At 45.0% G+C, this 60,948-nt stretch overlaps 1 pseudogene; it reads right to left on the bottom strand.

Annotated features, from left to right (window-relative positions):
- Positions 1–18,676: 18,676 nt before the first annotated feature.
- On the bottom strand, positions 18,677–18,824 carry LOC119443233 (U2 spliceosomal RNA; annotated as a pseudogene).
- Positions 18,825–60,948: the final 42,124 nt, after the last annotated feature.

Genomic DNA, 60,948 nt, shown 5'->3' with positions numbered 1-60,948 from the left:
ATCGCGGGAAAAAACACGTCACCATTTGTTCGTGCGAACACAGCCACTACAAGAAGTTTCTCGGGCCTACATAGCGTTGCATGTGTTGTACGAAACCGAGTATATTTTCACGGCCGCTTGATCGAGACGTGATCGAAACGCACTATAATATAGATGTGCGTTTTGATCAAGCGTGGCCGTTATATTGTATAGATCGGCGTCTCTTCGTAAAGCCTCCCTGCAAATTGGGACTCTCACTGTGTCAATCTAAGCATTTGGTAGAGCTAATCAGGCTGCGTAAGTATCATTTTATAATCAAAGGTATGAGCTGCTTAAAATGGGTACGCTGCAATCGAATCTCTGTACAGTAGCTGTTCCTGTTTCACGGGAATTGCAAAGATTCAAACAAATATTTTGACAACGCTCACAAGAAAGGTGGGTGAGTACTGATGTCCTCTAAAATGGTGCTTAGTAATTGGTTTGCAGATAACGTTCAGAAACCGCCTTGTATAAACGTCATGAGCAATTCCACTCTGTGAAGTTGGATGACTAGCGAAGCTGTTTAGTAAAAGACACACATGTGAGACAGAATTTCGAACAAAGGTACGAACATATTGTTACGTACGAACTAGAGGTACGAACAGATCACCACTCGTTGTGCTGGCTGGCAATATTAAGGCGAAAGCCTTATATATCTCATGGTGACGTTTCTGCTTCGTGGCCGTTTCAAAACCGCGTCGTCGATGCGAAATGACCCTCTTAAGATAAGAGGCGATAATGCGCACAAAACTGCGATTAAGGTGGAAGAAAGATTATGCAAGTGAACTGAACTGATAATGGGTATACAGAGAGGTGAATTAAGAGTGAACTGGTGGTGAATTAAAGGAGTTTAGTTGGGTGATAAGAGTCAAACGAAAGGTAATGATGAGATAGTGTGAGCTTAGATAATGAAGAGTAAATGAGATTGAATTAAGAGTGAATCAAGGTGAAAGAAGCAGTGATAGAATGAATCAAGACTGAATCAAGCCTGAATTAAGAGTTAATCAAGGGATTATGGAGTGGGGGAGCGACTTGCAAAAAGATATATGTGATTTTCAAGGGTTCGAGTGAGAGTGACTCAGCAAAAAAAGTGATTAATCACAGTCTGAGTTTGGTGAATGAGGGATGACTTGCCAAATTGACTACAAAGTATGGCTTTAGAGTGACGATGACTCAGCAACAAAAAGTGCTGCGTCATGGTACGAGTTTGGTGAAATAAGGATGACTTGCAAAAATGACTGCAATATATGGGTTCGGAGTGAAGATGAGTAAGCAAAAAAAGGGCCGAGTCACGGTCAGAGTTGGGTGAAAAAGAAGGATGACTTGCAAATCTTGCTTCACAGAGTGGTCGTCGGGTCAGTGAGTTAGCGGAGCTTGGGCTTTCGCCTTCAAGGCGTCTTAGTTGTAACATAAGGCTCCGCTAGTAATTTTGTCCTCATAGGTGGCCATCTTGTCGATAGGTAAGCAACCACACTTCCGTATCACCTCTGCTATTAAGTGCGTCCTTCACGTAAGACAATGAATGGCTCATACGTGCGTAAATAAAAAAAGAAGTTAACGCTGCCTCCCTATTACGACGACAGAAGAGAAGTGAAATTTTACGCTGGAGTGATGAGGGACAATGGAGCCAGCTGTGAAGTAGACGACGATGCTCAAGTCATTGCTGATGATGATAGCTTTTAATGATGGACACGAAAAATGCACGGAACTGTAGTCATAAACAGCTTCGCTGTAAAACCAAATATTTGATTCCTGTCTAGCATCTGTGATTTATGTGATGAAGTGTCATGGGTCTGCGCATGTATTTAGTGCCTTAACCACGTGTAGTCAACTTGTTAGCACAATTTGGTGAAGAGCCGTATTTGCAGCGAAAAACAAGGATAGCGGAGCATGCGCGGAGCGCACCTGTCTGAAACATGCGCAGAAAGAAGCGCAAAAGAAAGAGGCGCGTCCCTGTTTCTGGGCGATATCCGCCGGTGCGAGGCATGCGCAGAGTGGGGACCAGAGGACCTGTGAAGTGGGGACCTTCGTTTGACCTGTGAAGAGCCACTACCGATAGCATTCGATGTCGGAGTGGACGAAATAGGCGCTAGCGGTTTGACTCGCACGCCCCGATGACTTGGCACTAATGTGTGCGTGTGAATGAGCTCTTCCAATGTGTTATCTCTCCATCTTTCTTTCACTCCCTCATTCCCCTTCCCATGCGTAGAGTAGAAAACTGGACTAAGTCTAGTTAACCTCCCTGCCTTCGCCCTTTTCTCTTTCTCTCTCATGTGGAGCTGACGTCACACCGTGACTACTACCACCAGCACCGCCACCACTCCAACAACGACAACGACGACGACGACGACGACAACAACAAATTTCGGCGGAATCAATATTGGGCTAATAGCCTTATAATCGATAGATCATTAATTACTACAACAGACGCGCTGAAAAATTCAGCGACCAGCGTGCCCTTTAGCCTGAATGGTGTATCTTGTGGAAAAAGCGGTACCTTTATTAAGTATTATAAAACGCGTTGAATGACATGGCACGACGTGCTTGACCTTGCAGAAATGCACCACAGCGTCACAGTACAATAAGAGACTCACAGCATGAACGCGTACCGTAACTTTTTTTTCCCCCTCGTTCTGTCTTCTAAAAAAACCAAGCGCAGTCACAGACTTGTTTAAATGAAATTTCAGACTGAGCGCTTTTATTATCTTCAGCTAAGCATTTTTGGAAAAAACACTGATAAATGTAACGCCTCCATGGGTGCAAGTCCTATCTGATATCGCGAAAACTGCGGCGTAAGTGATAAGATTGAGACCAAGGGGATGTAAAGGAAAGGGAATCCTCACAAGTCATTCCAAAGATGCGAGCTCTATTGCAGCGTGGTATAGCCTACATTCTAGAAAGGAAGCTCTTGGCGGTTCAAGTTCAGCGTATACGGCGTGCAAATTAACTGTACTTTTATGCAGATCACGTCTAGCATTTGCCGGTGCTCTGTAGGAAGGAGGACGGCGGCCGAACATGTCCCTTACCGACTTCCTTTCTCTGCAATTAGCAAATTGAAGACGGTGGGATCACATCATTCCTGATTGCTTGAACTCGTAGCGCGTTGTGGGATACAAGGGCGGAAAGCAGGCCTATATGTGAAAAACAGGCACATTTAGCACCTCAGATGCATTTGGGGAGACAGTTCATGGTCACACTTAATGTGCTTACAATATCGAGTACACATTTGAAGAAGATGGCCAAAGGACACTATTCTTTGCGCCGCATGAACAAACTGCCTGTAAATGCAGTGGTCCACTGCACAAGTTAATTTCATTTAAGTTTATTCATTCGAGCTTAAAGGCTTGCAGGCATTACATAAGGGAGGGGGGGGGATACAGATATAGATGAGGAAGCTATATATATATATATATATATATATATATATATATATATATATATATATATATATGCATTGGCGTTCCAGAGAAATGCATTGGCGTTCCAGTTAGTTTCTTAAAACATCACTTTATGCATTGAAGCACAAAAATAACTGGAACACCAATGCATTTCTCCGCGAAGTCCGGGAATTAATATCTCGAAACTGGTGTCATCCTGAGAATTAACTCCAAGTGAATCCGCCTTGCGAACTCCACGGCTACAATTTATAAATTGCAATATGGGCCATCCGGTAATTAGGTAAAAACTTAATTAGTGAATTTTTGTTGATTACTCGATTATGCATTTCAATTTTTTGTGCAAGTAATGTCCGTCTCTTCGAGCAGACCAGCTCATTAACTAGAATTGCGCTATCTCCCTCAGGCAACCTTCAATAAATTTTGAAAGTGTTCGCTGAAACACCCTGTATATATATATATATATATATATATACAACATCAGGTTGTGTCAAAATGCAGTTGTAACTCCGGCGAGAAGACCCTTAGTGTAAGTAGAGCTTGGAACTAGACAGGCTACTAAATAGTACGTTCAACAGGCGAAAAAAAAAAAAACAAAAAAGCCGGCAGATCCCACGCCCTGTGGGAATCGAAGTTATGCTACCAAGTTAACGAAATGACCATGACAGCACAAAGACGTAGGCGGATGTTTCATGACCTACATGACACGCATGTCATGACATTCATGTCATGACCTATCATTTATGTTTGTCATACACTCGTGTTATACTATGCCAATTTAGGTACATACCAGGTTAACGAAAAGACCATGATAGCACCAATACGTAGGCGGCTAGACAGATAGATGCTGTCAAAGTGGAAAATGTTTGCCAAGCAATGCTTCGCATTTAAAAATATTAGTCACGCTGCGGTGAATGCGTTTCGGTGTTAATAAGATCATGGCTCGTGAGCATGTCGCAAAACTTTGAGCGGTCCTTGCAAGGTGCAATGATATCAGAGATTGAATTCCACACAGGAATAGTGCGATTAAAGAATGAACGGTTCATCGCTAGTGTTCCGCCTTTAATGACACGTTATGGATTGATGGCGAGATAAATGGGAATGTGTTCTTAGGAGCACGTTTCGGCTTAGGGCTTAGCAGCACGTGTCGTGATATTTTGGGATGATAACACGAGTCACGAAGGCATGAACGAAAGATTATTCGATTTGATCCGAGTGTTCATAGAGCGAGATTGAGCTTGATGGCGGTAACACTATTGCCAAGAATACTGTGGTCACATAAACGATTTTGAACACATCGAAGGCCGCAGAACGATAGCCCTGCGAAGGATACCGCCTGAATGCTGCGCATTCGAGCTTGGGTCGAACGAATGCTAGATATACTATTTTCTTTTTGTCCACAGATGCTGTTTTCCCCCTTACGGCGGAAGTAGTCAAATGCCATGCATCAGAGCAGATGTTTTGATTATGAATGGTCCGTGGTAGTGACTGCGTTAGGTGGACCACTAGATACTTAAAACACTCAGTTGATGCAAGTGGCACTAACTTAATGCGATACACGTGATTGTTGGCAGCATGTTTGCGTGAGAACAACATGGATTTGTATTCTCGTCTCAGCGGTGCAGTCCGTGCGCCAAATGTAGGTTGCACTGCCACCCCGTATAATAATTTGGATTTTTGGCTGTTTTCGTCTGTCGTAATGATACCTGTATCTGCAGGAATAAAGTTGTGAGAGCATGAAGCAAACGACATGACAAAAAAAAAAAAAAGATTGCTGTCCAGGATTGCTGGACAGCTGGAGTGCTGGGATCGCTGAATTTTCGGGACAAATAGAGCGCATGACTTTAGAGGTTATATTTGTGATTATAGGCGCACAATGGTCGTAACCAGATGCTTTAGAGTGTATCGATCTTGAAGAAACAAACAACAAAACACGCTCTGGATACCTAGATGTAAATAATTGAAGCCAAAACCATTTATGGCAACCCGCGGGCTACACGTAGAAGATAAAAGAACTACAGAGAGAGCGAAAAAAAAAAAGTTGTCGCAGTTTCACCTGAAAGGCGAAGCATCAATTGCGATAGCAAATTTGTAGAGAGCTATACGGAGTAATGATATTAGCTTTATAAGCTGTATAAACTTGGACATGCAGCAGCACCGGCAACACGCAGAACTGTTGTCGACGCCGTCGGCGTTTAGCCCGCGTTCGCTCAAAATGCGTGCGGCGTTGGTGACTGTTGCCGGTGCCGCAGCTAAACGTCGCCTCCCTTCCCCCCCCCTCCCCCACGGCCTCTCGCGCGTCGGAAGAAGGCGCGTTTGCTCTACATATATGGTGATTGTAAAGAGACGCCTACTTCTGCAGCCCTTAAGCGAGCACGGCGCAGAACGCGCGTTTGTTCTCCGCCGTGCGTTCACTCCCCGTGAAAGCACGCACCCCTCGCTCCCTTTCACTCGCACATACAGCGTTCGGCGCGCGGCGACGATTTCATCTCCATTGACGTCATACGGAACCTCACGGCGACGGCGACGGTGACGCCGACGGCAGAAATCTGCTTTTGAGTGTCCATATAATTGCTATCGCAATAAAAAGAAATATGTGATACAGAAGCGCAACAACTTTCTTGCGCAAGCTACCACCGTTATTCAGAGGCCGCCCATGCTTTGGATTGAGAGATTCAATGTAAGGATGCCATTGAGAGCCTTAATATATCTGCACCGTACTCGAAAATCTTCACACACCTTACGGAAAACGGAATTTTTGGACGCTGGTAACAGCCGATGCCAACCCGAGTCACATTAAAATCACTTTTAGAAGCATCGCAACTGAGGGAAAAACAGTTGTCGTTGTCGGTTGCCATCGTCGTGATTGTGTAGACAAATTCTATTCGTACTTTCTCCTTCGTTTCTCCTCATCTTTTCTACCATTTCTTCTTCTGCCCACTGCAGAGTAGCCAAGCGGACAGTTACTCTGGTTAAACACTCCGCCTTTGGGCTCTTGTTTCCCTGTCTCTTTCTGGCAAATTATTCCTATACAACCTTTAGATATCACAAAAAGGTGCGAGTATGTGTGCTCTTCGAATATCATTACATCGGTTAGGGTGGCCGCCTTGCATGCCTCCTCCACATATCGCTCCCAGACTCAAAGGATATTGCTTGAATGGCAAGCGTGATGGTTGACATCTATGATGTTGAACCTAAAATAGCGTGTCTGTTTAGCCGATAGTGCTGATGGGGTTGAAGGCGTTTGTCCGTTTCATGTGGAAGAAATAGAGATGAGTTTCATGTTGTTATTGACAGTGTTCGAATGTCGCGCTTTGGAATGCTGGCCCCTGCCCTAATTCGCTGCTGTTTAGAACTTATGGCCTGCCTCTTATATTCCCCGTGCGGCTATCTTCGGGAGGTGGCATGTTGTGTGTAAGAATTCGTCGACTAACGCATTCATCATCACAGCGCCGGAAACAAGAACTGACGTACGTGTTACATGTTTCGAATTCACGCAGTTCGAGCATAAAGATAACAGTGAAATAAGTCCGCTCTTCCGTAGACATTTCTTGCTGATTTTGTGCCGCCTGTACACTTTGTGCCACCTTCGCACCAATCAACTCTCAAGCAGCCGACTGTAGTAAAGTTGTTGCGCAACAGCATGTGCGCGATATTACAGGAGGAAGGACTGGGAAGTACGAAGGTCACGGACATTCGGCATGGGTCGTCTCAACCTTCAATTTCCCGCATGACAGGAAAGCAAAATAAAAAATAAGGAAAGCGTTGTTAGGATCCTTGCGTCCTAGATGCACCGAAATGGGCTTCCCGGTCCTAATAGCGGTTGCGAGGCGCGTTTCTGGTCCGAGCATTTCCGGAAAGGTGAATACTGGAGTTATCTTTTTCGGGTCCGTGAATCTTCAGAAAGGCGAATCCTGGAGTGATCTTTTTGGTAGCACACTTGAGGGGATGTCATTCCGCATCGTATCAAGCGAACACAGGGCATTTGTCGAGCACAGGTTCTCGGTTCATCTGGCAGAAAGTAGGGAATCAAGACGTGCTACCGAAAGACGAAGCTACTGGGAACAGCGCAGCACCAGGTTGCCATCATGACATTTCGCCCTCCATTGGCTAAATTAGAAGGTTGGGGGCTGTCTTTTGGAACACCTTGGGTTGTTGTAATAAACGTATACGCATTGCATATATGCAATGGGGAACGACATTACTGGTTTACCTCTACACTCTACTGATTACACACTCTACACTCTACTGCAGGCACTGATTATACCTCTACATTATTGGTTTTGTAATACATGCTTTGGGAACGCTCGGGCTCAGGCCTGAGAGCGCTACCACCCGATAATGATATTACCATTGTTTATGTGCACTGTTCTATCTTCCACATCCTCGGACTTTTCATTCCATAAATTTTATTTTGTCAACTTGGAGAGAATGTCCATGCAACTTTGTGCTCTCAGTTAATAAGTGCATAAAACGATGACGATAGAATATCTAATATAACGCAGCATAAAAAAGGGGCCGGAACTTCGACCGAACGTTTGCAGGCAGACTTTTCGGTCTGTCTAGCCTCTCTGTATTAATGACATGCATGCTATTGAGTGAATGAAAGTACCGCAGAGAGTAGCGCGCATAATATGCAGAGATTAAATTCTGGTAAAAGCACCATTTCTCAAGGAATATCTATCGTGAAAACAAATAGCAGTCAAACAAGCGATGCCTCAAGCTCGAGCCAACGTTTCGACAATAGGATTTATCTTCAACCTGTGTCATGTTGAACATTAATATTGTAACCTCAATTGGTTGTGGCTTCTACATCAGTGTCCATCGTTCTTCTTTTACAATAATTTTAATGGCCTAGGAGGCTTATTACCACAGGCGTATTCTGAAATATTTCCAAAAGATTACATGTTTTTAATGTGTACCATTCTAAGCGGAAGCAAAAACTGGGACATTTGTATGTATTTGTATATACAGTATAAGCAACACTATATATGTATACATTGCTCAGCATCATCCTTATTGTTCTTTCGGTGATGGAGGCCGGGATGAAAGAACGTTTTGTTTTTATGTTACCATCAATGCACCTAATCTACAAAAATAATACAGTATTAATTAACTCCGGTTGCGTCACAGCTTCAGATACAGTCTGAGATGACGTCAGAACTAAATGTACAAGCGTGTATGATATTACAAATTTTATCAAAACAAGTTGCCGCATAATCGAATGTGTAACACCAGCTCCAATTTATTTTAACGCTACCTGAGATGAAAAGAGATAATATGCATATAGCGAGAATCACCACATCTTTGTTTCGAAATTTGTTTAAAAATTAATGGGACTCGTACTGCTCTCTCAGCTTTCTGAATTTTTAGCATCAGTTCATTTCTTTAACGAGAATGTGCTGCGGCACAGCGCAAGCACTACCTTTAGTTTATTTCAGTACGATCATTGAATTAGGAAAGCGTTCCGAAAAGCCCATGGCATTACCGTGAACCACAGCTATGACCTGTTCATAGAGCAACCATCTCACATGCGGGAGACAGTGGGTTCGAATACTGGTATCGCCGGAATCCGACCGATGTGTCCCCCTGCTTGGCTGGTTGTGGTTGTTATCATTTCCGAAGACAAATTATGCAGCGTGGGGACTGTTGCCGTGCGCTGCACTCTTGAGGCAGTTGAATCATCATCACGGCCATAGTCGGGAAGACGAAGGCGGATGCACCAACCGCGGTCTGTACACCGGGACTTCGGGTCCGCTGCTTAAAGATTTCGCATTGTGGTCTCACCGGAATCGATCGTTAGGTGATCTCGACACATGGAAAAGAGACGCATTACACAACCCAAAGGTGTCTCCCTCGTTAAGTTCCGGCGCTGCCACATGGAAAATTGCCGCAGAAGAAGTCACCTGAGATCACTGTTCTCCGAGGGGTACCCGCCGTGTTTTGGTGCATTGTCAAAAATAATTTGGCTGTTTCCATCGCAAGTATTGACACCCAAGGACTAAGCGTCATGATACGGCAAGACTCGTTTCTGTGACTTTTTGTTGTTGCCGATAACAATAATGCTAGCTTGCTTCCAAGTATAGGACTTGAAATGAACAAATTAGACGATGCATACTGGGCCTTACGGAATTAACAATAGCACCAACATTTAGTCCCATTTCATCCTTACACAAGTGAGTGCAAGAACTAATCCTATTAGGATTTGCGATATGATACGCAGTGCTTGCTGTGCAGATGACAGTCACGATGGAAGTACCATTCACGCGGTTTAAAATTGTGTCCCGCACTTCAACGAGGCTGGTGGTTTTCGACAGATCGCGCTTCTGTGGCTGGCATACTATGTTAGCGTTTTCTTTTCTTCATAAAACTTAAATTCTGATAAACTCCATTACTTGTTCAGAACATGGATCGAAACTTGGCCTTCCTGCAAACTCTGAACTCTATTTTTTATCACTCCATCTAAAAGCTCTGGATTGTATGCGGCGATGTGCAACAGTGTAAACAGTGCACTAGTGCACACAAGGCTTCTTGAAGTTAGCTCTTCTGCAAACATTGCGCTAAGTATGTTTCTCTTTTCAACTTTTGACTGAGATGGGAGAATAACACGATCCAACCATTAGGGCCAAGGGCATAGCTTTTCCGAGTGTAGCTTTTCTGGGTGTCCGAAACTACGTCTGTGTAGTTGGTAAGTGCTGAACAAAGGTCGGAAAAATAAGCGGAACTCACTCAGACTCACTCAGAAAATATCTTTTGCTTAAAAATCGCTAAGACTAAGACTGACCAAAATTATACACAGCCCGGCTCGCTCACACTCAGACTCACCAAAATTTTGCGCAGCTAAACTCACGCGGACTCAGGATCACCAAGATCAGATTAAGCCATGTTCACTCGCACTCACTCACCAGAATCAGACTCAGCCAGCCTACTTAGATTCATGGACCTACACTCACTCGAGATCTTTCAGATTCCCGTAGTTGCGGACACAATCACACTAGCGGAATCATGGAACCGCCCGCTTACTCATTTGATTCGAACTCGCCGGCTTGTTACTCACGTGAATAACCAATGCACTTAAAGGATTATTGATGCAGAGCAAGATCAGCGTTGTTCCCTTCATAGTCAGGTTCTAACTCACGTCTACAAACATACGTTGTCGAGCCCTCACTCGCACACGCTTCTGCTCACATATGGCACGTACTGGTTGATGCTCATAATGACACCCATTCACATTCACCAGCGTTTACTGATAATCAAACCAGAGTTTCAAACCGAAAAAAAAAAGATACCGGTTTGGTTCGGGTTCACCGCTCTCCAATTTCTTTCTGCGTCAGTTTCGGCTCCTACATGAAAAAAAATATGAGCGTCCGTGTTCAATGTAGTTCAATGTAAAACCTGTTAAATGTAGCTCACTTTACCTAGCCTCATAGAGACATGTTGCTCAGCGTTATCGACTTGTCTCTATTGCACACGCACAAGCTATGTCAGAAGGAGGCATCAATGGACTACTTAGGACATAGGAGAAAGTAACTGATGCTTTTAGATGAATTTCATTTAATGAAATTTTATGTTACACAGTCACAGCAGGCTTGCGCCTGCAGGCAACCATCTTAGCAGGTAGGCGTCACTAGATCTAGAGTGTGCGGCCCATGGTGCAGCCCCTCGACGCGTCCATCTCTGCATTCCATCTTTCCAGTGCTTGCTTTTATCGTCATCCGTACTGAGTACGTGCAAATCATAAGGTTCTTTTCTTCATAAGTTCTACATTGGAATTCAGCGACCATAAGACAAAACATAAAAGAGTTGTGAATGTATACAAAAAAAAAATTAGTCTTATATAGAGCGTGTGCACGGGAATCAGCAAGCAACAAATCTTGAAGAAAAATGACGTATTGAGCATACAACGAATCACCTTATTTTCTGTGTATCACAACGTCCGGAAATTAGTTATAAAATTGAGCATATATATGTATGCAGCGCGATCATCAAACGTAAAGCTGAAAGTATGCCAAGTAAAAATAAAATTTCACTGAAAAGATCCGAATAGTAATGAAACACCATTAAATACTAGATTAGCAGTTGATTACCTAAGTTTTTTCCAAACGCCGTGATGCACGCTCGCCAGGATTGCACCGTAAGAGAAATAGCATGCACCATAAATACGGTATTAAAAATTAAGCAGATCCAATGAATTGGAATATACGTACATCGAAGCCTTGTATGAGTGGATGAGAGTCGAAACATCAGCTTGTGTTTTTCGGGTTCTTTTATTTTTCCCACAGCACGGCCGTCGCCGCAACTGCCGCGGTGGTGATGATGATGATGATGATGATTTATTGGCATCCGCTTTGAAACGGGGCGGCGACAAATAGTCACCTAGCCTGCTTGATTTAATCAGGTATACTATACATGTTCTTTATCTAGCATTTTTGTATACCTTTATTATTTTTCTTTTTCGAAAATTTACCCTGTACCGCTGCCTATGATTTTAAGAGATCAGGTCGTATCCACCTTTTCCCTGCTTTTTTTCCACCAGTACTCTAATCGTCTCTTGCTGATCTCTACGGCTGATCTGTTTATGTTTCCTTCCACTTTAAACCCAAGCGCTTCTGGGAGTTGCACGTTACCTACGGTTCTCGCTGGGTGGATCCCGTCGCATTCCATTAGGATGTGCTGAGTGGTCTCTGGATCTTTACTGCAGCATACACATGTCTCATCTAGTTCCGAATATTTGTTCCGATATGTTTTCGTCCTTAGGCAACCGGCTCGAGCCTCAAATAGCAAGGCACTGCCCTTTGTGTTATCGTACAGATTTTCCCTTCTAATTTCTTTCTTCTCATTCTTGTAAATCTCCATTGTCCTTTTCGTTTCCATTCTTTGCATCCAATTCACGGTCTCTATTTCTCTCACTTTCTTTCTGATGACCCCTGGTTGTCTATTTACAGTTTCGATTATCCTGTACTTGGCTGCCAACTTCCTTGACCTCTTCCTCCATTTGTGTCCACGCTTTTCATGTAGAGATACTTGCGCACTTTAGCCACCCATTTATTTTCATCCATGTTCCTGAGCCTTTCATCAAAACTAATTTTGCTTTGTGCTTCTGTGACTTCAAAAGAGGCCCAACCCATGTCACCATGCACTGCCTTATTTGTCGTATTACCGTGTGCTCCCAAAGCCAACCGGCCTACTGGGGTGCTATGCAGGATGCGCCGAGTTTCTCGTTCACCCGAGTTTTACCCGAGTTTGCTCGATGACAGTCAGTGAACGAAGATAGCAAGGAACGTGCAATAACAGCAGCCAAAAAGAAATGTCGACATAAAGCCGCGTATGACAACATGAGCGCACCCTTCGCGGTGTTTCAAGCATAGAAGACTGCGCAACGAAACGCGCCAGCGCCGCGTATTGTTATCAACGTATTATCGCAATTTAGCAATACCGTCACTGTCCCGCTGTCTATCTGCACACTTGCCGTGAGCCGCTTGCCACGCCTTTCTCGGGCGCGTCAAGGGCGTGCCTCCTTTTTCGGGCATTATCTTTCTATCCTCCGTCGAATGCGAACAGGGCACATGCGGTGCGTTCTTGCACCTATACTTTCCCTCAATCGAATACTTTGAAATACAACAAATAAAGTAACCAACATTTTACTTCTTAAAGTATCGTTTTTTTTTTGTTTTGAATGCTGTAAATTTGTGCTGACAAACGGACATATAATGAATTATTAAATTTTGTACTTTTTTGCCGCGAGTGGCGACAGTGAGGCGAAAGCTTACAAGCGGTTACATTCTAGAGGGTCACACGCACGAGGGAGATCATGCGGTGAGCAGTCGCCAGCGGCGCTGCAGTGCTATGTTCGATAAAGTCAGTCATGACAACGATCTGCCCATTCCCTGTCTAATAGGGGAATGGCAACGCAGCGCTGCGGCATGGCTGTTCACCGCAGGTGCTTCACTGCCGCCGCTTTCCCAACTGAAACGACACTTTCGCCATAGAGACGGGAGCAACGGCTGTCGCTGCAAAATGGCTGTGCGGTATTCTGGGTCTGTAGTGACGCAGCACAATGAAAATGCACCAGTTTATCTGCGTGCGCGAAGTCTCCGCGATGCATTGCGAACACGAGCGTGCTGCCCAGCGACACAGTTCGTCGCTTGTCACCGCTTGCCCATTGAAGGTGCCTCCGTGCGCATGTGCGCAGAATTTGAGTGTGTTGTTCACTCCGATGTGCTTGCCGATTGCCTCTGCTGCTTAGCTAACAGCGATCGCAGATGGATATCGTAACGACAGCGCAGCAATCGCATTTTGGTGGGTGAGGGCTCTTGTGTGCAGTTAGGAAATTAGACTTAGAACGCAGGAAGGTGTTGCAATTGTTTAGTGTGCCGTGCTTGTGATGACAAAATGCCATTGCACTGGGTGTGTTTGCGCTGACCGCTGACCGTGTTTGCTGCACTATATCATTGATAGAGCAGCCATTTCAAATGACAGCTGTGATACGTTGTCGTTGGAAAACACTACGCACTGCTCAAGATCGTCATCCACCACGGCGCATCGACGCCTTGCAAGCAGCTACAGTGACGTGCGGATAATTATTTGCTGTGCGCTACGTAGCCACAACGCAGGCAATGAACCGCGTTGTGGGGTCATCACAGCCCAAGAAGACATATGCATAAGGCAGCGATAGTCGACGGTTTTTGTTTTTTATCGTGGTGCTGAGTACATCACCGATGACAGTGCGTTGTGCGTGTTTTATTTCGCCGGTCAAGATTGTTAATGCCTCTCAGTTCCGCACCACGTCGCTGTTGTCGAAAAATAAGTTGGGCGTGGCCCAACCGTGGTGGGCGCGCACAAGAGTTACATGCCTCGCTCGGGGCGTGACCTATGGTTTTGATTGACACGCGAACTCGGGCCAAACTCGTACATCGCGAAACCCCCCTCGAGTTAAACTCGGGAGCATGGCGGCGGCAGCAGCAGCCTGTGTCATCGCATCCAGCGGCGGCAAGCGTCAATATGACCATCTGGACCCGTTCAGCTACATGACCGACGTAGAGTTTCAGCGTCGTTTTTGCCTTTCCAAAACGTCAGTGCGCTGGCTGTGTGACGAGTTAGGCGAACGCCCTTGTCTGCGGAGACTGCGTGGCGGGCATATTATGCTTTCCGAGCACAGACTGATGTGACTAGGCTGCGGAGGAAAAGTTCGTGCGATCGCTTCGGCTCTCTCCTGTTTCAAGCGCTGCTCGTCCACCGCGCCCTAGCCCCAGGCGAAGTCCGGCGTCGTCATCGGAGTACTGGGGCACCTGCGAGCACCTGGGGTTCAAGCCGGGCCAACCAACCTGCGTAGGCGAAGTGGTCCCATTATATTGGAAGACTCAGAATGGAAGCCGGGCTGCCTTCCGATGCAACAGGTGCCGAAATCAGTTTTCGCAGTTACACGGTAAAGCTGCACTGCACGGTCAGAGAGGCGAAGGACGTTACTTCGCCAACACGGACCGCCTCGGCCGTCCGAACGACCACCTCTCCAGGCGGCAAATGATTTGGCTCACGTACTGCGTGCGCAAAAGCGTAGACATATGGCTGTTGAAGGAGATGACCGGCGACTTGTTTCCTCTATAGGAGCACACCATCGCCGACAGGACGAACTACCCCCGTAAGGTCGCGAGGGACGAGCTGCTGGCGCGACCTCCGCTTGGTACCCCGGGTAGATAGCGCAAATTGATGAGTGCCTTCTTCGCGGCGAGCAAAAGTATACAATCGAGGCCGCCTAATGACGGGCGACAACTTTCCGCCAGCCGCCATACTTACGGCGGTGTTAAAGTTGGGGGCCCATGGGTCTTCGGCATGTTCTGCGCGACCAGAGGGGTGCTGCGACTTTCAAAGTCGACCGACGAAAGGCGGCGACGCTAGGCGCCATTATTGCAGCCAATGTTCAACCGGGGACCATTATTCATAGTGACGAATTGACCGCATACAAATGTATCCCAAATTTAGTGGATGCTAACGGGTATATGCCTCAATCCGCATTGGTAGACAGTCAACCAAAGCGTGAACTTTGTGGACCCCATCACGGGCGTTCACACGCAAAAAAAAAGAAAGTTATTGTCAAAAAGTGAAGCGCTCCCTCGTCAGCGATGGGTACAGGGTAACTGCACCGATGCTGGAGTCCCACCTGGGATGCATGTGGTGGCAGTCAACATCCACGTGCGCTGCAAAGACCCTTTCGTGCGTTTGTTAGAAGCCACGGATCGCTCGGGCTAGCCACTACAAAGACTCTTTCCTGCGGTTGTTAGAAGCCATCGCTCAACGCTTGCCAGTATGGAGGTGTATCGCAAAGTAAAAGAAAATAAAGCGTAGTTTTCTGACCCTTGTATGTGTGCTTTCCGGCATTCCTGTGTGCTTACACGGTAAGCGCGCGGCAAACCACTTATGCGCTAGCCGACGCTCACTTCGTCTTGTAGCTGGATGCGCGCGCTACTCACAGCTTTTCTTTAGCGCGAGCAACGAGCGATCTGTTAAAAGCCCAGTGTGAAAACCAGGCGCACACCAATCTCTGCTCGGAAATGGGAGCGCAAGCACGTAGCGAGCCGTACCAATCCAATCTAGAGCAAAGGAGCAACGAGCGATCTGTTGGAAACCCAGTGAGAAAAGCAAGCGCACACCAATCGGTGCTCGGAAATGCTAGAGCAAGCACGTATCGAGCCGTGCCAATCGAATCCAGAAAAAAAAGGGGGGGGGGGGGGCGAGCGTCCCCTCGTGGCATAACGCGAAACGTATTTAAATACAAATTAGTCTAATACACATTCAGTGTACATCGTGGAAACATTAAAATGCTTACAACCCACGTTAATGTGACTAATATTATTGTACTAAATGAATTTATTTTATAACTTGCTTGTGCCTGTATTGCACTCGGTGGAACGACAAACAAGTGAAAGAAGGCACGACCATGCACCGACCGTATGATCCCGTGAGCCCCAGTTTGTCGACCGCCCATATGGCAACGCCCAAGGGATAATAGCCACCCAGAGTGAATCTAGATTAACCAATGAAACTGGAGGCGTGCCGATGGACAAACTTCGTCTTGTTATCATTTGTTCTTTGATCTTGGGGCGTCGCCAGAGCTCGTGAAGATCCCGAGTTTCGCCAAACTCGGGGCATCCTGCATAGCACCCCTGATCTTTGGTTAACTTCCAAACCCGCCAGCGGATACGCGGAGGCTAGCGCCATCTGTTGGTGGTGCAAGGGACCCAGTGGTCACCCTACCGAAATACCGGACAAGATAAAACTCTATATTGTGGTAATAATCTTCCGGCTCAATCCTGACGCCGAATGAATACTGGCAGCCTGATACGCGGGAGCCACTCCGCTCGCATGTTGCCTTGCAGAGGGACACGATGTCGCAGCTTGACATGTCACCGATCGCTAGATTTGCAGACCACAAAATAACAAAGGCAATCGATGGCTCTCACGAAAAGAAAGCTCCAGACCAACACCGCCCGCGCAGCTCGCGTCAACATGGAGCAGGTTGTAACACAAGCAGACACTTGCTGTGTACCGGAAGTGCTTGAGTTAGTGATGAATTGTCGTTGTGTATTTTATTTCCGTTACGCTTTTATAGAAACAAGTTATACAACATTTCAACTATTACGAACAACATTTGTTCACCATGAAGTTGGAAAAATTATCAATGGCGCAACCAGGGTAGCCAGTCGAAAAGCTCGCCCAGCTGACGTCAATTGCGCTAACTACGTAGATTTAACGGGGTGGCTGAAAACTCAGAGGAGCGGTGCTCCTGCGATCGGTAGCGATGTACATTCTTAAAACCTCATAATAAATTACACGCTTTAGGCGGAGCGCTTAAATGCGTCACTTAGTGATCACAAGGACCTGCCCTACTGACTCAGTACGTTTGTACAAACACGTCAGAGCCATTTCAGGCTCCCTTTAAACGCTTTCTGCGTTCACTCGTTAAGTTTGCATGGTATGCAAAGCCGTCTAAACGAACGTTTTCGACTGTACATGCGTGTGCACTTAAAATATTTAGATTTTTTTTGAACACCTCCACCCCTACCGCGCCTTTCAAATGCGCACCCTGCCAGAAACACGACACGGTGTGTCCTGTCAACACCGTTAGCACATCTTTGCATCAGTGCACAACAGAACGTATACAGTGCTCGTCGTGCTGTTACAAAAATATCTCCTAGAACGACGCGTGAAACGTTCCCCGAGATTGACATGTCTCTGAAAAGAGCTTTGAGAAATTTATCGGTGGCAGCATATCAGACTGCCTAACGAAGTAGCCTGCTCACGTTGACCCGTCCCCGGCTTCTATGTGCGCGGAGTTCGCGCGCCGGGGGCGTTTTCTACAAAAAAGAAAAAAGAAAAATTAAGCATTGATCTAGCGCAAATACGAAGCGCACCCAAGTTCAAAGCTAGAAAAAGCACCCTGGGGGCGTCGAAGAAAACTTTAACGACGGAAGCTTCTTCTTGAGGCTGTGTGTAATTAGCGCGATAAATGCCTTTTTGTAGATGAAGAAGTCTCGGGACTCATCGCTCAACTGGGAGTTCCATTTTCTGTGCCGAAGTTCTCGCCACGCGAGCAGCGGAAGCATGTCGCAGTCGCGGCTAATTAATCTTTCGCCTACCTCATAGGTGTAGGCACGAAAGAGAAGAAAAAAAGTTGCAGTGACTTAGCTCGGCTATGCCAGGATATACGTAGCGTTAGCAAAGGTTCAGCTGATCTATTCTTAGCTTTCCTGGTTGTCTCCTACGCTCAACCGCTAATTGCCAGGCAACTACTTCGGGATCCGATGAGTCAAGCTTCTCCGTTCTTCTGCGCTGTTGAGCAGCATTTGCGCTCTCCTTCTCCATGGCTATACCACACTGGCAAACGCCAGTCAGAAGCGCAGCGGCTCCAGCGCAGTGTCAGACGACGACTGCACAGCGAGCGCGCGCCGGCGCCAGTGCGTCTACCACGGCTACGACGGCACTCCTCTGGAATGCGCAGACCGGCGGCGGCGGAGTGCGCGAGAGGTGCCGGCTCCGGTCGCTCCGGTGCGCAAGCCGTGTGACATCACTGATCCTTGCGCATGCGCAGCACGGCTCTTGATGTGCCGCGCGAAACGGGCTTGGCTAGGCCAGTGTAGCTAACGCTACAATAACACGAGTGGTTTTACTGCGAAGCTGTTTACCTCTAGCCCCCGTATGCATCCCCCGCATGCTTTCCCAGGGCGGTACCCTGGCGGCTTGCGTCCGTATCACGGTGCGTGGGCAGGAATGCGTGGGCCGATCCCGGAGATAGTGAAATACCGGGCCTACCCGCGGCGGAAGTGAAGCAGGCTTGAAGCACTCCGCCAACTTCCAAACATAAGTTTTATATCTTGGGTCCAAATTGAACCACATAAATTCGACGTTGTAAGAGAAAGACTATATCATCATCACCATCATCATCATATCATCATCATCATCGGCCTATATTTATGTCCACTGCAGGACGAAGGCCTCTTCCTGCGATCTATAATTACCCCTGTCTTGAGCTAGCTGATTCCAACTTGCGCCTGCGAATTTCCTAACTTCTTCCCTTTACCTAGTTTTCTGCCGTCCTCGACTGCACTTCCCTTCTTTTGATAATCATTCTGTAACTCTAATGGTGCACCGATTATCCATCCTGCGCATTACATGGGCTGCTCAGCTCCACTTATTCCGCTTAATGTCAACTTAATGTCGAACTTAATGTCAACTAGAATATCGGCTATCCCCGTTTGTTCTCTGATCCACACCGCTCTCTTCCTGTCTCTTAACCTTAGTCATAACATATTTCGTTCCATCGCTCTGTGTGGTCCTTAACTTGTTCTCGAGCTTCTTTGTTAACCTCCAAGTTTCTGCCCCATATGTTAGCACCGGTAGAATGCAATGAGTGTACACTTTAATTTGGACAACAGTGGTAAGCTCCCAGTCAGGGTTTGGCAATGCCTGCCGTATGCACTCCAACCCAATATTCTTCTTCTGTAAGTTTCTTTCTCAAGATCTTGGTCCCCTGTGAGTATTTGACCGAGATAAGCGTACTCCTTTACAGACTCTAGAGGCTGACTCGCGGTCCTGAACTCTTGTTCCCTTGCCAGGTTATTGAGCATTATTATTTATTAATTTTTTTATTTTTATTTAGAAATACCTCACAGGCCTACGAAGAGGCATAGGGTGAGGGGGGGCGTATGTTACAATAAATACAATCGGTTAAAAGATATCGATGCTACAAGGAATCAAACATAGGCACATGTCGAAGAAATTTGCATATAACTTCCCTTCTGCCTTTTGTCTTCTGCAAATTAATCTTTAACCCCACTCTTACACTTCCTTGGTTAAGGCCCTCAATCATTTGTTGTAATTCGTCCCCATTGTTGCTGAATATGACAACGCCATCTACAAAACGAAGGTTGCTGAGATATTCGCCGTTGATCCTCACTCCTAAGCCTTCCCAGACTAGGAGCTTCAATACTTCTAAGCATGCAGTGAATAGCATTGGGGACATTCTGTCTTCTTGCCTGACCGCTTTTTTGATTGGTAACGTTGCACTATTTTTCTTGTGGAGAACCAATGTTGCTGTGGAATCTTTCTAGATATTTTCCAAGATATTCACGTATGCCTCCTGTACTCCATGAGTACGCAATGCCTCTATGACTGCTGGTATCTCTACTGAATCAAATGCCTTTTCATGTTCTATGAAAGCCATATAGAGTGCTTTATTGTACTCCGCAGATTTTTTGATTACATGCTGGCATGGATGTGATCCGTTGTGGAATACCCCTTCCTGAAGCCAGCCTGTTCTCTTGGTTGGAGAACGAATGAATAGCGCTTTGAAAGTGACTTTCTCTGTGGCTGCACTGAAATGACATGACAAAGTATTTTAAATAGTGACTCGAGCTCGAATAGGATGGTAAAGAAAAACTTACCATTCCAAGTTTTCCATGGAGCTTTTACGGCCCATTGGCTGGGCTCCTAGCATATGCATTATTAAGCTTATGATTAACATTCGGTGCGAATAAATTGCAGGTATATATACAAAGAATTGCGCTCGTATTGCTCTCGACAGGAATCGCCATCGCCGGCGGTTAAGTGAAAGACCTTTGAACAGTGTGCTACTCATAGTAGCAAATGACTCTGAAGCACTTATTTACAATGAAGGCCGTATGAAGTTCCATTTTGATTAGTTACGTCATACGTACAATGATTTGCTAAGAAACCCGTGTAATATCGGATTCAAAATCAGCTTTCATGACGGCTCCTGGCAGTCTTATTTGGCCTACTAGGTGGTAGATCGGACTGGGACTTCTTTTCTGGGAAGCACCAGGAAGGGAAGAATAAAATAGGAAAACCGGGGAAGATTTGTAGGCTGGATTGGCCCATCCCTGGAAACTCGGCTAAACCCCCAATCCCTCCGGAGATTGATTTCTTCGCCTAGGCTGTAGATTATGTCCGGCACCGAGCAGACTCGTGGATTAAGGTCGTACAGCTGAGCATGGTTGTTTCAGCCGTCTGTGGGAGCATGATACGAGCCACTTCTAATCCTCCAGATCCGTCCTTATGTTTTCTTTGTTTTTGCAGATCCTGATAACTGTTTCAAGGTAATTGCTTTCGTGTGACATGTGTAGAGCTGGAAAATCAGGCCGTACTTGAATGCCTCCATAGAAAACTGTGTTTTTGTTACATTTCGGTATCTTACTGCTACCTTTATAATAAATATATAAAAACTTCTGTTGTAATGTTAAGCTATTTTGTTGCTGTGTTGAAACAATGGTTGCCGAATAATTGAAGGCAAATTACAAGCCTAAAGCATGCCTTCAATGGTAACAGTTCTACTTCCAATACGTGTAGAGCATCAGAGCGATCTAGTGTATTAAGGATATATATAGGTAACCATGAGTGATGACAAGAGCAATTGTGAGCAATTACCTTGGGCCGCACAATTCTCGCTTCTTCGTGGATGGCGGTTGCCAGCGGGTGTGCATATATCTTTCTTAATTCGCGTATGACATTTTGCGAATCCGGGTATATGTATGGGGGGCAGCGATGCTCGAGGTGACAATTGCTGGATGCTTGGGCAATCTCTAGAATCGGCTTGTAGCTCTGCACCAGGCGCACTTAATGGTGTGTCATGAGCAATTGTTGCCGTGTTCCTACCATCGCTGTTCCTTTAGGCAGTACTGGCGTGATTGCGCAAAACAGCAGAACCCATGTAGATGCAATGAGCAGTATTATTGTTAAGGATGACTTTGCGGTTATGGTAAACGCCTCCGACTTCGTTGATTTTATCCCTCGTTGGCTGGTAGAGGGTGGACAATGACCACTATCACAGGCAGCCATGGCACCAAAGGTGTTGCAAGATGAGGAGTTTGTGGATTTCGACCGACCTGGGCGAGTATGCTTCGCCCTGAAGACGTAGACGCTAGCCACAGCACCTGGCCGCATCGTGCATCCACCCCCAGTTCCTCAAGCGCGTGAATGCGTACCTCCGAGCAAAGCCCGTTGTGTGCAGTATGCTTCAGCAAAGCAACGCTATACGTATGATTTGAAGATGAGCTGCTGTGAGGTGACGACGCATCGTTACTGTGGTTCGTTTGTGAGGAAAGCCGTATAGAATGCATGATGTCATAAGATTTTTCGTCATTGCATGAAGATGTCTTCTCTGAGGCCACACTTATGACTGGTGAGTTTTCAGAGGAGCCCTTGTGTTGCTAGGCAGCGGTGCAATGTCAGTTGAAGCCACGCAGTGTGGTTACCTGTGTCAGGTTAAGTCAGTCCTAGTATTTTGAGGTCTTGTACTTTTTCGGTCGGGCATCCTTATATTTCCGGTGTATTAATTATGGCTGCAGCTTCCTCCCTCATCTTCTTTGGACGCAGCACAATATACTGTGACTTTGATGGGGAATTCGACCTGAATATTGAAAAATTCCACTGTATTGCATCGAGAGCTGCTTGGATAGAATTTTGTTGTTCACCAAGTGACCCTCCCGTGGTCCATACTTTGATGTCGTCTGCATACAATGAGTGAGGCAACCTGTCTATGTGCATGGCTATGATAAAAGAACAGGGGAAAACATTGAGCCTTGCTGAAGGCCATGTGTGATGCAATGAAATGGCGAGAATCATAGCCGATCTTTTCTCAAAGAGTGCAGTGTATCAATGGTGACGTGATGAATGTCACAATGCGAACTCGTAGTCTAATTGGGTGCATTTTGATGCATTAGTGTTCTTTGGCGAGTACCCCAGCCATGTCATGCAAAAAGTGTAATGCCTTGTATTTGCACAAAAATGCATAATTTGTGACGTTAAGACATTTTATTGTTATAATAGTGTAAATCTAGATGATTGGTAGCTTTATAAGCGATAAGGAACAATTTAAACAAAAATTCAAAGAAGAATACCCATGGAGATGCATAGGGCTCCGAAGAAAATGCACGGAGAAGCTTATAGTATACGGGTGGGCCAACTGAAGTTTTGAGGTAAGCCAACTCGAAATTTGGGGTGGCCCAAACTGAATCTGAGCTGGGCCAACTTGAAATTTGGGGGTGGGGTACGCAAACGGAAATTTGTGGTTAGGCCAACTTGACAATTGTGGGTGGACCAACTTGAAATTTGGAGGTAGGCCAACTTAACGTTGGGCTGGGCCAACTTTAAATTTGGGTATGGGCATGCGCACATTTGGTGGTGGGCCAACTTCAAATTTGGGGGTAGCAGACTAAATTTTGGGGGTACGCCAACTTGAACTTTGCACGTGGGCGAACTTAATTTGGGGCTGGGCCAACAAAAATTTGCATGTGGGCCAACTTAAATTTAGGGGTGGGTCATCTTGAAGTTGGGGGTGGACCCAACTGAAATTCGGTAGTTGTAATCTAGCGGCTGCATAAAAAAATTGGCATGATCACCTATCGAATAACTTTAAGAATTTATAATAATTATTATTTAAATATAGGTAGTATGTACCACTAAGTTGACGGGACGCAAGGACATTTATTATGTTTCCATTGCGAACCTTAGTCAACTTCCCCCTCTTGGGTACCTAACATACGTTAAAGGGACAACAACAACATGGTACCTTTGGTGAGTTTGACCCAAGTTCCGCTCCCTTATTTCCTATCTGGGAACACCTATATTCCCGCGAAAGGCCTGGAAACTGAGCAACCACTGATGGCGTGAGAAAGTGTTGCAACATTTAGAGCTCTTGTCCCGGGACAAATGTCCCGGAGGACATTTGTCCTCCGGGACAGAAAGTGCGTGGCCAAAACGTTCGCGAGTTCATTGCTGCAGAGCCTTATGAAACAAGGCTGCATGTACTTATTTGACGCATTTTGCAAGTTTTCTTTACATATGCCTTGCGGCATAACCACCGGCGAAAAACAAAGTAGTAGTAGTAGAAGAAGAAGAAGAAGAAGCAGAAGAAGGAAAGGCGCTGTCTGGTATGAGCCGGTCAGAGAGTTGCGAAAAGGGCTTTCAGTTTGCGCCAAACCATTTCGCATTGGGACCAAGAACGATTGTGAAGGACAAACAAACCCACGCAAACACTCGGTGATGCCACCGCCTGTACGGTGCATTCGAGGCACTGATAGGAAGCAGCCGGCGTGAGATCGGCAGATCTCCGGTTAAGTGCACGATGGTCAACCCGTATGTGGTAGGCATTGGGGTTGAATCCCGGGATTCGCATATCATTATATAGGCGTTGCAGATGGCGGCAACTAGTAAGCAGTACTTGAGGGTTGGGTGCCAACGACAGGATCTAATCTATAGTAGATCTGGTATCTCATCTATAGTATGCGGGCTAGATTTTGAAGATTGCGGTGCGAACTTGATTAAACATACAAGCTCTTACGAAATCAAAATCTCACGGCATAGGTGTCTTCTTGCATAGCAGAAGGAGTACAGAAAATCACCTTCCAATGTTCTGAGGCCGACGAGAGTTTTGCGGGATTCGTCTTGAAGGCTGGCTACGAGCGTAGATTTTATGACAGACTCCTGAAAGATAACCGCACTTCCCGCTTCTAACTCACAGCTCCTTCCTACTGTGATTGGTATAAGAACGAGGATCCCAAAGGCAACCCAGGTAAGGCAATGAAGTTGTTCTTCGAAGTTGAAGCCCACACTTTGCTCGCATCCGCAGTTGAGCAAACACAGTGAGCTTAAAGGCCCGCACTGTGGAGTGAGGCGATTTATTATGGTTAGGAGTTTATTCGTCGCTTTAAAGATAGAAAAAAAAGGAAGCCAGAGAAACTGTGAGAGAGAGTTCATTGACCGCGAAAGGCGCTCTCAGTACAGCGTCTGTCTTCGTATAAACTTGGAATGACGGATCAGCCTTCACACCGTGAGGCACCAGCATGAGCGATGGTCGAAGGAGGCGAAACGTTCTCGGCAAGTGGCCAGCAGTTTTCCAAAAAAGTCAGACTGGCCACACTCTGCCCTAGGTCAATCGATCTGCCCTTTATCGCTGTGCGCGAGCGAATCGGGTTTCACGTATTACTTGCCAAGGTTGTAGGCTCGATGGCTTAGGTTATACCTATGGATACTGCTGTACTAGAAGGTCTGGTTTTGCGATTGTTCTGAGAACGAGCAATTTAACCCATTGTATCTGTGAAGGAACTTGTGAGGAGGTAAACCGCAGATAGTGTTTTGACGGAAACTAGAAACACAAAGTAAAAGGAATGGGCCGCGTTTGTGCAAAACATATATGCCGATACTATTCTATGGAGTTGCTTCAAGCGCCTAAGATGGAAATAAATGTTTTCGCAAGAATTCTGGCAAGTTCATATTAAAGTGAAAACACTGCATGCTTCATTCTTGTGAGTTAATTTTTTTTGCAGGCGGACCTGTCCGCACATACTATAGTTAAACGTGAAATACTTTTTCGTCAAATTGTGAGGAATGTTGTAGAGGAAAATTGTCTTAGAACGGCTGAAAGTTCAGCAAGAGCAAGTTGGTATGGGATTCATGGTACAGTAAGGCAGGCGTGTAAACATTGACGCAAGTATAAGGAAAAGATGGCGCATGATTTTTCTCTTGCCGCCAGTTGCTTTGTACTTGTGTGCGTGTTTGCACGCCTGTCATTCCATGCCATAGAAAATTTTCAGTTTAACAAAAGTGGAAAGTTACCAACACAGAAAAAAGTATGTACGTACGTGCGTACATGCATACAAACATACATACATACATACATACATACATACATACATACATACATACATACATACATACATACATACATACATACATACATACATACATACATACATACATACATACATACATACATACATACATTCCAACCCACCGGAAAATATCCGCCAGCCAGATCCCTCCCCCAACCCCCTACAAAAAGCTAAATAAATAAATGCTACCGGGCCGCAATGCGTTCTGAATATCAGCCACAGCCAAGATGCAGCTGACAGCCCGTAGTCATAGCCACTGAGCTTTAGCCAGAGCTGCGTTCACGTAAAGGTCCTTATTGCGTAGTAAGAAATGATACAAAAATATTTGAAACCCCTATAGCTAGTTTGGTAACATCTCAAATATATGATGTCATCGCACCTATATTAAGCAAATAATGCCAAAATATAAGTGTCTGAAAAGTAGCTAATGCTGCAAGAAATCCATAGGTCGACCAACCTTCAGCATTGAATTCTGTGTCCATGACCAAATATAGACGGTTTGACGGGGAGAATGTTGAATTCTCTCATGTCGTGTATCCTGTATTTCGCCACAGCGGTCATTTTTGGGTCTTCGTCACCATTTTTAATATTTTTGTAATATTTGCTCATAGTGTGTCGCCTACATCGCTTTACGTTATTGCCGGTGACCGTTCTTTCACCGAGTTATCACCGCTGGAAAGTTATCGCAAGGCGAAAGACGCACTCCCTGCATAAAATAATCCTTGAATGTATCGATGTCGATTCTAGCAAAAGAAAGTTATCTAATGAGAATGCGCGCGCGATGGGAATAGCGCTGTACGTTCTGGGATTGATGCGAGCACCAACGAATGCTCTGGAATGTTCGGTGAGACATGTATAAATAGCGGACGAACTTGACCAATGGGTTCCGATTCGATGAACGTTGACTAGCTCCCCGCTATTGTTGTGAGTTAAGTGACGCTTTTCTTTTTGTGCAAATGTTCACACTAAAAAGGAGGTAACTTCTTAATCATCACTTTTGAAAGTTTAATTCTTCAGTGCCAGTACAGCGTGACGAAATGAACGTGACTGACCGCAGCCTTCCACTAGCAGAATAACATTGAAGTTGGGGTCGGTTCGGCTGGTCGCACTAGTCCTTTGTTCTAGAGCAGCCGGATCCTGAACCGTTGTCAGATCGATTTAGACAGAGCGTCACAGCCAAACGTGGTTCAGCGTTTTGAAAGACACCAAACGTAACCAGCTGAACACGTTCCGGGCACTGCTTTAGGTGCGAAACACCTTGTGGGCGCACGGGCTGTCGGCGTCTCCTGTCGTAGCGTGGTTGTAGTCACGGTAAGCAAGCGGCTCGTGCTCGCACTCGGCACAGCTCCCGCGTTCGTCGTCGTCGTCGTCTTCCACAGCTGTCTGCGTTGCCGCTGATCATTCCAGAGTAGAATTTACCTTCTCTTCTGTCGTCATAATGGGGAGGCCGCGTTAATGGGGCTATGAGCCATTGCTTAAGGCAGAATGAGCCCATTAGCGGTGCATCACTGCATGCTTCGCACCTCCCCAGGTTTCACGTCAGTGGAGCTGCATTTCGCTCAATGGGTCATCTGACACTTACGCATAAAATTTTATTCACCACTCAAACCGAGCCTACGCAGAACTCGTGCTAACAGTAATAACTAATAAAAACTAAAACAGTAAGAAAGGCGTTAATAATGGCCAAATTTCTGAGGGAGCTAAAGAAAAAATGATGGTTTCGCTAACACTTCATGGTAAAAGACATCATCAAGCTTGTCCTAAAACAATGCTAGTGACGGCTTGACCGCACGGCGAGTTTTTCTTTTCTTTTTCTTCAACAGGCCGAATGTGGAGCATTTCAGAGTGCTCTGGACTACTCGAAAAGGATCATCCGCATATACCATTAGAATTGTGTTAGCCTACACACGCCACAGTTGGGGAGGCATACTCACGAATGGGACAAGCATGGCGCATGGCGCGCACACGCTGTTTAGTGTTCAACTACGAATATGCTGCTTCCACAGAAACGGCAGAAATCAGACGACGCAGGGAAATAACGAGACGAATACGAAAAATATACCTAATTGCCGATGTTAGTGGCGCAAAAAGTAATCTTCATCTTACTTTGCTTAGTATACCTAACTGCTTCACATCGTCCGAGTTGTTTGCTTTCTCTGGCTGGTTGAGTTTATTGAACTTCATTTTTTTCTACAGTATAGCGTTGAAAAGGGTAGCTCAATTTCTATGCGTCGTAGAAGCCACCACTTCATTTTTAATTTCCCTGGCGGCAGTATATAACTAGGCAACAAGGGAACACCACAAGGCTCGATGCTTTCCCCGTTCCTATTTAATGTGGCGATGCTCGGCCTGCCCACAGAACTGGAACGCATCGAAAGACTTCAGCACAGTCTGTATGCGGACGACATCACCCTATGGGTGACGGGCGGACGGGATGGCCAGATAGAAGAGATCTTACAGCAAGCAGTCAATACGGTAGAGAGATACGTGCAGAACAAGGGCTTAAAATGTTCTCCCCCAAAATCGGAGCTACTACTCTACAGACCTACAAGCAGAGGACGTAAGAGCAATCAAGAGCGGCCCAGCCTCACAATCTCGGTAGGGGGTCACCCACTTCCCCAGGTAGAACACCTTAGAATACTGGGACTCCGAATATCTGAGAATGGACATAACGGAGAAGCAATAAGAATGCTGGATAACAGCCCCCAGCAAACCATCAGGTTGACTCGAAGAATCTGGAACAAGAACTACGGTATGAAGGAACACAACCTAGTGCGGCTCATCCAAGCCTTTGTCGTCAGCCGCATAGTGTATGTGACCCCATACCTCAAGTTACACGTGGCGGAAAAACAAAAGATAGAGTGCATCATCAAAAAGGCATATAAACAAGCCCTAGGGCGCACCGATCACCACATCTTACGAGAAGTTCGAATCGTTAGGAATGCAGAACGCGCTAGACGAGCTCATTGAGGCTCATACAATCGCAAAATACGAAAGAATGGCGCAAAGCAACACGGGAAGACACATTCTGCACAAGCTCGGTATCACGTACGCTGGACAAAGCGGGGATAAATACGACATCCCGAGAGAAATCAGAGAGTGCATCATCATACCCCCATTACCCTGAAACATGCACCCCGAACATCACCGAGAGCGGAGGAATGCAAGAGCGAAAGCACTGCATAAGAAGTTTGAAAACGATGCGAACGTGGTCTATCTAGACGCGGCGGAATATGCAGGTGGTCGACACATGGCAGTGGTGGCCTCAAATTAAGCGGGCCACTCGCTTGCCAGCGGCACCATTAAAACAGGAAAATCGGAAATCGCGGAAGAAGCGGTCATAGCGCTGGCGCTCGCCTCCACAACGGCCACCGTCATAATCACTCATTCGAAAAGTGCGCTTCGTAACTTCGCTAAGGGAAGGGTCTCGAAAGAGGCGCTAAGGATCATGAGTAACTTTCGCGGGGAGCGTGACGTTCATGTCATATGGACGCCCGCCCACTCCTCCCTCCCGGGCAACGAAACCGCACACATCCTAGCTCGAGCGTTAGCGAGCCGAGCAGGAGCAGGAACAACACGGGACCCGAGTGCGAAGAGAGACCGCATGTTTAATTATAATGAAATTACCAAACACTACAGATTAGGGAGGCAGCATTACCCTCCACCACACTCCTCATTAAATAAACAGCAGGCCACACATTGGCGCCTACTACAAACAAACACCTTCCCATACCCGATCGCTTATAATCATTGTTATCCAGAGCTCTACTCAGATAAATGCAAAGACTGCAATCAGCGGGCGGACCTCAGGCAAATAATCTGGGCTTGCCCCAACATAGTGGAGGGGCCAAACAACGCATCTACGAACGCGGAGCAGTGGGAGACCACGCTGCTCAGTTCAGACAGCGTGCACCAACTACAAGTCATCAGGCAAACCGAAGATGCCGCTAGGACCCAAGGGCTCCTGGCCGCCGTCTAAGAGAGGGAAGATAAACTCCTCTTACACTTGCCGTTTTCAATAAAAGTTGTTTCTCTCTCTCTTCATCTTACTTTGCTTAGTATACCTAACTGCTTCACATCGTCCGAGTAATAACTCGGACGATGCTTTCTCTGGCTGGTTGAGTTTATTGAACTTCATTTTTTTAACACGAAAGCGTTTTATTCCGGGGTCCACCAAGACTTCACTGACGTATTTCCGTCACGGAAATACGTCATAGAACATAATACAAAGAAAGAAACCAGAAGAAAAAGTTCCACAAACATGCAAAATTTGGGAATCGAACCCACGACCTCTCGGTCCGCGACGATAGATCGCCGAGCGTTTAACCCATTGCGCCACAAACGCATTCGCAGAGAGCTACACAGACGCGCCTTATATATCTAACACTCCTCCGTGTACCCGCGCTCTTGCTCGGCGCGGTGCCGCCGCCTACGAGCAGAAAAGAGAAGTACTGCATTATGACACTAAAGCCCGGGATACATGGAGCGAACTTTCTCGACGAACTTCACGCGTCAAGTAACGACGCGGCGACACGACGCAGGATGTTTGCTGTGTTGCAATACATGCGGCGAACGCCGCCGCGCGTTGGCCGCCGTGTTGGCGGCGGTCCCGGCCGCCCGCTTCGAACTGAATTTGGCGTTGTCCTTGTAGAATTCACTTAGTTGGAAGCAAATGACTGCGTAAACGGCTTTCGCTTAGTCTCAGGCCGCTTCGACGACAGAGTATTATGGATAACCTTGAGTAGTTTTCGAGATCGCTTCTCGTTTCGAACGCGTCTAAGCCTAGCGAAAGAAATATCCGATGCCAACGCCATCTATCGGGGAAGTCGGGAGATAGGCATGACGACAGCATGTGGCCTCTGAGATCAGAAGATTTCTGTTGAAGGTTGTTGTAGAGAGCTTGCACTGCTTGTCTGTTTCCTCGCAGATCAGCGGATATGGGATGTACAAATACAACGCGATTCCTGAGAGATCATACTAGGAACTACTCAATCGGTGCAGAGACATGCAGACACGGCAACACCAACGCGATTGCAGACGACGCGAAAAGGCGCGCGCGCGCGAAACACCAGCATGCATTGCGACCGGAACTAGTGCCTCCTGATTGGCTGTCGTCCACCGCTGCGCGCTAGACGCTTCCGGCGGCGGCGTTCGCCCGACGAAAATGTTTGGACAGGCAGATCGGCTGCGGACGGCAAATTTCTTGACGCCGGCCGTCGGACGTTCGCCGCCCGACGAAGTTCTTCGCTCGGACGCCGGTTATTCGCTCCATGTATTCCGGCCTTAACGCGCACCGACAGTGAACGCTTCGGTGGTCTCAGCACTACGACGCCTCGATGCCAGCATTAGAAGGGACGCTGGCATCAAGAAGCACTACCAACGCCACCTAGGTGGCGTTCACCGTACTCAGCACAGCGGAGCGTGGCCTCCGCAATTAGCTCTGAAAATGTTTCTGAAGTTGATCGCGGAGGCTGCAATTACGACGCGCTGTACGCGCTGATTTGACTCGGTGACGATTCAGTTACGTGCTTTGTCTTGCGCGTTGTATTAGTGTGTCAGTTACGTGCTTCGTCTTTCGCGTTGTGCTAGCGTGTGCAGCGTAGTGCAGCTTCCATATGCACGACGGTTGCTCATGGTCATCGACGTTGGTAGTCGTGATGGAGGAGACGTGCCACCAGGCGTCAACGTGGGTGCATCAACGCCTAAGGGCGCTTTAGCCACAAAACACCAATAGACATTATATATCAATGTGCAATAAACATTACACTACTTCTGTGAAGACACGTTTCACTTTCGTGTTCTATACCGATTCCTATATAAGAGGGATCAACCACATTTTTTTTCTACAGTATAGCTAGCGTTGAAAAGGGTAGCTCACTTTCTATGCATCGTAGAAGCCACCACTTCATTTTTCATTTCCCTGGCGGCTCTATATACTTTTGGTCATTCAACGATGCTGCAAAGGTTGCAGCGTCTCCTGAGTACCTCCTCTATATCATGGCGCAGTTTGCTTTATTTGGATTTATTTCTTTGAACCACTTCAAGATAAACATATTTAAGTTCGTGCGCATGCGTACCACTCACAAGAAATATTCTTGCAAGAAGTCTTTGACGACCATCAGGCGTGTATATTGTTTGATATCGACCATATCACGTATAATAATCTCCCCAAAAATGATTCATGAGCACCTCTGCAAGAAGCTAAAGCTTGCCTTCAGGCAGAAAAATACGGCGAAAATTTTCTTCACGCGGTTGAGCGTGACAGGAATCCTTAAAAATTGCATTACTTACATTCCGGTGATCGATGGAAGCTGAATGATTCGTCATCGCTTCTCGCGAGAAAAAAAAATTGTCTATGTGTTCGAAGCAACTGGAGATCGAGTTCTTTTTTTCATGAGGTAGGCACGGTGATCTAGCATAGCCTTCTGCCTTCTTGGGCCACTATTTTCATTGCTTCCTTTGCCAGTGCGATTCCTGTGGACACGCTGGAGATACTACTAAATACATGTATAGAATTAACAATGTATTATTGGTCGTGGTGTTGTTAAGGCATTGTTAAAGTAATGGCTAGGATGGGTTAAAATCGTAAAGCTTTTTCTAAGTTGTTTCGAAGAAAAAAGGTAAAAGAATAATTCTGATTATCATATGCCACTTGAATGGCATAAATTAGCAGGTAAATTAACATAGAAAGCGCGCTACCAACCCGTGAGAACAGTAACTACAAGTATACCTCTGTACATTCCCGTTATGACTGTGTATCACAAGGTCAAGAAATATGCATGTGCTCTATTAAGTCTACGTTAGTCTAAGGCAGGACCTCTGGAAATCGCGATGTTTACTTACACTAGAAGCATAAGATAATCTTTATTCCTCACTTCTATTTTCGCCGAAGTTGGTGGCCGTTCTTTAACAGTGACACTCGTTCTGTGCAAATCTTTCTTTTAGTTCATGTTGACTGAGATGAAATACCATTGCGAATATATTTCGAGCGAGTTAAATTACAAAATAAGACATGCTTATTGTTCCCTCCATCACAGTCCGACGCAACTAGAAATTGAAATCGAGTTCTGCATGGGTAAAGTTTCATCAAGCTTACAAAAGTAGTTTGATAATTCTCGAAGCAAACGTCACATAATTCAGCAAGAAAAAGGCATCCAGAAGCTTTGATATGCAAACTACTAGCTCCTTTAATTAAATTTCATGCTTTTATAGCATATTCTTCAATAGCGTGAACTTGTCGTTAGTCAAATCTGAGATCGACATACGTATAATATAGTTTGATAATATGTTTGATTTCCCGCAGTGCTTTTGTGATTCTTGAGTAGCTGATAAAAAGAAACTTGGCGTTTCGTACTATGCCTTCTGAACTATGTCTGTACTTTCTGACATGCAGAGCAGTGAAGCTTTTTTCTTTTAAGTGACATCATCGCACAACTTTTCAAAAACGGTCTTTAGAAGGCTAGGTCTTATGAAAGACGTTTGCTCCTCGCCGGGAACCTATATTAGGGGTTAAGATTATTTTCTTTATGTTTCTCATAGCGCAATACGAACAGACGGTATGGAACCCTTTATTATGCAAAATTTCTTTAATGTCAAACTTCACAGGAATCTGAAACATTTGCTGTCTTAAGTGAGCAGCCGGACAAATTGTAAGTTAAACGCAAAACCTTGCTAGAACTTCAAAAGGCTAGTGCCTGATAAATTATAGCGATATACCTACCCCGCCATGTGAAATACTTCCACAGAATGGGGTCACCCATGTGTAGTCTCCTGAAATTGTTTAGTTAGTTCACCATTAGTGTCATCAGAATGCACTTTTATGCGCCTGGCCAGTGAAACATGCCGACTTGTATATGTCATCTCTGGTGGCGCATACAACGAGAACGAACCTGTTTTAAATCCTGCCATTATTGGCCTTAGGATGTTTGCGCATAAACATCCTAGATTTGCATCGATGACACAGCTCACATGATTCGTTATTGCCAATTTATTTTGCATAGGTGTTGGTTAGCCCGGTATTTATTTAGTAATATTCACTCATTTATTCTGCATCTACATAATGCCTCAGGCTCCCTCCCTCACCTGTACTCGTAATTTCCTCGTCAACTTAAAGTAACAAGCTACAGGAAACAAATGTATTGAGAGCATCGCCAGTTTTTCTTCTTGAATAACCAGCGACCACAAAAAGTCATCAAAGCTCCACAGATGCTCTGATTTTTGATGCAGAAATTAACACCTCTCCCATAGTGAAATGTTTACGAGTCCAGTAAATGAGACTAAAGAGTAAATGTTAGTAGGTACGAGTCCGGCGATGAGACTATAGTGTATAATGTGGTGCTGGAAATGTTGTTGAAGGGGAGAACAGAGGCAACGAACAAAAAAAAAGTTAATTGGAAGGGGCCAAAATACGTACGCGCAGTGAAGCACTGAACAAAAGAATCACTAAACAAAACATAAGTGACACAAAGCAAACAGTTGTTTTCGCAGCCTGATGAAAAAATAAGTGCTTGTGCTATTTTCACTTCTTCTCAGGTTTACTGTGCTCTCGTATAATTTGAAGATAAATGAAACGGAGTGTGAACAGAAAATAGGTCAGAAAAGAAGAGCAAGAGAAGTTCCAATTTCAGTCTGAAGCATTCACTCATCTGATGTCAGCACATCCCCTTTTTTGTTGAATTAAGCAACGGACGTATTTTATTTTTATGCTTACCGCTAGTGAGTGCCCGAACGCCCAGAAAACCATTATTAGATAAAGTGATGCTTCAATTTCATCACCGATGTTGTAGAAGAGCTTCTGCGCTAAGGACGCCATATGGAAGGCAGCCGTGTCGGTGAGTATCGTGTGCTTCGCAAATAATGTCTCAAGCGTCGACATTAGCCTGTTGAATATTTTCCCATATTGACTGTCTGGCAGCCGAACTTTATATGTCACCGCCTCTCTTAGCCCTCCGGAAACGGCTGGCATCATTTCACGAAAGCTGTGTTGAAGCAGAATTCCCTTAAAGGGACACTAAAGGCAAATACTAAGTCGACGTGGACTGTTTAAATAGAATTACAGAAACCTTGTAATGATTGTTTCGGGCAAAGAAAAGACTTAGCTTACGAGCAAATTGCATCTGAAGGATCGAATACCTCTATGGCAATTCAAATCTCCCGCCACGCCAACCGCGATGTGGTGACGTTGCTTACGCCATCACCGCCCTTGCTGCCGTCGGTAACTAAAACGGCGCCCGACAGACGGTGGTACGATGCGCCGCTCCAGCTGCTTTTGGTCAAGTGACGTGGGCCATGTTTTTAAAATGAGTGATTGAATACTAGTGCCAGAACTTAAATGAGCAGTGCCTTAGTCATCGGGCAAATACTTGAAGGTCCCGGGGGAGTCTCTAATCGTGTCCTGCATTTACCTCAATTTCTCGATTACTACAGCTTTGGTCGCGATAATATTGATGGCTTAGCGGCACTGTAGCACCAATCCATCACTTTAGCTTGACTTAGTATTCGCCTTAAGTGTGCCTTTAAGGTAGTACGCATCGTGAAGAACGTATCGGGAGGACGCATCCTGTGACGAAAACGACAAGCTTTTGTAGAGTGGCAAATAGACTTGCAGATGTCTCTGTCTTCTCTCATTTTATTCACGGAGCAGCTGTTTTCGAAATGCTGACGTAAAACCTTGAGAGCCATACGCGGTGTCGATATCTATATGGTGTTGCGCTAGCTATCGATACAACCACCGGCCTTTACTGGGAGCGGCAGATACTGTATACGGGCAAAAGAGCGTGAAGGATCCAAAACTAGAAACTTAGCACGTTTACCAAGGTACGGGAAATTGTCATCGCAGGGATCCAGCGTCTCCTTATTGCTCTGCTCACAAACCGATCAACTCTGTCCTCAGAAATCTGCCTTTGCCAGTCTTGAAGCGCGTTTACCAACAAAAACAGTTTTTACCTTAGAGGCACAGCGTGCCCGTCGTAAGGCGCGCCATCACCGCTTCAGCGAACAGCATCGCCCACAACATATATTTCTTCCCTGCCATGTGATGTAGATGGGATCTCTCCGAATTGAACATCTTTGGATTAGTTGCGTTAGTTCTTGTGATAGGGGTTTTTCCATATGCTGCTACGTTGCTGTCTGAAGGATGGAACTAAAATCACCGAAACCTAATACGGTTTCCAAGTTCCCTCTATTTTCGCACTGCCTACCGTGATATGCAGACGTCCGGATCACCTACAACAGTCGGTCAGAAGGCGAATTTCCGAAGAAGCAATTTGCCAGGAATACAATAAATACGGTTTGCAATTACCAATGCAAACAAGAATGCTCCTACTACTGCTTTAAGGTAATCAACGTAGGCCATAGAAGATCGCATAAAACACACAGTGAAGCGACTGTCAGTGCGTTTGCGTTGCTGCTTGATTAAGGTTTGCGGAAGAATAAGTTTGAGTTGCACAGACGCCATGGTCGCCATCACCTCTTCGAAGGACAAGATCAACACAATGGAAATCCATGCATGTCCTTTTGCCAGTCAACAATGGCCATTGAAGACTTTCAGCATTTCGGTCCACAAGGCTGGGAAATAAATTGTTGACACTATGCGCTGTATTGTCCTCTTCTCGTGTTTGCACAATTGCCCGTGGATCGGGCCACACACGAAATGTGGTCAGAAATTAGTACGTCGCAAAATTCAGATGGTACGAGATCAGAGCCAAGTACAACAATCGGAACGTGACCGCAGCACTACCTGATGAAGGAGGCGATACGATCACATGTTGCTATCTGCAGAGGCCCCGAAGAAATTTAAGTTATGGGGCTTTAGGTGCCATAACCACGATGTCTTAGTAGAGGATTCCAGAATAATGTTGGCCACTTGAACTTCCTTTGCGTGTACCTAAACATGAGCACACGAGCATTGTTGCATTTTGCCCCTATCGTAATGCAGCCCCGTTGCCGGGATTGAACCCGCGACCTCGAGCTCTGCAGAGCAACATCGTAGCCACTGCACTACCGTAGCGGGTATACAGAGCCGCCGAGAGAGAACGCTGCGCTGTTTTTTTTAGCGCTTTCAACTCGTAAGCATGCAATCATTTTGTGAGATAGCAACTTAAAAAACATTATGCTACAATTAGCTTACTCAACATAAAGTGAATGAGAACGCGACAGTAGATTCTGATTTCTCCATACGGCCTACAGCCAGTCGTGGTTGTTCTGTGGCTTTGGCGATGCGCTAAGCCCGAGGGCGGGGGATCAAATCCCGGCCGCGGCGGACGCATTTCGATGTGAGTGGAATGCAAGAAGGCCCGTGTACCTTGAATCGGGTGCACGTTAAAGAACCCCATGTGGTCGAAATTATCACGGAATCTCATTACGGCATGCCGCATAAACAGATCGTGGTTTTGACACGTAAAACCCTCGTGAATTATAGCCCACACTGGGACAAGGACAAGAAAAGACGAAGACAACGCTGACTTCAAACCAGTGTTGTACGGAACGGCGTTCCAATTAAATGGCGTTCCTGGAACTAGTTCCTTTCGGGAGGAACAGAGGAACGCTACCGTTCCGTGAAGGGTCGGTGGAACTGTAACGGTAATCTCAATATGTTTACGAAGGAACAGCAGAGGGGAACCGCGTTCTTTCTGTAAACGTTCCACAGCATTGAACAGACACCCGCGCCAACGCAGCACATCCTGCTGGGCGGATGGGCGACCGCGTGAGGCTGCAAACAACTACCGCTTGCCTGTCTCATGTGACTATGGTGCACTTTCTTTCGCGAGTTCTCCATTATATTTTTTTAACAGTGGAGCTGTTTAAGGCCGGAAGTTGGTCCGTATAGCATAGACCAGAAGCTGCGCCTAGCGATGACGTCACCGCGCGTTACCGAGCAACCGTTACATGGCACAGCTGCGCCTCGCTTCGCCGCCGTTCCGCACCTACCGCGCCGAAGCTGCTACGACCGCGCACCTGCTCGTCTAGCCATGACGTCAGTTCGCGTCGCCTAGCAACCACATGTGCCTCGCTTCGCCTATAGGCATGTCAACGCTTTGCCAGGCCGCGTATTGAAGCGTGTCGTGCGGCCAAGCGAGAATCTACGCGTCGGCGGTGAGCCGATCCGGAATACCGTGCCGAAGCTGCAGCCGAGAAGATGCGTCGTCGAGTCGAAGATCCCGAGTATCGAGAACGAGAACGCGAGAGTCTGCGTTTGAGCATCCAGCGTCGTCGGGATAGTGACCGTGGTTGTAGCTTGGACGATCACAAGCTCCGCTGTTTGCCCCAGCCTTGCACCACTTGTGCAAGCTGCGCTCATTTTTTTATGCCTAGGCTTCAAGATTGTCACGTGAAGCTCCCTCCTGTAGTTTCTTTGCTCCATGCCGGCCTGTCGGACACCAACATCGAGATGCAACTCTTACCGAGTTGAAACAAGGGTCTTTACTAAATGGCGAGTATGTATTCTGGACATTCTTTTTCCACTCATACGGCAATATTGAATGAGCATTCATGAAACGCTGATGTATTTATTGTTCTTTCGATGCGGTTTATTGTGCAAGAAATTTAAATATATTCTCCTAAGACCCCTTGTACCATACATTGCACATTGCCTTCAATTTTTTTAAAATTAACTCGTAAGTAATTACGCAAAATATTCGCTCTGGGTATGAAGTACGGTGCATGCATGTGTAACTGTAAATAAGTGGTTTACTCATATTCTTGTCATCCGCCTTCAAGAAATTTGACAATAAATTGGTCTAGACCTCTGTGTCATCCCAAATGGCCGAAAGCAACCTCGAGGCGTGTTTCGAAGTCACCGAGATTGCGTGAAAATACCGGACGCTGCAGCAACATGGCAATGTACTACACGTAGTTACATCTTCATCTCAGCGTTTAAACAATGAAATGCAGTTTTTACCACAGCTAACATGAGGAGATGATGGAGATAGTCATTTTTTTGACGTACATGGAGACGGAGCTTTTGTCATTTATCCGTGGTATTCAAATTTTATAAATTGTTTTCGAGTTCATGACACAACAATAGACAATAAAAAACACCTTGAAGAGCGATTATGCCCCGTTGTTGTGTTTGGGTCTCACGTGCATGTGCGTAACTTTCTCTTTGCAGATCTGAAGCGCAGTATCCTGACTGCACATTTGAAGTCCGAAGTGGAAGTACCATATGTGTTGCACTTGTAATAGACGAGCACTAAAGTTCTAGTTAGACATGTCTGGAGTATGTCCGGTGCTCCCTGATAAAATTCGTCTAAGAGCGTTTCTTTTAATTCTTTTTATCTCCTGATAATCTGCCGCGGCGATGTTCAAATTCGTGTAATATACGTAGTTCGATGTGAGTTTTAAATTGCTTACTTTATTTCGCCTCAGGATTATCCGAAAATATATTTTAATTTGAAAAAATCAAATGTAACGTTAATGTAACGACGCGTTCCAATGTTCGAATTGTAACTGGAACGCGTTCATTTCACATTAAAGTAACTTGTAACGGAAACTCGTTCCACGATTGGGAAGGAACGAGGAACGAGCTTTTGTTCCTGTTTTAGAGGAACCTGTACAGCACTGCTTCATACAGTTTTTTTTTATTTCCCGCGAGTTACTTATATATGAACACGTGAAATTTATACTCAGAAAAAAAATTATACAACGAAATTCTGATAACCGGTGCGTGACTATGTACCGACAATGAAACACCCTAGTGGGCGCACCACTTTTCGTGTATCCTGAACATGATAATTCTTTTTCTGAAAGAGCGATGGAAGGCTTGCCGACAGCACCAGCCTTAGCAACGGCCGCGGCTTCGATAATGATTCTAGTTTGGCCATTCCTGTCCCTTCCGATTACTGTGGGAAAACACGGGGAATGCGGGAGATGGAAATTCAAGACGATGAGCAACACGACGATCTTGAAGAAGACAAGTCAAACAACCTTGAAGAAGACAAGTGCACTTGTCGAAATGTTGGCTCCAGCTCTCACCTTGTGCCTTGAAGAAGACAAGTCCACTTGTCGAAACGTTGGCTCCAGCTCTAACCTTGCTCTCGTGTTGCTCATCGTCCGATTACTGTGGTGCTTTCAAACCGAGAGGAATTGCGAACAGCGTATAGTGCTGCGAAACCGTCCCTAACTTTCTGCCCTTCTTGTATGTGTTCTTGAAGACGCACGTTAAGGCAATTGCTGGTTTGTCCAATGTGTTTTTTACCACATGACTAGGGAATATCATATAAAACTTCTTTGCAGCAATCTGCTCATCGATTTATATGCCTAATGTTGCAATTTCAGCCTTCTGTTTTACTGGACATGTAATCCGACAGATCTGCACCAACTTGTTTGGAGGAGAAAAAAAAAAAAACGACTTGAACGCCTGCCCTTTTTCCAATCTTCTTCAAATGGTGTGACACATTGTGCAACTAAATAATCAAAGCGAAATTACGGCGCAGAGTAGCTGCCTGTGGCGCCAATTGCTTAAACTGTGTGGATTTCCTTAATGGTGTTTCCTTAGCAGATTTCGTTAGCAGCAATTTCCTTATCAGTATTTCCTTAGCAGTTGTTTCACAGTCGGCACATAGTGACTCAACGGCTATCAATATTTCGTTGTGTAATTTTTTCATGATTGCAAATTTCACGTGTGCATACACATGTTACTCGCGGGAAATAAAGAGCAGTTGGAAATCAGCGCTTGTCTTGATCTTTTCATGGCCTTGTCCCTGTGTTAGCTGTAGCCCCGTGTTAGCTGACCAGCCCGGCCTCAAACCTTGTTAAACCCCAGAATATTTTATGCGTCCTGCATTTTTTTAGCAAATTACACTCATCGGTGGCGCTGTTCGTTGCGCCCTGCGAAAGGGGCAAAGCAACGGCAAGACACCAACATATATTCTCAAAACGGAAGCGAAAGAGTAAGCGATGGAAGGCAGAAAGGTTAGCGCGACGTCGGTCCGCTGCCAGTAAGGTGGCACTGAACCTAGCCTGACACTCTAATTATCATACCCAGCACCCAACTTCCGTTGTATATTTACCATCTTGTAAATAAGTATAACAGGCTTATGAGACGCAACGCTTTGCTCTGTTTGCGTATAGCTTCACTGATATTTTCCAAAATGATGTGCGCGTGTTAAGCAATGGGGGTGTTTTTGAAATGAGGGCCGCGAATTTATTCCTACTATAACTCAAGAGTAATAAATTATGTTCCCTGTGAGGCAGAGGATGCCAAACCATGTGTGTTCCCGGCAGTATATCGATTGCCTGCAGAGTGCGTACAGCGAAAACACAAAACGTGCAAGAACACAGCATCACAAGCAGGGTTACCGAGGAAAGACGGTAGAGCCCGTAATAATAAAACGCAAGAAAAGTTCTAAGTAAGCTGTGTTCGATGTCAGCCAACACAAACACCACGAAAATACACAAACCTATGCCATAGCTATCTAAGCGCCTCCTCTATAAAAATAGAGGAGGCGCTGGCTATCTTGACACAGGGAAGGCCACTCCAAAAGCAGACGCATCCCCGTAGGCAGCGGTGACGTCAGTTGTAGCACTCCGATACCGGCATCGACCGAGCCGCGCGCCTGATGATGTCGCCATTTCATTACGTAGCGTATAGGGTTCGTGGAAGGCTGCGATGGCCACGGCATCGTCACGACGCACCCGATGTCGTCCAGCCGTCGTGACGACCACCGCCGTTCGAATTGCAGCACTATATAAACAACCTCGATTGCGTTCTCAACATTCATATAAGTTTCTCGCCACTGCGTAAAATATATCTCATTTGATGCCGTTTGCAAAAAAAAAAAAAAATTTGAAAAATACTCTGCCAGGTAACATTTTAAAGCCTACGGTGTTTGGTCGGGAGACCTCTGACGACCTAACACCGTAGGTATTATAATTGTGCCTTGCACCGTGTCTTTTAACAGTTTTGTTTTCGTTAGACAGCTTGGCTAACATTAGGTGGAACGCAATGTATATTATATTAGGCGCCTTCTGTGAACCACGATCGCTCACGCGGCGCCCCTGTGATCCTCAAATGCAATTACTTGGCGCCATCGCTATCTCGATATGTAGTTGTAAAGCAAATATTTGAAACAATAATAAAGATGTTACGAAATAAAATCTGGTGCTGGCCTGGTTGGTTCGTAGGTGCAGGTTTAGAAAGCGCTTGTCTTGTGCCCTATCTTGTTCTGTCCTATCTAAGTTGAACGCTTGTAAAACCTGCAAATATGTTGCGCTTATGCGATGGTTGCTATGCGTTCGGGGTCTCTGGTGCGAAAAATAAACAGTTGTTGGGGCTTATGTCCTGCTTCTGTACCCGTGTTTATATCTCTCTCTTAGCGCTAGACGTCACCTAAAAATGGATGAAGCGATTTGTTGTAAGGGTTGCATGGTGCACTACAAATGTGTACAGTGTTGTTTGCTCCATTGAGGCTATGTCACCGGGATGCTATGTGTGAACATCGTGATTTTCAAAGAAAGGCAGCTAGCAAAATGTTGCTTTTCTACGGTGCACAAAAGTGTAGCGGCATTGGTGTGTGGCTGAGAAAGCGGCTTTATCATTGATATAATTAATTAATTAATTAATTAATTAATAATTCATTCATTCATTCAGTTTATTCACCAGATAGTACTGGATGGCTACCTGGGCTAAAAGCTGTGTATACAGCGTGACAGAGGCCTCAGGTAGCCGTTACAAGGCAGACACAACAAAACGGCAAAAACAAGACACTTAGCAATAACGCATGAAGTGGACTGTAAGCACACATGTACATTAACAAAGCCAGCAAATAAAAGAAATAGTATAGGATCAAAATAAAAAGTGTGTGCCATCAATACACAAGAAAACACATAGAAAATTTCATAAAAGATTGATACAACAAAACATTTATTACAACACTTTTACAAAAAATTCTCGCAATTGAGATTTCGACATGTATTTCGTTTCTTTATGTTTGTTCAGAAGTAAAGGAAGATTGTATTGTAGCATTTGAAGTTTATAATCTGTGCGAAAACGTGGCAGAAACCACGTGTCTGTGTACATGCAAGCTCGCCGTTGTTTCTAAGAACTGCCTAAATATTTTATTTGAATGATAAAAAGACGCCAAAACACGATTGTCATACATCTTTTTTATGCGAATTATGTTGAACATTTGAAAAGCGCTCAGACTAGATTCACAATATTCAAGGTTGGCGATCTGTCGTATAACTCTTTTTTGTAATGTAACAACTTTATGGATGTTTGTTTTAGTTGTTGTTAGCCAGACCAAACTAGAATAATTAATTCGAGAAGCAAACAATGCATACTATATTTTAATTTTAATATTTAAAGGAAGCGCACGACAACGTGACATCGCACCACTGACAGACGCAAGATTTTTACACAGGTTTAAAATGCGTGAATCCCATGTAAGATTCGAAGATAGTGTAATGCCGAGAATAGTATGTTCTTCAACTATTTCAATGTCATCATTACCACATCTAATGACGTGCTCTAGCCTATAGCCTTATTTCTGGCTCGAAAAAACATAACTTTTGTTTTTGAAGGATTAATTTTAAGCGAGTGTGAAGAAGACCAGCGAACAATTTTGTCAAGTATATTACTACAGTCAACAGCCAGTTTGGTCGCGTCAGGACCAGAAAGAAGCACGGTGAAATCATCTGCATATATAATGAACTTTACTGTCAAATCAATGTTAATTATGGTATTTATGGAAACATTAAACAGGAGCGGTCCCAATACACTTCCTTGCGGTACGCATGTCGTTATTGTTAGTAAGGATGATTTGTGCTTGCCGATACATACATACTGGCTTCTGTTTGTAAGGTAAGATCTAATTAAAGAGAAAGGTTGACCACGTATTCCACAGATTGATAACTTATGTGCTAAAATTTTATGGTCAAGTGAATCAAACGCCTTGCTGAAATCTATAATTTGGAGGCTGTCTATGTCTAGCGCTCTCGTATTCTTTAAAGACATGAAATGAACCAGAAGAAAGGGAACCGAGGGGCCCGATTTTTATTAATCATATCAGTTGAAGCCAACAAACAATGACACCAACGACAACAAAGGGGAAATTACTTGTACTTACGAATTGAATTAAAGAAATGATAAATAATGAAAATGAAAATGGGTGAAAAAAAGTCGCAGTTTCACCTGAAAGGCGAAGCATCAATTGCGATAGCAAATTTGAAGAGAGCTATACGGAGTAATGATAGCAGCTTTATCAGCTGTACAAACTTGGACATGCAGCAGCACCGGCAACACGCAGAACTGTTGTCGACGCCGTCGGCGTTTTGCCCGCGTTCGCTCAAAATGCGTGCGGAGTTCGTGACTATTGCCGGAACCTCTAATATAAATAGGCACTTGGTGCCGCAGCTAAACGTCGCCTCCCTTCCCTCCCCCCCCCCTCCCCCACGGCCTCTCGCGCATCGGAAGAAGGCGCGTTTGCTCTACATATATGGTGATTGTAAAGGAGGAAAGAGACGCCTACTTCTGCAGCCTTTAAGGGAGCACAGCGCAGAACGCGCGTTTGTTCTCCGCCGTGCGTTCACTCCCCGTGAAAGCGCGCGTCCCTCGCGCCCTTTCACTCGCACATACAGCGTTCGGCGGCGCGCGGCGACGATTTCATCTCCATTGACGTCATACGGAACCTCACGGCGACGGCGACGGCGACGGCAGAAATCTGCTTTTGAGTGTCCATATAATTGCTATCGCAATAAAACCAACTGGCCGCGAGGTGGGGAACGAACCCCCGTCTTCGCATTACGCGTGCGATGCTCTCACCATTGAGCTACCGCGGCGCCGTTTTCCCACCCACTTTCTGGGGTATATATGTCTTACAACTAGAACTAACCCTGGGATTGTTAGCCAGCGCTACCACTCACAAATCTAGGCGGTGGATGTGGAACATCCTTTCTGTCGCCTGCGACAGAAAGGATGTTTCGGAGAGGACACCTCCGAAACACGTTGTGAATCAGGCGTCTACTGCAGCCGGGATCGCACTTCCCTCTGGACATGCAGTGCCATCTAGCGCTGCCACCGCGAAGTTCGCGTGCCTGAACATCATCATCATCATCATTCACTGCCGAACGAAGGCCTCTCCTTGTGCTCTCCCATTACCCCTGTCTTGCGCTAGCCGATTCCAACTTGCGCCTGCAAATTTCCTATCTTCATCCCCCACCTAGTTTTCTGCCGTCCTCGACTGCGCTGCTTCCCTTCTCTTGGTATCCATTCTGTAACTCTAGTGGTCCACCAGTTATTCATCCTACGCATGACATGGCCTGCCCAGCTCCATTTTTTTCCTCGTGATATCAACTAGAATATCGGCTATCCCCGTTTGCTCTTTGATCCACATCGCTCGTTTCCTGTCTTTTCATTCCGCCCAGCACGGGGGAAGTGTTAAATGATTTTTTGTTGTCATCGAAGAGCGGCAAATACCCAATGACAAGACATGGAGTCAAATAGGCTCATTGAAGAGGGGTACATACCCACTGTAACATGCATAGTGAGCTGTGTTGGTCCGATGGTTGGCTTCCAAACCGGTTCTCTCAGCAAAGCAACACGATGCTCTACTCATTCGATCATGGACCACCCATTGACCCAAGCTGGAGGGAAAGGGTTAGACATGGACAAACAAACAAACAAACAAACAAACAAACAAACAAACAAACAAACAAACAAACAAACAAACAAACAAACAAACAAACAAACAAACAAACAAACAAACAAACAAACAAACAAACAAACAAACAAACAACAAACAAACAACAAACAAACAAACAAACAAACAAACAAACAAACAAACAAACAAACAAACAAACGAAGACTTCTACAATGAATACCACTACAACAAATATGCCTTAGAACGAATAAATTTAGGCGTCCCCGACGGCTGATATGTTGCTTTACAACGAACGCTACACATACTCATGCCGCCACAGCCGTCCGCAGACGCCAATGAGCGGCGCTCAACGCTAGCACTAACGGCAACTTCAGCGATGCAGTTGAAAAGCGTGCCGATGCCAGCTAGGGTTAAGGCCTGCTACACATCTCCCCAGATCGCTCAACTCGTACGCGGCTATACTTGTAACGCAGCAGCTGGTGCGATGGCTGACGAAAGCGTCGCAGTCATTGAAGCCGCGATGATCTAATTGTAACTGACGACTGACGACGTCTTCAAATCCATATAAAGCGGAAAGGACGCGAACGTCAATAAAGGCAACAGTGATAAAGAACCTGTACACAAACCGATAATTTTGACGGCAAGGCAGGTGTTAGCGGCATTCGGCGATCCGATGCTGTATACTTTGCGTAGCTGCCACGTTTCGCCCGGCACCACGCCATGAACTTCGACGCAATTAGGTTGGTCGCAGTCCCACATTGCGCATGACAAAGTGCGCACAATAAAAATTAGCGAATTATTTCACTAACTCTCTCAAAAATTATGCTAAATAAAGATTTCTACTATTGAACATGCTGAGAATGCTCTATTGAGAGCGTTGGGGTGCGCTATCTTTACAACAAAGCGACCTGTATAACGAAGTATTTAGGAGGTCCCAAGCCCTTCGTTATAAAGGCGTTCGGCTGTTCATACCGCAGATCGGGTGAAGTTCTTTAAAGAATTGTAATTGCATTAAAATAGAGAACTACCTCAAGAAGTCAGAATAAACACGTATCCCAAGAAGGGTTATTGCTGAGTTTGGGTTTGCGTTTACACGGTAACTCAATTAATTTGAATTGTCTTAAGGGTCGCAGAGACAGTTAAAATGTATTTCTCATTAATTTTATATGGTCCTTTCGTAAATGTATGCCATATGTACTGGCCGCCGCGTTTTGCTAGTAAAGTTGTGCTTTCATGAGCTCTGTAGTGCACATATCGGCAACACGCGCCGCTCGGGGACGTTCTTGGTTTGCCCAAACGTTCTCTCACCAGTCTTAGAAGACAAGACCGACTTCATCCGTAGTGTGTGGGAAAGTGGATTGCCTTTGTTTTCATAGAAAGAGAAGACACTCATAATATTATTGCGCTTAACAGGGAGCTTTTGCTTGGGCTCAACTCCGATGCTGCCTGTTCATGTACATGGAAAATGCTGAAAGACGTTTCTGAGTTAACCCTATGACATACTTTAATGTAACTTGTCGCATTCTAGAAATATTGCTAAATTCTAGTGACTGTAGGAAGCAAAATTTTGATTTAGCGCCTGAATTTTCTTACAAAATTTTCACAAAATTCGTGCCTTTTGAAAAAAACATTCATGCATGAAGTTTACAGTCTCGTAACGTTGTACCGAAAACAGATACAGTCAAACCCGGATATATCGAATGTGAAGGGGATCACAAAAAAGTTCTATACATACGTAATTCGATATATGAAATTAAAACTTCATACAAAAGTTTTCAAAGCGATTTTACAGGCTACAGCTACAGCTTTTACATAACATTTCGCTTTATGTGGGTTTGATATATCGTGGCTTGACTGTACCACCGTTCTGTAAACTGCATCCGTTAGTGCAAATAAAGCTGATAAATTTGGTAAATAATTTACATTACATGTAGATTTGTTAGAGTATTTACAAGGGTATTGCAAAATATTATGCCCAAATTAGTAGTAAAATATTTCACAGGGGTATATCACATATCAATTTTGTCCGCTTTTGATGTATTACTAAATTTAGTTCACAGAATATTGCTTTTAATTTATGAGTTGCATAGTTGTAAACGTGATAATTTAATTTCTAAAAAAAATTGCGATTGTCATCAATCTTTATAAAACAATTAACGGCCTAAATCAGAATTCCGCTTAGAACATTCACTGGACTTTAACCTTTTCTTTTATATGCAACAAACCTAATCCAATACGGTGCAGTGAGTGCCGAGCAAAATGATTTGTCCTTTTCTATTTAGATAGGAACCCCGGAGCTAAAGCTCCATTCTCAAGTTCCACGTATAAGTAGAAAGTATTAGCAAATTTCTTCCACTTATCTAAGTGGACCGGCACTCTAAATATTATAAGAAAACATATAAAACGGCGTTTAATATATTTCATGATTTTGTGCCGAGCATGCTTCGATTTACTAGATTCGGACCACGGGCGCAAGTACAACGGGCGCAAGTGTTAAAAAAAATAAAGGAAGCAATCAATGTACTCGGTGTTTCCCGAACCTCTCACTCATTTAAGGCAGGAAGCATCAATAAAATAGTTGAAGCATCAACCTACTGTATTGATAACGTTCAAACCTACATCTGCTTTCCGATAAGAAATACTTAGCGTTCGGTTCTTTAGTTCAGATATTGTGTGCTTCTCCCTTTTCATAGTGCTAAGAAGAGTACTTGTATACATGCTGTAGCGGTTGAAGACCACGTGACTCAACTTTTCACAGAAATAATTTTTCTCGTGAGACTTCCGTAGGAAAAAGAAATGCAATGGCAGGTGCGGCTGGTCATTCTTGGCGGAACTTCCGACTTCGTGTTTGCATCATTGTGAAACCACTGCTGCTCGCTTGTTCCTTCCGCCAACCGGCTAACCTTGAGCGGATTGAATACTGATTCCTCCCTCTCGAACAAAGCGAAAACAGACGAAAGTTTCACATCTCCCGTCTTCTCGGCATCTGTCGATGCGGTGAATCAGTCGAGTCACGTTGACGCAAGTCGTAAACGCGTAGGTGGCTTAGTCCTTAACTCGGATGCTGTCAAAACAGAGCTGGCTCGAAAAAGAGAAAGTCCTCATTTACGCAGAGAGGAGCCGTTGAAGCCCACAGTGAAGGCAGCGTTCGTGTTAGGACCTTGACAGCACAAGAAATTGAGCCCCTCGGCACCGATTGCTTGTTTTCCTTTGTGAGCCCTTCTTTCGGGTCATCCATTCTAAGCAGAGCCGGCTGCTGTTGGAGGCGCTGGGTAAATACAAGGCTTGCAGAGGGTGCCGCTGCTGTAGGAGTGCTCTATTCAAAGGATGCCGCTGCGGGGATGCACAAAAGGCCCAGTGGTTATGCTGAACCACACGCAGTTTATATCACGTGTACAGGGCAGTTCACTTTCAGAGGGAGCGCTTGGTTTACTATTCGTTGCGACATAACTTCGACATGGTTTTCTAGTTCATGGGAAACATTATCGAATAAGACGATAAGCACAATTACTCATCAACGAAAGCTTAATCTGCCTAGCCTTAAATTCAAATGAAAGCTACTATGAGTGCTTGAATACTCACGAAGGGTTTAGCCAGGAGTGGGAAATGATAACGTAGGTCAAGCTGTGACAAAGGGCGCAAGATGTAAACACAATTTTAGCTTTGACTAAAGGAATCAAGTGCTTAAATTAGGTAGTCTGCTGTATCATCTGCACACGAGCGCATTCGCGTATTATCTCTTCATGTATTAGAATTACGTTTAGACCACAGACGGTAAAAATGTCGAAAACATGTATTTATGGGACAAGTACAGTTACTTCGAGAAAATGAATTGCGAGTACTTCCTTTGATTCTAGAATGAAGGAGTAATAAAAGTGAAATTAGATTTCGAAACGAAAACAAAATAACGCAGCTTCGAAACCAAATGACGCTATGCCTTTGTCTAAAACTCACCGAGAATTCAGAAAGGTGATATATATAGTGGTAATTTGCTGAAGAACAAAGGATATGTTCACGTGCGTGTTAATGAGTTCTTGTTGCACGTAGGGCGTTGTGCATCGCGCCAACCAAGAACTTCGCCTAGAACTGCTTGATCCGCACAAGTTGGAGCCCCTAATTGAAACTGTGAAGTTGGACGGCTTGCTACAATACAGGCTGCTGGATTAGGCAAGCAGCGGCTGTCAACTGCAGCCCTGATCTCGCGTGTAATTCCTCAGGCTCTTCTTAAGCCCAAAACCATCACGCTCGGTGCTCAAGATGCCTGAACCGCTACGTGACTACGCTGGGCACAGCTGGTTCAACGACAGCCTAACCTCACATGCTTAAAACAGATGCGAACACACGGAGCGCGTCGGACGCACGTAGATGGGCAGCATACTGAGGCAGTGAACAATGCAAAGCTGAGTGAGATAGCGAACTGTGCGTCTGAAGACGGAACATAGATTTACAGCGTGTGCCTGGAGGTTCAGCTTTTACGCGTTGTCTTTCAGTAAACGCAGAGCTGAAAGCGAGAGTTCGAAGATCTGCTGCATTCTTTGTCAGCTATATATATATATATATATATATATATATATATATATATATATATATATAGAGAGAGAGAGAGAGAGAGAGAGAGATAGTATAACGTGCGAACAATGACACCAATCTCACCATAGGAGAAATTATCTGTAGTTCTTAAATGAAATAAAGAAATTCTATATCAATAGAAATGAAAGTGGATGAAAAACAAGTGACCGCAGGTGGGATACGAACCCACGTCTTCGCATCAAGTGTGCGATGCTCCTACCAAGTGAGCTACCGCGGCGCCGTTTTCCCCTCCCCTTTCTCGGGTATTTGTGTCTGTCTACTAGAACTGATCCTGGGAGCGTTAGCCAGCGCCACCACTCATGGCCGTGGCAGTGGATGTGGGACATCCTATATATCATAGGTCTCACGTAGTACGTGAACTTTTTTGGGGATTGCAAGTGTTCAATAAACCCACACATGCTACCTGAAGGCGTCACAGCTGCCGGATTCGAGACACTCGCTACGCAACGAAGGAGAAGAAAGGAAACCGAAGGGCCCGATTATTCTGTCATATCATAGGATGACAAAAAACAATGACACGAAGGACAGCACAGGGAAAATCACTTGTAGTTGCTAATTGAAAAAAAGAAATGGTAAATAAACGGAAATGAAAGTGGATGAAAAAAAAAATAAACAACCGGCCGTAGGTGGGATACGAACCCACGTCATCGCATTATGCGTGCGATGCTCTTACCAATTGACTAATGTTTGACTAATAGTAAGCGGGTACCTCGGTTTCGAGCAGTGGGAGGCCGTGCTGACTAGCTCGGACCCTCGTGACCAGCAACAACTGGTGCGGCGGGCCCGGGAGACAGCAAGAGCCGCAGGAGCCCTGGACTGAGGGCACCTCCCAACACAAGCAGAAAGACGCCTGCTTGTTTTTTTTTCTTAATAAATGTTTTTCCTCCTCCTCCTCCTCGGTTTCCTTTCGTCTCGTTCATATGTATATATATATCAGGAGAAGGCAGGAGATTAATGGGCCAGTTGATGTTTGAAAAAATGGTGGCTAAAAATCGTCGTAAACTGAACTGAAAGTTTATTTATGCCAACAGTTTTGAGACTGCAACTGCCTTGGTCAGTAAAATTTTAATGTATATATATATATATATATATATATATATATATATATATATATATATATATATATATATGGTTACGCGAACGAAATAATCAACACTGGAGACAACTTACAATGTATATTTACGAAAGACAACTGCAGCGCTGGCCAGTTCAGCCGACAGCCCGAGAGCAAGGAGCAGTTCGTCTTTTTCGTCGGGGCGCCCGCGCACATCGTCCACTAGAAACGCAATATGCATGTAGCACTATTCCCCGGTGGCAGAAGCACCGTCTCGGAGCGTCTAAATATCGGTGGTAACAGGGGAGTAATGTGGTTTTAGGCGTGCGACATGCACAACGTCAGTGGAATTCGGAGCAGATGAGGCACTGGTACTGACGGGGGCGATTTCCTAAGTATAACACTGGAGTCATGGCACGCAGCACTCGGTATGGGCCTGTGTACCGAGACAATATATAGGGTGTTTCAGCGAACACTTTCAAAATTTATTTAAGGTTGCCTGTGGCAGATAGCCCAATTCTAGTTAATGAGCTGGTCTGCTCGAAGAGGCGGACATTACTAGCACAAAAAATTGAAATGCACAATCGACTAATCAACAAAAATTCACTAATTAAGTTTTTGACTAATTACCCGATGGCCCATATTGCAATTTACAAATTCTAGCCGTGGAGTTGGCAAAGGAGATTCACTTAGAATTAATTCTCAGGATGATATCAGTTTCGAGATAATTCCCGAACTTTGCGGAGAAATGCATTGGCGTTCCAGTTAATTTTCTGCTTCAGTGCATAAAGCGACGTTTTGTTAAGAAACTATCTGGAACGCCAATGCATTTCTCCGCAAAGTTCGGGAATGAATATCTCAAAACTTACATTTTAGTCATTTTTGTGCACTAAATTTTATGGGGCGTATCATTTCCTCCGTGCTACAGAAATACCTGTTGTAAACAAAAATTGAGGGACAAGTACACAACACGGCTGAACCTTAAAAAGATAAAATAATTTTGTCAGGTGCCTTACCTTACCAGGTGCCATACAAAGCCTACATGAACAAAGTATCCCCATATTCTTAATTATAAGCAAGCAGTTATGATCCTTGGTATCGCCCACGTGTCATTGCCTAAAAAAGTCTTAGCTCATTTTTTGTCAAATACGGAGATCAATGAGGCCCTGAGACAGGTTACGTGCTACGCTTTTTTGAGGAAACGCAGATATGAAAACCACACGAAGAAGATAACGGAAAGACAAATTGAAAAGGCAATAAATAAAAGTTTGGCGAATGTATGTCTCAGGGCCTCATTGATCTCCGTATTTGCCAAAAAAATATGAGTAAAAGTTTGGCGAATGTATGTCTCAGGGCCTCATTGATCTCCGTATTTGCCAAAAAAATATGAGCTAGGACTTTTTTAGGCAATGACACGTGGGCGATACCAAGGATCATAACTGCTTGCTTATAATTAAGAATATGAGGATACTTTGTTCATGTAGGCTTTGTATGATTTAGAATGATTTGTGTAATTAGCAAGCGGACATGTACAGCCTCCCGCATTTTTAACTATATCGCGCGAGCGTCCATCACGCGTCATTTTAGTGCCTTTAAGCGGCGATAATCAGCGCGAACGACAGAAGTACTCTCAAGCACACTAAGCACTCTTCTGTGCAAGAGTCATCGACCATATTATAGTGTTCTCGCGCGATATAGTTAAAAATGCGGGAGGCTGTACAGTAGTCATCAATATGAAAGGGAACACTTAATTTTGTTTTTCAAATGCCGTTAGGAGCTAAACACACATACCCTCCATAAAAGCGGTCAATGATACTGAAACTTCCACAGGCAAACTTATTGTTATGAATCAAGTTCTGAGATTTGAACCAATATAAACCACCACTTATTGTTGTTAAAAAAATAGCGTAGCTTACATTGGAGGCACAATACGCAAGAGACAGCGGAGCTGATGGACACCTAGCTAGTCCTGTCTTTTGTGCTAGGCTAAGCACTACCAAGTCATCCCCAGCATTTTCCGGAATTTATTGATTATTGATGTATTATACATTAGTTATTGATTGGCTTGCGATTGGCTATCGCAAGGTATTGGCGGCGCATTTGGCCTGCGCATGACATCGTGGATTTTTTTGAGCGCGTCTGTACGTTTCTAGACTTCCGCTCCATCGGTATGCCCTTTTAGAGCGGCGTCTGATGGCTTTGAAGCGTTGATATTCTCCGTCAACTGCAGCATAATATTGGGGAATTGGTTCCTTTTTTTGCATGTATTCATGTGACTTTGTAAAAGTTCAGTGAAGCCTTCGACAGTCGTATGTTGACTAATCTGATTTGTTCGTTAGTAATGAAATGCCTTCCAGCTTTATAAGTTTGGTGGAGCGCCTGATCTCTTCGTTCTGCGTGCAGGGGTGATTCACAAGGATGGCAACATTATCACTTGCGCGTGTTCTCACATCCGTTTTGCACTGCGCAACATTCTCAAGATCTTGGGAACATAGGGTAACATCTATACAGCTTGAATACCGATATCCACGAAGAAATGTTGGCGATTCATTATTTAAAACGGTCACGTTCCATTTCTCAATGGCATATTCAACATTCCCGCGTACGTCACAGCGATCCCTGCCCGAGATCATTTTGTGTGCATTAATGTATCCACATATAGATACTATGCAGCTAGCTATTTTTAAGATATCTACTAGCGCTTTTACTGAGATACGACCTAAAGGTTTTAAATAGATATAGCTGACTGTTATCCGCTGATTGTCGAAGGATACTTCACATGCGATGGATTCCGGAGAATCTGCGTCACTTGACTGTATTTGATAAGAGGGTGGGTATTTTCTAATGCACAGTAACTCTCTGCTAACGCCCCCTTGAAGAAATCACTTTTATACACGGTGTTCATTTTTAAGTTTTACGAAATTTTTAGAGATCGCCTGTGGCAGATAGCATACTTCTTATCATTGAGCTGGGTTATTCGATGAGGCGGACATTAGCAGCACGAGAAATCGAAACATATTCAACCAATTAACAAAAAAATCACAAATTACTTCTTAGTTAATTACTTTACGACACGTATTGCAATTTACGAATTGTAGCTGGTGAGCTTGTCAAGCATATCCACTTGGAATGGATTTCCAGAATGACACTAGTTGGAGATATGCAATTAAATTCAATGGTTAGAATTGTGCTATCTGCCATGGGCAATTTTTAAATATTTGGTGCAGCTACAAAAAAAAAGACACCTGGTGTATTAAGACAAATTTCAGCCTGTAGTTGCAGAGCAACATGGTTCGATAAGAATTGAAAACCTTCAGATTTACTTTAAATTGACTCTTCGCTTAAATTTGAAATCCAAACACATTCGATAGAAGCAGGTCTTTTGAAACGCTGGTTCATCGTCTGCACCTCGGTACCACGTTCACGAAACACCTTTCACGCAAAATTTCATGCGCCGATAGTCTGCAATGCACTCGTGAGCACGTAGATGAGGATATACACCTTCTTCAAGAATTCCCGCGACACGACGCAGAATCACAACGTTTAATGCGTGATTTGATGGCTTGGGCCGCATGCCTGCAGCCGCGAAGAGATCCCAGGTCTATGGCCAACATATTCGTGGTAAAGGCGAGCGTTAATGGCTCTCCAGAGATTTCTGGGGGCGATACATAACCTCGCAAGAAATATTAGATAGGGTATTTATCATCTATTGTAAGCTCATTGTGTGTGTACTATTAGGCCCGTCTTCTACGCCCCGACTTTAGTTCAGTTATGTGAGCGAACTTCAAGACTGAAAAGTATTTCAATAATTTATGTGCCTTGATACATAAGAATATATGTCTTTTTTATTTCCGTGAGTTGACTTTAAGATTAAGTGTATTTTTATGTAATTTTTCATATCTGTGACTTTCATTATTTGCACTTCTAAGTTAAAAGGAGTATCTGGCGCGAATTAAAGGCGCCAACATCTCCTAAACATAATATATTTAAAAATAAATAAATAAATAAATAAATAAATAAATAATAAATAAATAAATAAATAAATAAATAAATAAATAAATAAATAAATAAATAAATGAATGTAGACAGCGCTCGAGCGGACAGATCATTCAACGAAGATCTGTCCACTGCGAAGCGGACAGATCGAAGGATGCGAAACAGGATGCGAAGCAAAGCTATCACTATCCTGCCATTCTGGAAACATACAAGGCACCAGTAAATATGCAGATGAACTAAAGAAAGAATGAAGTACATAACGAAGAAAATGCAGTTTTTATGTTGAGTCCACAACAACAAGAACAAAATGAGAAGTAAGGTTCCGCAAGAAACAAAAAGGACGTAAACTTCCCAACTAAACTAAACCAGAACGGTAATGACCCAGAAAGTCTTTGCAAAGATCGAAGTATCAGTGTCCGTTAGTGTTCAAACGCATTTCGCTCACACAAGTGACGGTTATGTTTGCTCTGTTCCTTCCGCAAAGAAGCAAATAACTAATTTAAGGGGTGATGCGTTGCTAAACATACAACAGATGTATAGGCGCCTGAAGTCTGCTGTATTCTTCCCTTAAACGCACCCCAAAGAGCTATTGCACAGTGTTCTGCAGAGCGATTGAAAGATAGAAAATGTTGCTTTGTAGCAGTTTCATTTGTAACGGGCTTTTTGATTGCTCTGTGCTGATTGGTTTACATGTGAAATCGTCTTCTGATTTCTTTATTCCTGTTTGACATCTGCAGAAACTTTCGCTCAACGTGGGAATACAAACATAATAGCTGGTTGCTAAGGCGTTCGCGCGTTTTATTTCTCGCACCACAACGAACCGAAAGGTGCGTAAATGTGTTTGCATCACTGTGTCCTTTCCTAAGAAGGGTGCAATTAGCGCTCTGAACGATTCTTGCACGCAAGTGAACAGAAAACCTTTAAAAACGCTTTTTTCCCTTAACAAGCGCACGCAGAGTGGGACGCGTTTCAGGCAACGTAATTGTAGCTTAACGATTTTTGGCGAGCACTTATATTTGCCTGTACGATTGAGTAAAAACGAAGGAAACAGTCTTTTCCGGTCACTTTATTAACCAGAAGAAAATCTATAATGCTTCTCCTAATACAAACAAGAAATATTCACCGCAATTGACTTTGCGTGCCTGGATGAAGGCACTGCCGTCGCAAAATTATGGTTCCAGACTTATTGCTAAAGAATTTGAAGTTCTGAATCGAAGTGGCCACATGAACAGCCATTCGTTGCAGTTATTCATGGGAATATCTCCCTCCACACACTCCACACCCTCCACACCTGTTTATTTTTTTTTCGGGCTTTGCAATCACTTAAAGAAAAATCCAGGACAAACAGAAAAAAGAAAAGATGCCAGAGTGTTCTTTATAGTTCCTTTGGGATTACAATTATTTGTTTTTGTTTGCTTTCAAATGTATATGGGCATAAAATTTGGCACTTAGCTAAAATTTGCCCTTCTTTTTACATTTTTTTCCCAAGTAAAGAAAAAAAATTAGGGGCAGCTTCACACTGGTGGTGCGAAGACTGGGTTTACAGCGAAGCTGGCTACCCCGCCTAGCTTCATCTCGGTTAGGCCAAGTTTTTACGAGTTTATGCTTCGAGAATCGGTCACGTTTTTCGCAATATGACCCCGCAATCATCGACAACCCAATGAGCAATGAACACTCGATCGGTCATTGAAGTATCTCTACGCTTCTGGACGCTCAAACACTTTTTCTCGGTTTCGCGGGATCGTAACACCGGATCTTCTGCGAATCACCGACGTTTCGTCGCCGCTTCGGTGGCGCGATATTCGGGAATGGATCGAAGTCGTTTCACTCGCTCTCGAGTAGCGGCACGGCGGCTATCGCGCCGTGCTTCCTCTTCTTCGGGAGTGACGCTCTTCTTCGGCCGCCCCATCTTCGCGGCGATGTGCTCGGCGTGGAGACGGCAGGACTTTGGTGTCGCCGCGGCGGCGACGCGGAGCTATATATCCCGTGCGTCGGTGCAGGGACGTCACGGCTTAGATCCGCGTCTGTGTCTGCGTAGCCGCGGCAACCACTCCGCATGGCGCGGTGACCTCATGGCTCACGCAGCTGTGGCGAGGCTCGGCGCCATGGGCGCAGCTGGGGCAAAGCGTTGCTAGGCTACGTGACGTATGACTGACGCCACCGTCAGGCAGAGGTTTTGCGGCGTACACTCGACGGACCATCCTCGATCTTAAATTAGCTTCGCTAGTTCACAGGGGTATCTGCCATTGCGCTTTGGCCCTCTCTGTACTACCTCCAGGATCGGCCCACAGTTTTTGTTCGCACTACGCGGCGGCCTAACCAAGAGCTTAAACAGCTCGGCTGTTAAAAAAATCCTAACTTTAGTGTGTATGCGGTGGTAACTGTAGCGAACGGTATGTCACGTGCTTTATACTTGTCCTCGTCTGGACTCGACTGCATTGGTATGGTTTTGGGGGTGCAAGAGGCGCTTCTAGAGAGAACGAGGGAGATTACATGCGAACGCCAGGAAGGTTAACTGGGCACATGCTACCTGGCAATGGCCCATCTTCGAAGCCATCATAACATATTCTCGTTAAACGCTCTACGCGGGGAACTTTTGCCATCGCTGACCGAACCTTAGGGCATCAGAAGTAACCGTGCCCACATTGTCTTTTTCCAATTAGATTGTAACTAAAAAACATGCGCTTTGGATAACTTTTCATAACTTCATTTTTAATTTTTCGTTGGCTTTAACCCCGTTATTGCATACCAGTAGGAACGGGTTTCCCCAAATTTTCCTTAAGTTGATTTCACAAATTAGAGGACCAGAGATTATCAAAGGGGGGGGGGGGGGGCGTAACATCCGGTTTGCTACTTTCTACTCTAAAGGATTGCAAACTGTGACTTTTTTTCTTTAAGTTGATTTCACAAATTAGGGGACCAGAGATTATGAGGAGGGGGGGGGGGGCAAACATCCGTTTGCTACTTTTTACTCTAAAAGTTGCAAGCTGTGGGTAGCTTCAAACTCTTTTTGCTATTCAACTAATAAAAAAGTCAGAAATAAAGAAAGAAGGAAGGTGTAGAAGGCCACTCAACCTAAGTTAAGCCTTGAGTACCATCTGAAGGGGCGGTTGCTGGCTCGATCATGACAACAGCATGATAGAGAGAGATGGTGAAGAAGGCAGGAGGTTAACCAGACGTTGGAATCCGGTTTGCTACCCTGCACTGGGGAAGGGAAATAGGGGTTAAAAGAAAGGATAGGGAGAGAGTGCGAAAGAAAAGAAAGCACGAAGACGCACACTCGCCAGAAATGCGTTCTAATCACAGTCGTTCAGATAGGCCCGTGACGCGCGAGAAGCAAAGAAGCGCCTGCACGGCCTTCTTCTGTGACGTCAAGTCCAGTCTGTGGTGGAGAATTTCGTCTTCCGACTGAGGCCGGTCGTCCAATTGTTTGAACGCGTCGTTAACACATTGTCTATGCGCACTGTACTGCGGGCAGTCGCACAAAATATGATCAATTGATTCTTCATTGCCGCAGTGGTCCCAGGCTGCGCTGTCGGCCATTCCTATGCGGAACGCATATGCGTTGGTGAACGCTACGCCCAACCATAATCGGCGCAAAAGGGTTACGTCTCCTCGGCGAAGCCTTGATGGTACTCGAAGGCTTAGGGTTGGTCCAGAGAGCATCACCGAGCATGCCTGAAGTGCGACTCATTGCATTGTGACCTTGTGCGTTGGCGAGCAAGCACGTGGAGCTTCCATGCAGCCTCAGTCCTAGAAAGTGGTATGGGTCGTTGGTGATCTTCTTTATGAGCAGTGTGGGCAGCTTGATCGGCCCTTTCATTGCCGATAATTCCACTGTCACTTGGAAGCCACTTAAAAGTTATTCGATGCCCTATCTCAGATTGTATGGCAATCTCAAAGACCAGCTGCTCGTGCAGACCGCGGCATAGCGATGAGAACGATGATGACGACGATATTGGCAACGGCGTGAAACCGACACGACGGCACACAAGTCCGCGTCCCGCAACTGATGTCGAAAAGAGCGAGATTGGGTGAGTTTTCTATTAAATTACTCTGCCGCGGAAACTTGACAGTGAGGCCTTTGAGTGAGAGAGAGAGAAAAGGAATATATATATATATATATATATATATATATATATATAGTGTAAAGACGAAGTGAACTTGACCGCGAGCGCTCGCAAGGCGGGCTCTAGAGGAGAAAGACGACGAGGAGAGAATAGAACAGCCTACATATCATTTCGTTTAGGCCGTCCTACAAGAGGTGGCGAATTAATTACACTCAATTCATCTAGAATTTGCCATAAGGCTAAAATTTTATTTCAAGTTTCTACTCCAGAGTGTGAAATCCTAGCGATAGAGCTAGTTCTTCCTGGATGTTGTCCCTTCACCGTAGTTAATGTATATTTTCCATCTGGCGTACAGGACATTAGCACCCTGGATAGTGTTATTAACTCTTGTGGACGTGAAATTCTAATCGCAGGTGATTTCAATTCTCACCATATCTCATGGGGTTTAAGAACAGATTTGTGCGGCACCCGATTATGGAACTGGTCGTTGGACAATCGGCTAACGTGTGTTAACTCCGGATCTATTACGTTTGTGCGAGGTCGATCTTACTCTTTAATAGATCTTACATTCTGTGGCCCGAGTCTTTCCGTAACTTCTTGGTTGACTGTTGATTGTTCGACAAGCAGTGATCACCTTCCAATAGTATTTGAAGTTGCCCGTCCTGTAACATTTATGAGTGACCAGGTTCGAACTTTCATAAACTATGACATTTATAAAAAAATTCTTCCGAAAAGTCCTTTCATCTCTGTCTGATGCACCTACAGAACAAAAAGCCACGATTATCTGTTCCGCTTTGAAAAACTAACGAAAAAAGGCTCAATTTGAGATTAGATTGAATAAAAATGTCACAGTTTCGCCCTAAGGGCGAAGCAATGAATGCGATAGCAACACAGCAATGTCATACGAAGTAAGGTGAGCGGCTTTGGTAGCAACAACACGCAGAACTGTTGTCGACGCCATCGGCGTTTTGCCCGCGTTAGCTCAAAATGCGTGCGGCGTTGGTGACTGTTGCTGGAGCCTCTGATATAAATAGGCACTTGGTGCCGCAGCTAAACGTCGCCTCCCTTCCCTCCCCCTCCCCCACGGCCTCTCGCGCGTCCGAAGAAGGCGCGTTTGCTCTACATATATGGTGATTGTAAAGGAGAAAAGAGACGCCTACTTCTGCAGCCCTTAAGCGAGCACGGCGCAGAACGCGCGTTTGTTCTCCGCCGTGCGTTCACTCCCCGTGAAAGACGCGCCCCTCGCGCCCTTTCACTCGCACATACAGCGTTCGGCGCGCGGCGACGATTTCATCTCCAAATGACGTCATACGGAACCTCACGGCGACGGCGACGGCGACGGCGACGGCGACGCCGACGGCAGAAATCTGCTTTTGAGTGTCCATATAATTGCTATCGCAATAAAAGAAATTCTTACAGCCCTTGGTGGAATGAAGAATGCACCCGAGACTACAGAAAGAGAAAAGCTGTTTGGAAAAAATTATTACATAACCAGAGTCCACAAAATTGGAGTGAGTATAAAATTTTTCGAGCAGTCTTTAAACATACAGTTTCTAAAGCCAAAGATGAATTCAACTGTAAGCATTTTGATTTCTTGTCTAACAATAAAAATAAGCGCGCATTGTTCCGTTTTCTCCGCAGTAGAAAAGTTCTTCCGCGTCAAATTAATATTGACTCTATAATCTTAAGTAGTGATGAAATAAAACAATCACTAGAAGAAATCGCGAAGGGATTAGAGAATAGATTTTCTTCCGTATTGCCAAGTTGTTCTCGCTTACGAAGGGCATCAGATGACTTTACAGAAATATCTATGTTGGAATTGGCTGAAATTGTGGAGCGGCTTCCAGATTCAGCTCCCGGCGTGGATGGGGTAACATCTGCTATGATCAGAATCTTATTTAAGGAAGCTTCTGATGACCTTTTAGCTGTTGTAAATTACTCAATTCGGTTTTCATGGATTCCGTCTGTGTGGAAAATCACTAAAATCATCCCAATTCTTAAAAATTACGGGGAAGGATATACAATAGATAATATTAGACCAATTGC

The sequence above is a fragment of the Dermacentor silvarum genome, chromosome 2 (genome assembly GCF_013339745.2).
Source record: "Dermacentor silvarum isolate Dsil-2018 chromosome 2, BIME_Dsil_1.4, whole genome shotgun sequence".
Lineage (NCBI taxonomy): Eukaryota > Metazoa > Arthropoda > Arachnida > Ixodida > Ixodidae > Dermacentor > Dermacentor silvarum.
Note: the sequence above shows the minus strand (reverse complement) of the source record. Positions and strands in the feature narration are given on the sequence as shown.